At 36.7% G+C, this 72,089-nt stretch overlaps 2 protein-coding genes and 1 pseudogene across 2 annotated transcripts in view; 1 reads left to right on the top strand and 2 right to left on the bottom strand.

Annotated features, from left to right (window-relative positions):
* LOC127157701 (NACHT, LRR and PYD domains-containing protein 12) overlaps positions 1-23,029 on the bottom strand; it is a 77,037-nt gene extending 54,008 nt beyond the window's left edge. The window contains exons 1-8 of the mRNA XM_051100961.1: positions 22,959-23,029; positions 20,745-20,829; positions 20,472-20,585; positions 20,146-20,259; positions 13,306-15,090; positions 10,307-10,480; positions 7,472-7,639; positions 2,632-2,808 (exon numbers count right to left, since the gene is read on the bottom strand). Of these exons, the coding sequence (XP_050956918.1) occupies positions 2,632-2,808; positions 7,472-7,639; positions 10,307-10,480; positions 13,306-15,090; positions 20,146-20,259; positions 20,472-20,585; positions 20,745-20,794 (2,582 nt within the window). The 5' untranslated portion in view covers positions 20,795-20,829; positions 22,959-23,029. The remainder of the gene's footprint in view (positions 1-2,631; positions 2,809-7,471; positions 7,640-10,306; positions 10,481-13,305; positions 15,091-20,145; positions 20,260-20,471; positions 20,586-20,744; positions 20,830-22,958) is intronic.
* Positions 23,030-26,254: 3,225 nt separating this feature from the next.
* On the top strand, positions 26,255-28,226 carry LOC127157698 (microtubule-actin cross-linking factor 1, isoforms 6/7-like; the record flags this gene model as incomplete). Its single annotated transcript, XM_051100958.1, has 1 exon — positions 26,255-28,226. A coding segment is annotated over exon 1 (1,590 nt), but the record flags the coding sequence as incomplete, so codon positions are not given.
* Positions 28,227-35,128: 6,902 nt separating this feature from the next.
* Positions 35,129-61,287, bottom strand: LOC127157697 (GTPase IMAP family member 8-like; annotated as a pseudogene).
* Between the last annotated feature and the right edge of the window lie 10,802 nt (positions 61,288-72,089).

Below are 72,089 nucleotides of genomic sequence, written 5' to 3'. Positions count from 1 at the left end.
CACAACAAAACAGCTAACAAACATGCACCATGACCTGAAGAAACCAAAGAGTATAAATAAACAAGATAATGAAGAACTAGACTAGACATAGGAGACAAACAGCAGTTATTAAAACAAATGAAAACATACTTAAGAACCAACAAGATAAAAGACAAAAAAATAAATAAACACTGGGGGGCGCTGGTGAGCATACAATGGAGTAAGATGTGTGAAGATTAGCTCCTGTCTAGCTTCCTTTAAAATTATTATTTTATAACGCATTTTCGGCAAACTAATTGTGGACATTGTTTTTTAATACCGGTAAGACTCATCTGAACAACTGATATCCGTGTCAGCTACTTTAATGGCAAGTAACCTGCGTAAATATAAATACAGCGGCGCTGCGAGCACTAGGCCAGAGACATCCTCGACACGAGTCGCCACCGCCTCCGGCATCCTCCCATTCCACAGCATGAATTGGTTATGGATACGGAGAATTGGAACACAGACATTTTAGCCTCTTTGAAAGAGGATAATCTTGGTTGTTATCAGGGCGGAACTTAAAAATGCTCTTTCTGAGGATTTCGATTTTCTTAAGAATGAGCTTAAAGAATAAAGTCGGAAATTGCTAACAACACGGCGGCGATTCGTACTGAAATGGATAATATGAAGACCGCTATCCGTATTGTGAAGGAAGGAGTGTCAACATGGTGGGACGAGATTGCTTCATTACAGACAATAGTTGCAGAACTTAAAACAGAGTTGGCTAGTCTAAAGGAAAAAAACGACGATTTGGAGGGAAGGATGCGGAGATGCAATGTACGCATTGCAGGGATTCCAGAGGAGACTGGTTTGAGTTCTATCGTTGCAGTCTCCAAGCTGCTGAAAGAAGTTTTAAGCCTAGAGAAAGACATCCTAATCGACCGTTCGCACAGAAGTCTAACACCTAAAAAGCCAAACGGAAAGCCCCGGGTGATTATCGCCAAACTCCACTATTACCAGGATTGCGTAGAAGTCCTCTGCCAAGCCCGAGAACAAGGGCCGCTCCGATACAAAGGTGAGCCAATAGCCATCTTTCCAGACTACACCGCGAGTGTGGCCAGAGCGGGGGCTGCTTTCAATGATGTTCGGAATTTGCTCCGAGGCAAATGTGATGTTCGATACGGGATAATGTTTCCAGCTCGATTTCAAATTTCTTACAAGGGAGACAGTAAGGAATTTTTGGATCCAGAGAAAGCAATGGCCTACGTGAAGTCCATGATTCAAAATGAGGAAACAGCAAAGTGACTGTGACACCATTCAGGTGTTTTTTTTTGGACTTTTTTTGGACTTTTTTTTGGACAAGGACCAGTGCTTAAAACATTGAGGCTTTTTCTAATTTACTATCCAGATCCTTGGTCTCAATATAGAACTTTTAATATACATCTTTCACCTTTCCTTAACCCTTTCACGCGTACGATCACACCGGTGTGATCATTCTTGGCTGGTCCCTGGAGCGTACGATCACACCGGTGTGATTCGAACGCTCGGCGTGTCACGTGATCAACTGCTGAATTCAAATCTGCTTTGGCTGGCACTGAGCCAGATCGGATGCACTGAGCGCTTGTCATATTATCGCAACTATTCCGTGTTTTCAACCATATAATGCTTATTTTAGGTTCCAGACATTTAAAGTCCTAGTAAAACAATGCATTTATAGTTAGCAAAATACACACCAATGTCTATGGAAGCGGCAATAATGATCCTTACAAATGTTATCTGACGACATGTTTCATTGATACCATATACACATAGTGTACGTAACTATAAAGTTTACTCTGCTCTTCTCTAAGCTCACCAGAGACTTACTTTAATGTTTTTCGGGAGGAGAGGATGAATTTGCGTTTTGTAAATCCCACAGCTCGGATTCAGCGGATTCAGCTCGGATTCAACTAACACGCTGATTATAAAAGTGTTTAAACCTCCAAATACATTTATTTGCACATATTTCAAAATCAGAATATCAGATATTTCATAATACAGTGAGCACGTTTGTGAATATTAATAATAAAAAGGGAAAAATTATATAAAAGTGATACATGTGTCATACAGCGCTATTGTGGCTGCATTGTGTCACGTGACAAACACGACACGTCGCCATGGAAACAATAAAGCTGTACGTTATAAATAACGGAATTTGACATAAAACTACACTGAGTCATCTCGCAATACTGATCAGAAGGTTCTCCTGAATAGTACAAGTGCTACTAAAAAGAAAAGTAAGTGTAGAGCCCTGATTTGATGTTAACATGTTAGCGTTCCACTGTACTGCCTGATGTGTAGTTACATTTTATAGGAATGCTAAGAAGTTAATATTAGATATTCTTCATGCTGCTCTGCTGATATCCATTACACACATATTAGCTATTTGTTTGGATGACAAAAACATTTAAACAGCTGTCTAACAGTACATGTCAAGTCAGCTGGTGATTAGGATGGCCAATCAAATAAAAGGTATTTTCAAATCCAGAAAGACATTAAAAACAATGGACCTAGGGTTTTTTTACATGAGCATAAACATAGTGCCGCACTGTATAATCATATCAAATTACGTCACAAGCTTTACAATTTGATAAACACACTTTGCTTATTTATTTTATTGAAACCATTTACCTCAGAATCTCCAGCTGACACTTTAGACTCTTCAGTCCATCCGAGAGAATCTTCACCCCAGAATCCTGCAGGTCATTGTTACTCAGGTCCAGCTCTCTCAGGATGCTTGAGTTGGAGGATTGTAAAGCTGAAGACAGACTTTCACAGGACTGAGCAGTGAGATTACATCCACATAACCTGTGTAAAGAACAAAACAAACAACTATACTGAAAACAAGTAAAAGGCTTTCCTTTAGATTTAAAATATATGTTTCAGTAATTCAGTTCTTTATAAAACACCTGTTATAGCAATGCAGGGATAGAAGAGTGGATCCAATTACAGCAAGTTTATATTAATTTCACTTAACAAAGAAAATGTCCAAAAAGGAAAAATATAATCACAACAAAACAGCAAAACCAAAGACCTGAAGAAAAATATAATCACAACAAAACAGCTAACAAAAACTAGACTAGACATAGGAGACAAACAGCAATTATTAAAACAAATGAAAACATACTTAAGAACCAACAAGATAAAAGACAAAAAAAAAAAAAAAAAAAAAAAACGCTGGGGGGCGCTGGTGAGCATACAATGGAGTAAGACATGTGAAGAAAGCTTCCTTTAAAAATTATTTTATAAATAAACAAGACATTGTTTTTTAATGAAGACCCACTGAACAACTGATATCCTAGACTTTAATGGTGAGTAAGGTAAATATAAATACAGACTGATAATCTTGGTTGTTATCAGAACTTAAAAATGCTCTTTTGAGGATAAAGAATAAAACAAATGAAAACATACTGAAATAGATAATATGAAGAATCCGTGATGTGGACAAGATCAACAAAAGTTACAAACAATAGTTGCAGAACTTAAAACAGAGTTGGCTAGTCTAAAGGAAAAGAACGACGATTTGGAGGGAAGGATGCGGAGATGCAATGTACACACTGCAGAGATTCCAGAGGAGACCAGTTTGAGTTCTAATGTTGCAGTCTCCAAGCTGCTGAAAGAAGTTTTAAGCCCAAAGAAAGACATCGTAATCGACCGTTCGCACAGAAGTCTAACACCTAAAAAACCAAACGGAAATCTCCGGGTGATTATCGCCAAACTCCACTATTACCAGGATAGTGTAGAAGTCCTCCGCCGAGCCCAAGAACAAGGGCCGCTCCGATACAAACGTGAGCCAATAGCCATCTTTCCAGACTACACCGCGAGTGAGGTCAGAGCACTGGCTGCTTTCAATGATGTTCAGAATTTGCTCCGAGGCAAACGTGATGTTCAATACGGGATAATGTTTCCAGCTCGATTTAAAATTTCTTACAAGGGAGACAGTAAGTATTTTTTGGATCCGAAGAAAGCAATGGCCTACATGAAGTCCATGATTCAAAATGAGGAAACTGTGCAAAGTGACTGTGACACCATTCAGGTGTTTTTTTTTTTTTGGACAAGGACCAGTGCGTAAAACATTGAGCCTTTTTCTAATTTACTATCCGGATCCTTGGTCTCATAATATAGAACTTTTAATATACATCTCCATTTTTTATTTTCCTTAAAAGGTGAGAGCACAGAGATGTCATTCGCTCCATTTAAACAGTTATAAGAGACATTTGGACTTTTGTGTATATCGAAATGACAATGCTCCACATTAGACAATTGGTGTTCTAAGGGATGTATATATTAAACATTCATAATGATCCACTGTTGCTGTTCACTGTTGATACAATGTGAAGCATTATTACTATTATTATTATTATTTTACATTTAGGGGGCTAGACAGTCCTCCTTTGCCATAATATAATTTATGGCACATCTTGCACTGGATGTTATAGTCACTAGGTTCATTTAGGTGACTGGGCTTGTGGACCTATCAGACTAAATTTGTTTAAATGTTTTTTTATATTTTTAATTCAAAGTCTCATTGTCCTGTTTTATGGGGTTGTATTCTCAGTGTTTTGTTTATTAAATTTCTTAATGGCTAACACCAGTTCAATGGGAAGTGCAGGGTGCATGATTAATTTTATTAGTTGGAATGTAAAATCTTTAAATCATCCTGTGAAATGAAAAAAAGTACTTTTACACCTTGATTATTTGAAGACTGACATAGCGTTTCTCCAAGAAACCCATATCAGGGTAACAAACCAGTCTAGACTAACAGGAGGATGGATAGGGCAGACATTTAATTCAAGCTTTAATTCCAAGACGAGGGGGGGTAGCAATTATAGTGCGTAAGAATATACCATTTGTAATGTCTAATATAGACTCAGACCCCATGGAACGTTTTATCATTGTGATGGGCAGATTATATGGACTCCCTATTATTCTAATGAACATTTATGCCCCAAACTGGGATGATAATATTTTCTTTACTAATACATTTTCCAGAATTTCCAATATAGATACTCACCACCTTATCTTAGGGGGAGATATCAGGAACCCTAATTTTAGGGGTTACTTTTTTGTTTTCATGAGTAGATTATTTTTTTATCAATGATTAACTTCTTCATATGGTTGTTGAATGTGAATATCAATCCATAGTTATTTCGGACCATGCCCCTTTGAAAATGAAGTTGCGCATTCCAGGCGTGGATTCTGATTACCGCCCATGGAGACTTAATCCTCTCCTTCTTTCGGATGAAGTCTTTGTCAACTTCATCAAATCAGAGATTGATCTCTTTCTGTCCCACAACAAGACCCCGGGGATGTCTTTTTTAACAATTTGGGAAACATTGAAAGCATATTTAAGGGGGCAGATCATTTCTTATGGTTCAATGCAGAGGAAAGTCACTGCTGAATGCCTTAGACAGCTGACAGACAATATTTTGAAATCAGATATTAGATACAGCTATTCACCATCTGATGATATACTTAAACAACTTCTGATTCTTAAGACGGAGTTTGATATCCTCTCGACACATCAAGCAGAAAACCTTATTCTAAAATCTAGACATATTTCTTATGAACATGGGGAATAAGCTGAGAAAATTTTATCACATCAGTTGCGTCAGAAGACTGCTAATTAGTATATTTTGGAAATTAATAATGAACAAGGCCAAAAACACATAGATTATGTTTCCATCACTATTATGTTACCCTTTATGCTTCAGAACCACCAGATGATAAATCTGATATAGACAATTTTTTTCATAGTTTGGATATTGCCAAGTTGAACCCAGTTTTGGCATCTGATCTAGACAAAAATATTGTGGTAGAAAAGATTATAGATGCAATTAGAAGTATACAACGTGGCAAGTCGGCAGGGGCAGACGGCTTTCTATCTTTGAGGTAAAAAATTTTCAGACAAACTTGCCCCTTTGCTCCTTACTGTATTTAAAGAATCTCTGTTCTCAAATTCTCTCCCCCCAACTATGCGTGAAGCAACTATTTCTCTTATTTTGAAGAAAGATAAGGGTCCATATCAGTGTAGTTCCTATCGTCTGATTTCCCTCTTAAACACAGATGTTAAGATTCTTGCAAAATTGCTAGCCCAACGTCTCGAGACGCTTGTTCCCTCCATTATTTCGGCAGATCAGACCGGCTTTATAAAGAACCGGTACTCTTTTTTTTAATATTAGGAGTCTTTTAAATATTATTTATAGTCCCTCACCACCCGACATACCAGAGGTTTTGGTATCGCTTGACACTGAAAAGGCATTTGATCAGGTGGAGTGGGACTACCTTTTCTGCACTTCAGGAAAATTTAGTTTTGGCCCTAATTTCATATCGTGGATTAAAACCCTCTATTCCTCTCCAATGGCAGCAGTTCGCACCAACAATAATAGATCTGCCCTATTTAGTTTACAGAGAGGCACCAAACAAAGCTGCCCTCTGTCCCCGCTTTTGTTTGCCATTGCAATCGAGCCACTGGCAATAGCCATACAGCAAGATAGTTCTATTAAAGGAATTCATAGGGGAGAAATAGAGTGTAAAATTTCACTCTATGCAGATGACTTATTATTGTACCTATCAGATCCAATGCCAGGTCTCCATAAATTATTAAACATATTGGAAAGATTTAGTAGGATATCTGGCTATAAAATAAAGTGAGTTAATGCCAATTAATACAGCTGCCAAATGTATCTCTTTCAGTTCGATTCCTTTCAAAGTTACCACAAAAAAGATTAAATATTTAGGAATCTGGGCTACACATAATTACAAGGACCTCTATAAAGCTAATTTCCTTCCCTTGATAGAAGGTCTGAAACAAGATATTAAACGATGGGATCTGTTACCTCTCTCTCTAAGTGGAAGAATTAATACTACTAAGATGAATGTATTGCCTAAGTTCCTTTATTTGTTTTAAAATCTTCCCATTTTTTTGACCAAATACTTTTTCAACCCCATATCGACATTCATCTGGAATAACAAAAATCCTTGAATCCGGAAAAGTATTTTACAAAAGCCTCACACCTCAGGTGGCATGGCACTTCCAAATATGTCATTACCGGAGCATCATGAGTATGAGAGTGTATCTGCAATGTACATCAACAGTTGTTTTTTCATTTATTTATTTGTATTTTTTTTGTATTCAGGAGCTGCTTGTTTGTATATATGTGTAACATAAACCCTGAATGTGCTCATGGCATTGCATTCATGGAAATCTCCTTTCTTGCTTTGTTCTCTCTTGAGTGATGAGATGATGATGATGATAATAATAATAATAATGAATAATAATCATCATCATCTAGTCATGAGGTGATTAGGATGGCCAATCAAAAAAATGTTTGATTAAAATAAAATAGATGTTTGATGCAAAGAGACCCTAAAAACACTGGATCATGAGCTGCTTGCATGTAAATTAACATAGGCTTTACAGTTTAAACACTACATATTTTGTTAATTTATTTGATTGAAAACCATTTACCTCAGAATCTCCAGCTGACAGTTTGGACTTTTCAGTCCATCAGTAAGAAGCTTCAATCCAGAATCCTTCAGGTCATTGTTACTCAAGTCCAGCTCTCTCAGGACAGAGTTTGAGGATTGTAAAACTGATGATAAACTCCCACAAGTAGTGAGATTACATCCACATAACCTGTTTAAAGAACAAAACAAACAACTGTAATGAAAACAAGTAAATGGCCTTCCTTTCGATTATAAATGAATGTTTCAGTATTTAAATTTTTCATAACACATCTGTTACATCAATGCAGGGAAGTTTGTATTTATTTAAATGAACAGAGAAGATTTTAGTGCTTGATTATTTATGCATGCTGGTGCATGCATTTTTGGCAAGATACTTTCACCTGGCTGTTGTGAAGTATCTGAAGCATTGCTAATCAAGACATTATTGTGTTTGACACTCATAACGCTGCCTACATGAAGACGGCTTTTGTTGCTGCACTTCAGTCATTATTCTCATTATCCTTGCACATAAAATGCATGGCCCACATCATGAACCTCATCAGGACCACTGCAAAAAATGTTTTTCTTACTTAGATTTTATTTGTCTTGTTTCCAGCCAAAATATCTAAAAATTCTTAAATCAAGAAGGATTTTCTAGACAAGCAAAAATTATTGTCTTGTTTTCAGAAAAAAGACATCACATCTAAGTGAGTTTTTGCTTAGAACAAGCAAAATAATCTGCCAATGGGGTAAGTAAAATAATCTTATTTCAAGATAAAAACAAGATTATTTTGCTTACCCCACTGGCAGATTATTTTGAAATCAGATATTAGATACAGCTATTCACCATCTGATGATATACTTAAACAACTTCTGATTCTTAAGACGGAGTTTGATATCCTCTCGACACATCAAGCAGAAAACCTTATTCTAAAATCTAGACATATTTCTTATGAACATGGGGAATAAGCTGAGAAAATTTTATCACATCAGTTGCGTCAGAAGACTGCTAATTAGTATATTTTGGAAATTAATAATGAACAAGGCCAAAAACACATAGATTATGTTTCCATCACTATTATGTTACCCTTTATGCTTCAGAACCACCAGATGATAAATCTGATATAGACAATTTTTTTCATAGTTTGGATATTGCCAAGTTGAACCCAGTTTTGGCATCTGATCTAGACAAAAATATTGTGGTAGAAAAGATTATAGATGCAATTAGAAGTATACAACGTGGCAAGTCGGCAGGGGCAGACGGCTTTCTATCTTTGAGGTAAAAAATTTTCAGACAAACTTGCCCCTTTGCTCCTTACTGTATTTAAAGAATCTCTGTTCTCAAATTCTCTCCCCCCAACTATGCGTGAAGCAACTATTTCTCTTATTTTGAAGAAAGATAAGGGTCCATATCAGTGTAGTTCCTATCGTCTGATTTCCCTCTTAAACACAGATGTTAAGATTCTTGCAAAATTGCTAGCCCAACGTCTCGAGACGCTTGTTCCCTCCATTATTTCGGCAGATCAGACCGGCTTTATAAAGAACCGGTACTCTTTTTTTTAATATTAGGAGTCTTTTAAATATTATTTATAGTCCCTCACCACCCGACATACCAGAGGTTTTGGTATCGCTTGACACTGAAAAGGCATTTGATCAGGTGGAGTGGGACTACCTTTTCTGCACTTCAGGAAAATTTAGTTTTGGCCCTAATTTCATATCGTGGATTAAAACCCTCTATTCCTCTCCAATGGCAGCAGTTCGCACCAACAATAATAGATCTGCCCTATTTAGTTTACAGAGAGGCACCAAACAAAGCTGCCCTCTGTCCCGCTTTTGTTTGCCATTGCAATCGAGCCACTGGCAATAGCCATACAGCAAGATAGTTCTATTAAAGGAATTCATAGGGGAGAAATAGAGTGTAAAATTTCACTCTATGCAGATGACTTATTATTGTACCTATCAGATCCAATGCCAGGTCTCCATAAATTATTAAACATATTGGAAAGATTTAGTAGGATATCTGGCTATAAAATAAAGTGAGTTAATGCCAATTAATACAGCTGCCAAATGTATCTCTTTCAGTTCGATTCCTTTCAAAGTTACCACAAAAAGATTAAATATTTAGGAATCTGGGCTACACATAATTACAAGGACCTCTATAAAGCTAATTTCCTTCCCTTGATAGAAGGTCTGAAACAAGATATTAAACGATGGGATCTGTTACCTCTCTCTCTAAGTGGAAGAATTAATACTACTAAGATGAATGTATTGCCTAAGTTCCTTTATTTGTTTTAAAATCTTCCCATTTTTTTGACCAAATACTTTTTCAACCCCATATCGACATTCATCTGGAATAACAAAAATCCTTGAATCCGGAAAAGTATTTTACAAAAGCCTCACACCTCAGGTGGCATGGCACTTCCAAATATGTCATTACCGGAGCATCATGAGTATAAGAGTGTATCTGCAATGTACATCAACAGTTGTTTTTTTATTATTATTTGTTTTTTTTTTGTATTCAGGAGCTGCTTGTTTGTATATATGTGTAACATAAACCCTGAATGTGCTCATGGCATTGCATTCATGGAAATCTCCTTTCTTGCTTTGTTCTCTCTTGAGTGATGATGATGATGATGATGATAATAATAATAATAATAATAATAATAATCATCATCATCTAGTCATTAGGTGATTAGGATGGCCAATCAAAAAAATGTTTGATTAAAATAAAATAGATGTTTGATGCAAAGAGACCCTAAAAACACTGGATCATGAGCTGCTTGCATGTAAATTAACATAGGCTTTACAGTTTAAACACTACATATTTTGTTAATTTATTTGATTGAAAACCATTTACCTCAGAATCTCCAGCTGACAGTTTGGACTTTTCAGTCCATCAGTAAGAAGCTTCACTCCAGAATCCTTCAGGTCATTGTTACTCAAGTCCAGCTCTCTCAGGACAGAGTTTGAGGATTGTAAAACTGATGATAAACTCCCACAAGACTGAGTAGTGAGATTACATCCACATAACCTGTTTAAAGAACAAAACAAACAACTGTAATGAAAACAAGTAAATGGCCTTCCTTTCGATTTTAAATGAATGTTTCAGTAATTAAATTTTTCATAAAACATCTGTTACATCAATGCAGGGAAGTTTGTATTTATTTAAATGAACAGAGAAGATTTTAGTGCTTGATTACTTATGCATGCTGGTGCATTTTTGGCAAGATACTTTCACCTGGCTGTTGTGAAGTATCTGAAGCATTGCTAATCAAGACATTATTGTGTTTGACACTCATAACGCTGCCTACATGAAGACGGCTTTTGTTGCTGCACTTCAGTCATTATTCTCAAAGTCCTTGCACATAAAATGCATGGCCCACATCATGAACCTCATCAGGACCACTGCAAAAAATGTTTTTCTTACTTAGATTTTATTTGTCTTGTTTCCAGCCAAAATATCTAAAAATTCTTAAATCAAGAAGGATTTTCTAGACAAGCAAAAATTATTGTCTTGTTTTCAGAAAAAAGACATCACATCTAAGTGAGTTTTTGCTTAGAACAAGCAAAATAATCTGCCAATGGGGTAAGTAAAATAATCTTATTTCAAGATAAAAACAAGATTATTTTGCTTACCCCACTGGCAGATTATTTTGCTTGTTTTAAAAAAAAAAAAACCTCTTAAATTTGATGACTTTTTCTGAAAACAAGACAATCATTTTTGCTTGTCTAGAAAATCCTTCTTGATTTAAGAATTTTAAGATATTTTGGCTGGAAACAAAACAAAAAATCGAAGTAAGAAAAGCATTTTTTTGCAGTGACTCTACAGAGGAGTTAATTGAGTTGGAAATGGAGGTAGACCTGAATCAAATACAAATCTCTGTACAAGATTAAGTATAAGTAAAATTATTCCTTGTTAACCTGTCAGACTTCCTTCCAATTTAAAATCATAGATAAAACAATATCACAGCCTAGCTGTATACTATTGTTTTAATTTTCAGAATTTTAATTACATGTAATGTATTGGTGTGAACACTGTATGCATGGCCTCATTTTGACTCTCATTTTTCATCCCCAGATGTGTGGCAGATGTTCACTGCCATCGGTGGTAAAAGTTCATGAGACACTTAAAGAGACAAATCTGGCTCAATATCTAAATGCCCAGATGAGCATCATGGTTGACAAATGCAAGGTCAAGGTGTTTGAACCCTGTAACACTGCATTCACGGATGACAATGTGTTACAAATCCTTTCCACAATTCAGTGATGTGCCACAAAATGAACTAACTTCTTACTTGGCAAGTCTGGGCACAGCAGCACTCAGAGCTTCATCACCTGGAGTGGTGGATTTGGATGTGTTCTGGAAAGGCCTACTTGAGAGACTAGACTGCATTGAGTACCTTGACTAAATGATACAAAGATGCTGTCTCAAACTCAGCAGATGCTGAAGAAAGCAACAGCATCTACAAGCTGGTTTTGTCAAGATGAAGGAAATCAACTACTAACCAAAATCTCAGAGCCTTTATTTTAATGTACCACAACCAATGTCTCATCAGTGGAATTTTTGAGAGAGAGGAAACTGAGGATGATTCAGAAAATGTAGTCAACTAAATGTAATAATATCAGTTTTACATGCAAATATTAATATTTGCACAATTTTTAAACTCAAAATAAATAGAAAGGGGACTGTGTACAGGGGGCCCAGAGGCCAGAAGGGGCCTATAAAGCTCTTTCCAAGGGCCCCTGGCCCTAAATGTGATTTCTACTGAGGGGGATCCACTCACCTTGATGCGATTTATAATCCTCAAACACCCCCTCCCCAACCCTCTGAGAGATTTTTTTTTTATCAAGGGGTTCTCCTTGTATTTTCTGTGATTTCTGTGATTTTTAGGCCCTCTGCCATCCCCCATAACCACCAGGGGGAACACCAAACCCCCTAAAAACACCCCACCCCTCATGCACTCACCAACCCATACCACCCCAACTTGCATTAATAGAATAACGAGAACAGGGGGAACAGTTTACCTTGTGACACCATTAATTGTCAATATTGAGGATAATCCTGTTTTTATACCTAATCTGGCAACAAATCTCAGGGGATATTCACATTTCAAAATATAAACAACATGAACAACATATGACTTAATTTTCTTTTTCAACATCTCAAGACAATGGTTAGAATTAATACTAACAGTAGTATTGCATCTGCTGAAAAAAACATAAGATTAATATATTGCCAACTGTCTACATTTTCTAAATGTCCAGCCCAATGGATGTACATGTTGGCTTTAGGTCAAACTGACAAAACTACCACAGAAAATTTGAACCAAGTCATGTGACCCCCATACTCCAAACAACCTCAACTATGATAATGATAACAGTATTGGATGAAAAATTCTTCCTCATGCCTCCTACAAGAGACTAAAGAACATGAATCCTGTGGTGCATGTTGCCTGTTTGAGGGTTAACAAACCATTAACTTTGACTTTTGCCTTTAATAAACTCCTAATTTGCTGCTTATTAATAGTTAGCAAGGTAGTTGTTAGGTTTAGGTATTGGGTAGGATTAGGGATGTAGAATATGGTAATGCAGAATATGTGCTTTATAAGTACTAATAAATAGCCAGTAAGTTATTATTAATAGGCATGCTAATAAGCAACTATTTAATAGTGAGAATTGGTTCCTATACTAAAGTGTTACCATTGACTGTTTATGTTATTTTAAATAATTATTTAATTAATTGTTTTATAATTAATGCATTGTTTGCACATTAACAATGTGCAAAAAAGTGTTTATGTGGTCACATATATGTGGTCAAGTTTTTAAAGTGAAGTGATTGTTTTCAGTGTTACTTACTGAACTGATCTGGATTCTTTAACCACAGGTAACAAATACTGAAGAACTTCATCTGTTGTATGTTGTTTTCCAATAAACTGTTTTAGATCAAAAACATCCATCTTCTGCTCTGATGTCAGCAACACATAAACCAGAGCTGACCACTGTGAAGAGGAGAGTTTGGTTTTTCTTATTTTTCCAGATTTCAGATAACGCTGGATCTCCTGCATCAGTGAATCATCACCCAGTTCATTCAGACAGTGAAACAGATTGATGGATTTCTCTGAAGAGTGATTCTCCCTGATCTTCTGTCTGATGTATTGAAGTGTTTCCTCTTTTTTATTGGAGCAGCTTCCTGTCTGTGTCAGTAGTTTTTGTAAGAGAGTCTGATTAGACTCCACTGAGAGACCCAGAAGGAAACGCAGGAAAAGATCCAGATGTCCATTCTTACTCTGTAAAGCCTCATCCACAGCTCTCTGATGCAGCTCAAATAATGAATAATATTTCTTCTGGTTAAAAATCTTAGACAACAGACTTTTTTTGGTTTGGTCAAATACATTTATCTTCTTGTTTGTAAAGGAGAGGTGCACATATAGAGCTGCTAGATGTTCCTGAAGGCTCAGATGAACAAAGCAGAAGACTTTCCCCTGATACAAGCCCAACTCCTCTCTGAAGATCTGAGTGCACAATCCTGAGTACACTGATGCTTCTGTCACATCAATGCCACACTCTCTCAGGTCTTCATCATAGAAGATCAGGTTGCCTTTCACAAGCTGCAGAAAAGCCAGTTTCCCCAGTTTGAGGATCATGTCTTCATCCTTCACTTTCTTCTCATAGTCCTTCTCATGTTTGATGTTGGTCTGAAGGATCAGGAAGTGTGTGTACATTTGAGTGAGAGTCTTGGGAATCTCTTCTCTCTCTGCTTGACTCAACATCTTCTCTAGAACAGCGGCTGAGATCCAGCAGAACACTGGGATGTGACACATGATGTAGAGGCTCCTTGATGACTTCAGGTGTGAGATGATCCTGTTGGCCAGACTCTGATCACTGATTCTCTTCCTGAAATATTCCTCCTTCTGTGGCTCATTGAAGCCTCGTACCTCTGTCACTCGATGGACACACTCAGAGGGAATGAGATCAGCTGCTGCTGGTCTGGAGGTGATCCAGATGAGAGCAGAAGGAAGCAGATTCCCCACAATGAGGTTCATCAACAGCATGTCCACTGAGACTGATTCAGATTTATTACACAGTTTCACTTCGCTCTTAAAGTCCAGAGACAGACGACACTCATCCAGACCATCAAAGATGAACAACACGTTATATTCATCACAGGACATTTTGATTTTTTGTGTTTCAGGGAAAAAGATATGAAGAAGATCTGAAAGACTGAGTGTTTTGTCCTTCATCCAGTTTATTTCTCTGAAAGGAAGTGGAAATATGAGCTGGACGTCCTGATTCTTTTTCCCTTCAGTCCAGTCCAGGATGAACTTCTGCACAGAGACTGTTTTTCCAATGCCAGCGACTCCCTTTGTCAGCACAGTTCTGATGGGTTTGTCTTGTCCAGGTAAAGGTCTAAAGATGTCACTGCATTTGATGGCTGTGTCCTCTGTTGCTGCTCTCCTGGATTGTGTCTCAATCTGTCTCACCTCATGCTCATTATTGATCTCTCCACTCTGACTCTCTGTGATGTAGAGCTCTGTGTAGATCTCATTCAGCAGTGTTGGGTTTCCCTGCATCGCTGTTCCCTCTAACAGACACTCAAACTTCTTCATCAGATTTGATCTAAATGTGTTGAGGATTTCATGGCTGTAAAATAATTTTTTAAAAATCCACATTAGTACATGAGTTATTAAGCAGAATAGGTCTCATTCACTAATAATTGCATGGAATATTTTGTATTTGTATGCACAGGAGAACCTCTCAAGAAAAATCTCTGCCTAATTCACAATATGTACATACACACATTAATTAGTTCTTAACCTCTTCCTGATGTTAGTGAATTTGGAATTTGGCTGTCTGCACAAGCTTTCCTTTACAACCTTATGTCAGTCTTGTCAAACATGTTGCTGTTTGCAGACGTGCTCTGGCCCTATCCTCAAGCAATGCTAAATTCTCACCAGTTCTCACTATAAACACCTTTCATACAGACCCAGATTACAGACCTCTCATGAGCCAGCTGTACCATATGCATATATCTGCGTTATTCAGAGAAACCTTACAGCTGAACATATAATGCAGATTTCTTACTGTCACTGTATGTGATCAAATATATTAAAGATAAAATTAATATTTAATTATTATATACTTTTATATATGGTTGATGTAACAATTAATAAGTAAACATACTTTATTTATAATTATAGGCTAATCATGTTAACCCTCTGGGGTCCAAAAACGCGTTGGCGCGGTTTGTGGCAGATTTTCTGATAACGCCAGAAAGAACTTCAATTACTCTGTCATTTTTGATCGTACAGATAAGAGCAATATATCAGTCGAATCTGTAAGGAATTCACTTTTATTTGTGTACACTCATAATAACAACAACACTTTGTGGTTTTGTGAAATAAAGCAAACAAACAGGGTGTGCAGTCTGCTGCGTAGTTCTCTGTGATTGTCATTAAGAAATGGGTCACTAAAACTCAGCGAATACTCCACACAGTAAGTCTTATCGAAAACAAATATCATGTGTTAAAGTAATCTGTATGAAACCAACATATGAAACCCAGTTTTTCTCGTCAGACCTAATTATTTTTAATTTGATCACCCAGGAGCTACGAACACTTTTGATATTATAATCAGCCACGTGGAGGCACAAGCGGTGTACCACCCACACCAACGTAAACAAAGCAGCGAGCCTTGACTTCATTGTTTATCTCGGCTACTTGCATCATGTTACTGAAAAAAGACGTGCTGTGAGGAGTAAGATTTATATTTTCCTCAGAGGAAGAGCGCAATGCGAGGCACGGCGAGATCCACTGAAGGAGTAAGTCTTTCTTTGATTTGCCTGCTTACGTTAGTTGTTGTGTTACTGTGACATAACTTGTACACATTATAGTAGTTAGATTTTTCCAAACTATAATTCCTGACTACATGTGCAGTCGAGTGAAACGTTATTAACAGGGCTCTCAAGTCTCAGGCATTCACCGTGAGACACACGCATTTCAACCAGTTCACACGCTCTCACGCCACACCTTGTATTTCTTAAGCTAAAAAGTAAGAGATAAGCTGTGGTGTTTGTTCACCCAGAGCAAGAGTTTTGGTTGGTTTAGATTTCAAGAAACCTCTGTTAGTTTTAGGGAATTTTCCAGTTCAGCTGATAGTAAACGGTAATTGGCTGTTAATGTTGAAAGCCTGTTATTGGTTACAAAAGCAATGGGGTGTGGCCTGTAATTGCTTGCAGGGGTTAGAGAGCTGATGCAATATCAGTTTGTTTCCTGCCAGCTTTGATGTCCATATGACGGTCGTAGTTCTGAATTAAAAACCTTTTATTTGGTTACTCCTGTTGTTCTAGTGCCGTGTTTCAGTAAAACCTCTGACTGTAAAACCTCTGACAAACCCTGACTGTCTCAAGACAGCACATAACTTGTCCCGCTCTATAATGTTAATAGACGAGGCGCAGGCTTGCAAGAGGAGTTCATAGCTGTCTTGACAGTTTAATGCCACCTACAAGCAAATATCAAAAATTTGAATTTTTTGTTTTGTAAATTACGTGATCCCGCTTCAGACAAGTTCGTCACTCGGTAACATGGATGCGCACACATGGGACGAGGCAAGTGGTGGAATCGCCGATCACAACGCTACCGCATTCTCTAGCAGTGGAAGCGTTTTGTGCAGTATGAGGCGGTGGTCGTGTTGCGGTCACGGAGCGTACATTGAGATTTATATTTACTAAAAACTAACAAGTTTTTTCTTCATTTTACGATTCCTGGACGAAATCACTTGCCTCTGATCAAAGGTAGTGAGAGCTGATGTTGGGGAATATAGCCAAATTCATGTAAAATTATTAGCTCTCCAACAGCTTTAACTAAGATTTGGCTACTGGAAACTAAAGAAAGGACTAGATAAATCTGATAAAAACAGACAAATTTATCCAAATTGATTTCTTTTATAAATTTGTAACTAATGTTTCCAACTGTTAATCCTTTTGAAACTTTTAAAGCAGGCAGGGTTAACTTTACAGTAGCACTCAACACTTAAAAAATCCTTCATCACTTGAATTAAGATTATAATAATTTAATTTTAAAGCACAGCCACCACAGAATCAGACTTTAGCACCTAGGTTAGGTTAGTTTAGGTTAAATACAGATTTAAAATCAGAAGATATAGTTTAATAGCTATGATACCATTTTTATAATCAAATCCTTGCATAGCTATGACTGGAAACACTAGCATCTAACAATGCCTTGGGGGTAAAAAACAGTTAATCTTAAAAAATAAAGCATATACATAAACCCAAATATGAAAATAAATCAGTTATTGAATAAGCATGTGTCCTATTTTGTGTCCTAAACTTCTGAAACATCTAGTCTCATATTTTAAAACAGTCAATGCAATTTGGGAAAGAAATTAATCAAATCTGTGTGAAAATATTCAGATGTAACCCTTTTGTAATTTTCACAAAGAACTGTAATTTAACTATAGATTGTTTCTCAGCAACTGTAACCGATTAGTTACAATTATTTTGTAATTAAATCCATTACATGTAACTAGTTACTAGTTAAGTTTGAGCCCCTACCACTGTCATCAAGGCATCAATATGTGCAACAAACACTTGCAACAAATACAAAATGCTGCCATTCATAAGATGAAATATGTACTTTCTCTCTCTCACACACACACACACAGCTTGACATGCTCAGGGCAAGTTCTGCAATACTGTGTGTGTAGGCCTACAGTATGTACTTTGAACACTGCTGTTCATTGACTCATTGATTTTTGATTCTTTTGATTTTTTATATTTGTATTTTTGAAATATATAAATTAAAAATATACAAATTTTTAATTTTTGAATTAAATTTTTTATGAGTTTGACTTTAATCAAACTTGCCAGTTGTTATAGTTTCTATTTTATCCTGGTCAATTATGAACAATAGATAAAATGTAACTTCTAGCAAAAACTGGAGAGAATTGCGTGGGGCCGAGGGGCTCCTCTCCTAACAGATATAATCTCACTCCAAACTCCAAACTAAGTATGTTTCATTTCATTGCATCAAAATGTTTCAGGATGCCAGGATGTTTTTATTGTTCTATAAAATAAAAATGATGCGATATAAAAGTAATAGTGGTTATACTGTAACACTGAATGATAAAGTATAAGATTGTTTAGACAAAACTACTGTCATATACTCTGTTCGCAAATAGATGTTTATGACGTGCTTCACAATAATACATTAGTTTCCCAGACATAAAATAGTTTTGTATTGTATAATACATACAAAGCATGCTTGTGTTTATGACTATAAAATCATATTTATTTATCGTATAACAATAGGATAGTATTAGTATATTATTAACACTCTGTTCATGAATAGATGTTTAATGTACTAAACAATAATAATTAGTTTCTCAGATATAAAATGCCATTTTTTAAGGTAGTATAAAACGTGTGAGTCTATGACTACAAAATCATACTACATGTATATATTACAGATGCTCCTGATATTAACATGCTTACAGATGTTTTTTTTTTTTGTTTGTTTTGTTTTTTTCTAGTGATCTGATACCTGCACCACAGATGAATGCTACATGAATCCCACATGAAGAGTGCTGTACCAACACCAGATGTTCAATTACACTGATGTTTTATTGTAAAAAAAAATTCCTGGACTACTGATGATGAGTTTTGTTTCTTAATTCCATGGAAAGAAGCAGCAATCACTTAAATATCAGGTATAATTTACTTGTTTCACTTGTTGAACAGAATCCAGAAAACAGTTTCAGGAATGACACAAAGTCTGTTCACGTCTCTATGGTTAGATCAGTGTAGTCAATAATGTGCTTTTGATCTTCATTATGTATGTTTTGATGATACTGTGTTGTAAATAAAATACAAATAGTCTAAAACTCCATTCTCTGAATCTCTCATTGTTTCTACCTGACAGTCACAGTCTCATTGATGGGCCATTAGAGGAGGGCTCTTTGTCTCTCAGGTGTGAATCACTAAATATTCATGGCCGTTGTCACTCCCTCGCATATTCCCTTTCAGTCACAAAACATGTCTTAGAAAATTTAAATCAATATATTGTTTTCTGTAAATGAGTGAATGCGATGATTTTCACATCATTTTGTAGAAAAAACTCTAGACTACCACATCTAGTTCTCAAAAGTCTTGTGAACTAATGTTCTGAATGTGTTTCATTGCCTTATTTCAGTGACTTAAAAATTTTAGTTTTTCACTAACCACGCATAAATGTTGTTTTCTCAAAAACACAAACATGTACATTAATATTGCTTGCATATTATTGTAGCCCAGTTTGTGCTGATTACAATGTAATCAGACTTTAGCAATTAATATGTTTTTAAGATACTAAAAAAAAAAAAAAAACAAATGTCAGGGCATGTCAAAACTTCTCCAGGGCCCCAAAACACCCTCAGGTGGGTTAAAATGAAATATAACTGCTTAACATGATCATAAGTGCTTTTTGTGTACATGTGGTTTCAGTTGTTTACACTTTTTTTGTAAATATAAAATAAATTTTAGTAAAAATGTTTGTTGAATCATGATTTGTTCTTAAAATCATTCATACACACATCTCATGCATACATTTCTGCATACACATGCTTAGCAAATGAGACCCAATGTCTTATATATTATGTATCATATCTTTATATCATATAGTATCTCTTTTAGAAGTCTTATACCTGAAACCAGGCCGTGTATGTCGACTCTTATAATCTAATGGCTGAATCACAAAAGCGTCACTCTTTAGGGAAACACAGCTGGACTCTGCTTCTGATCTCTTCTGATGAAGTGGACTAAACAGAGAGAGATTAAAGGTTATCCTTTAAATTACTGTATGCAACAAACTTATCACTATCAAACCATTTATCATTTATCAAATTCATTGTAAAGAGCACTTTAAAACCAATTTACACATTGTTTATACAGAAATTGTGAAATGATCTGTGATAATATATGATAATATAAAATGTCATGCTATAATCATATTTTTATAAAAATGTTATACCTGAGACCAGACTGTAAATCTCCACTGTTAAACTTCATTGGTGCATGCATAGACCTGTCACTCTTCATAGACACACAGCTGGGCTCTGCTTCTGATCTCTTCTGATGAACTGGACTAAAACAAATCATATTTAACCCTTTATGATGAAAAAGTGTTTCAAATAAAAACACTGAAGAGTCTTTATGGTCTTATTGTTTTCAATATTAAACTTTACAAAACACTAAAAAACCCACTTTTCCCATAAAATACGAATAATATGTTTACTCAAAATACCTGCATCCTGGAAAAAAATCTGCATCTACAGATGTTTGAGTTTCATCCATGATGAATCTGAACAGTTTGATCTCCACCACTGACTCTAGATGAAAGAGACAAACAATCACAAAACTACATAAGTAGTTCCACATTGAAAAAAAATACTCTAATTTGTCTAATTTTTTTTGTAGTTTTTCTCAAATTATATTTATGATTTGTTTTACACCTTAAATTTTGATTTGATATAAATTAAAATGATTAATTTACCCAAAAACAATAATTTTCATTCAAACAAAGTAAAAAGATGACTTATTATGAAGACCATACACATTTTTTTTACTTTGTTGCTAATTATTATTATTATTATTATTATTATTATTATTATTGTCAATATCATTATTTTGTTCATTATGGAATATCCTCATTTTTATTCTTAAAAACCAAGCTCAAAAGATCTTCAATAACTGGTTACAAAATGAGACAAGTATTACTAGTTTTACTAACTTAAATAGAAGGAGTACAGAGATTTGTTTATCCAGTATTATCTCTTTTTGTTCAAGATTCAACATGTTAAAAAAAAAATTTGAATTTGAGCTTTTGGATAAAAAAAATAATAATTGAATTTATACATTTAAAGTAAAATGGCTTAGAAAATATTTATTTAAATCAGACTCCATTTGTTTTTATACCATTTACGTTTTTTGTTACACACACACAGTAATGAGTAGTGAACAAACACACAAGCACGCACACACTCCCAGAACAGTGGGCAGCCATATCACTATCGTGCCCGGGGAGCAGTTGGGGGAAATCAGTGCCTTGCTCAAGGGACTCACCTCAGTTATGGTATTGAGGGTGGAGAAAGCGCTGGTTATTCACTCCCCCCACCCTCAATCCCTGCCGGACCTGGGTCTCAAACCCGCAACCTTTCGGTTACAAGCCCAACTCCCTAACCATTAGGTCACGGCTGCCCAATTGTGCAATCCCAATCATGGTGTTCTGTGTTTGAATGTAAGACAAATTTTTAAGATATTTTTTTTCAAGGTAATGTGCCTCAAAATCTACCTAAATACATTTATGTCTGTGCAAATCATTTCACTCCACTCCATTACTGACGTAATGATGAAGTCACTTGCTTTGATCAAACTGTCAGGCTACTACACTGTACAAACACTGCTGTTAAAAAGGCCAAATTGTAACTTACTGTTGAAAACAATGCCTTCTGGGTGTCACAATACAGAAGAAAACCTTGGGGAGACAAACAGGTAAGTTTGTGATATTTATTGACAGCTCGGAGCAGAGAGAAGAGATGTTGAGGCAACAGGTAAGCAGGTATATAGCAGCCTGTAAACTGCACTTAACTCTGGCGGGTAACAGTCCTATGTTTCGCTTTCCGACTGGGCAATTGGGCAATATTTGCAGTTTGCTATGAAGTAGCCTACAGCATTATACTGTGAATTAACAGAGTTCAGAGTCCAAACTCAGATACTGTGTCTGAAATCACATTCTACACACTCATTCACTATTCGTTACATTAATGTAACAGTCTACTTGACAGAGTGAATTAAAAAACAAGTGAGTGAATTTAGACATGGAGTGAACTGCAGAATCAACGGAAGCAAGAAAAAGAACAGAAATCAACTGAAATAAAAGAACAGCCTCTCTTCAGAGATCACAGCAATTCCTCATCCAAAACACATGAACACAGACAACCAGAGCAGAGTCTGCAAAACACAGTGGTGGAGGGTTGAACACAATGCTTTCAGATTACCACATCTCATTCAGCACTGAGACAACATCACAGTACAAAGCACATTACAATAATAGACCCTATAGCGGTTTTGTAAGTTTTTATGCACTGTTTGTGACTAATCATAAAACCTAAAAAGAACTATAAATATATACTGTATATACTGTCTGCTGTTTGCCTCATGGAACAAAAACTTTACCTACCCTTGCTTTAAATCTCTCAAGATCTGACCAGAGGTTGATTAACGACAACAGCATTGCCAGCTTCACTTATTACAGACCAGTTTGACTCTATTACTTTCATATATGTACAAAGCTTCACCTCTGCTGAAATCACTGTATTAATATATGTCAGACGTTACTACAGCTTACGCAGTTGTTAAATACACTCATGATTAAACCAAATGGTTTATTTAGTGTGCTGTATCTTATACTGATTTTTCACATATAAAAGTTATATAAAAAAGGGTCTTTTAAGATTACCTGTAAAGTTTCCTGCATTTAAAGTTGTTGTTCATCTTCATGAAAGCAGTGAGTGTTGGGTGGAGTGATTTTACAGGGGTCAAAGACCAGTCTTTCTTTTTTTTCTGTACTCTGTACTTTTCTGTGGCAGATTCAGGTCATAGTACAAACTAACACAAGATATTGTAAAACAGAGACTGGAAAATTATATTATAATATATTATAAGTTAATATGAATTTTAAAATCGAATTGTGAATTATAGTGCTCAATACATATCTCTGGGTTGTATATTGAGATCTTATAATTTCTTATATTAAATATTATCTTAAATTCTTCTGTGTTTCTTAAAACTTACTCTTTTATCAATTCTTTTAATTTCTACTAATTCTGCTACATTTTTGCCTTTAGGATCTTAATTTTTCTGCTTCAGTATTCAAATATAACAGCAGTAGACAAACTCACTGCATGTACTATAGCTATCATAGCTATGGCTATAAAAGTAATGTGAAAAAAAATGTGAGTGATAAATGATTCAACAAAAGGAATCCTTATCACAACACTGTAAACTTATCATACCAAAGATAAATAAGAAACAATGTGTGCTCTTTGGCCTTGTGTGTTTATGTATCTGTAGAGAAAGCAAGTGCTGAGTCTATGAGACCAGCTAAAATTTCGATCTGCACAAATCCAGTCCATCCGGCCCACAGTTCAGGGTTAAGGCCTTAAATTTGAAGAGAGAAATTTATTTCTAAAAAAAATACTACTAATAATAATAAAATAAAGACATTAGATGTTAATGGTAACCAAAACACACCCTTCATTCTAACCTTAAAGGAAAAGAATGGAAAGGATGTGACATGAGGCCAATTATAGTGTCCCAATTATAGTGCTCTGCATTTTACTCATCCAAGTGCACACACAGCAATGAGTAGTGAACACACACACACACACACACACACACAAACGGAGCAGTGGGGAGCTACTTTTGGTACGGCGCCCGGGGAACAGTTATGGGTTCATTGTCTTGCTCAGGAGTCTCACCTCAATCATGGGCTGCATCCAAAAACTGGAAAATGCTGTATTTGGAGGACACATTTCAGGATACGAAGGCATCAGTGCACATTTGAGTCCAAAGTTAGCTTCACTTCCTGCCTCCTGATATACCTTGTCAATTTTTAAAGGCAGCATAGATGTATCTTTCGCTGCCTATGATATCCCACAGTCCTGTGTGTTCCAGTCGGTGACGACTGAGCAAAAAATAAAAATAGCATCTGAAATTCTTTATGTGTAAATGTATGCTTCTGACAAATTTTTTTGCACTTTTGATGTTATTTCTAAAGAGAAATCAGTATTATAGTAATTAAAATCAGAGGGAAATTACATGCACCTAACCCTGGTTTGTAAGCATATGTGAAATAACCATATTAATTAATTAACATGCGTTTAAATAAAATGTATTTTTAAATTAAAGTAACAGCCTAATAATAAAACTAAATAGACACATTTGTAATCTTTTATTAAATACAAGGTTTTTTTTCCATAGTTACAGCGCTATTTGCTGTCTCTCAGTGTTGCTTTGAGTGTGATTGGTTAATCTGACCCTCACTCAGGAATCTGGCCAATGACTAGTGAGGGCGCCATTTTCCCGGGCTGCAGTGTGTGCCGTTGATCGGCTTCTGCTGCAGTCTGTGTCGGTCCGTCCTATAGTAATGGCTTTATTATTTTATGCCTGACTGTTTAATTTATATTTTAAGCGAGTTTGGGTTGTGGAATAGCGACTGAGAATAAACAAACGTGAATAAGGACACAGACTTCTTCTACCAACGGCTAACAGACATGCAAACTCCAAAAGGTAAGTACCTTTTAGTTTTATATAATGTTTAATGATGTGAGATGCTGATCGCGATTACATATTTCACCATGTCTTACCATAATGTGTTATTGTGTTTTGTTACTGTTAGCTAATACTGTTAGCTAGGCTGGGCGATAGATGACCATGTATTGCTGATGATATGAAGTGACTATCGCAATATATATCCTCCTAGCACAGCACTGCTTAAATGTACATTACTGACACTTAAGCGTACATGAATGAGGAATAAATAGCAGGACCAGGGTGGTGATGAAATGAGTAAACAATAGACACAGAAAGCTGGACCTCACTTAAATACAGACAGTTCTCTCAAAATTCACTTGACTTAAACAGTCGCTAATGTTTGAAGTCAAGATAAACATTTAGGTGGAAACCCGGTTACGTGTCAGTATACTGGATCTGTGCATTTTGTTCTTAACGTTACCTGCAGTCGGTCATAATTTTAATCAAACAACAAAATACTAAACAGAAAATTACAAAATGTATTTAACTTACCTTTGTTCTTTTGTATTAGTTTTATTTTTTGTAATTTGATACTTTGATCTTATGTTTAATAAAATAAAATAACTATATTGTGATTGTTATTGTGAAGTGACATTTCTAATAGTGTAATATATCGCCCACACATGCAGTCAGCTAGTTTTAAAATCAAACTCATAAAAAGTGACAGAACTTTGAAATGAGTAATCTGAGAACACTGTCATGTTATTTGACAGAGAGGACCTGAAAGCATGATCCATGGAGAAGAATGTACTGTATGGAAACCAGGATTTTTGGATCAGCTGTGTAGATTTTGTATGGAGCTGGTGAGTACATTCTTGCAAGCCCATGTCTCTGTCAGTAACTGGTTTTATTAAACAAATTAATATTAATTTGTGTGTGTATGCGTGTGCTTCCCCCTTATGATCCAGAAGTTTGGGAATTAAACTCTTCTACCACATGATCTTCAGAGGAAGTGAGTTTTCATGTCTAACATTAGGACATACTAACATTAAATTATTTTGGAGGAAGGAATGTTCACAGTATTTGTATTACATGTTTTTAATTTGATTAAATACCAGACAAAACATGTGTCTTCTGACATAATCTTTTTTTACTTTTCTTTCCCCCCAGGTGATCCAGTTCATTCCTGGCAGTTTGGAGGAGGACTGCTCTTTATCTGCTGTGTCTGTCACTTCTGGTGCAGAGTAATGGACCTTTTGTTGGACCACACTGCTTTTTTTTTTTTTTTACATTGCTAGGCAACCATCAAATCAGCAGTCCTGTCAGTCTAATCAAAGGATTATAGCATGAGCGCTCTAAAATCTTTGGTTTTTGCTGTTAAGTAAACTGTCATATTAGCAAAAACCTTAAATACAGCTCCTGGTTACCCGCAAAGTTGCAGTCTCCAGACTTTCTAAGCAACGGTAAACTTTCTTCACCACAACGGAAGGCCCACTGTCAGGATTATATTCTGTTTTGTCTTGTTTCTCCTTGTGTTTTTTCCTTCTGTTTCTAGTGTTTGGTTTAGTCTATGTCTCCCCCCTTGGTTTGTTTAGTTTTGGTTCAGTCGTGCCCATATTTGTACTTCCCCTCGTTATCTCGTTTGTAACCACTCCCCTGTTTCCTATGTATATATAGTTCCTTGTGCCTCACTCCCCTGGTCGGTGATTGTATTGTTTCACAGAGTGTTTCGTTGTGGTTGCTGGTCTCTGCTGTTCTCCCTCGGTTCCTGTTCTTTTTGGATTGTTTAATAAACTTGCAATTATTGGATTCCGCTCTCCTTCTGTTCATTCTCGCACACGACGACATACCCGTGACAGAATCACCGACCCGAAGACACAACATGGATGCCGAGAGGAGGATCATGGGCATTCGTCGGGGGATGAGGCCGGTGGAACAATATGTGGAGGAATTCTTGGAGGTTTGTCATCTGGTGAGTTGGAGCGATGCGATGATTAATACGTGTTTTCTAATGGGGCTAAATAATTCCCAGTTGCTCAGTTCCATACCCTATGAGGATCGCTATAAACCAGTTGCTGAATTTATCAACCAGGTCCTCTCCCTCAGTCAGTCCGATTTTTACGTTGATGTGAAAGATTCCGATCTTTCCCCCATTAGAAAACATGTTGCCGCTCCAGCCCACCATCAGCCAGCTTCCTCCACATGTCGTCCCGACCGGCCCGCTCCCTCTGGTCTTCCTGCGCTTCCTCCTGTTTGTTATTCCTCCTCTCTCATCGTCAGTCCGGAGATCGCGGCCAGCCCTCCGAGGTCATGGCCAACCTTGATGGCCAGTGTGCTGGACCCACCACTAATGTCGACACGCAAGATGGCGGCCGCCACTCCCGAGTCTGCACGCAAGATGGCCGCCGCCACGCCCGAGTCTGCACGCAAGATGGCCGCCGCCACGCCAGAGTCTGTTCGCAAGATGGCCGCCACGCCAGAGTCTCCGGCCAAGATGGCCTCCGTTCCTGAGCCCCCGGCCAAGATGGCCTCCGTTCCTGAGCCCCCGGCCAAGATGGCCTCCGTTCCTGAGCCCCCGGCCAAGATGGCTGCCAAGACTGAGCCCCCTGCCAAGATGGCTGCCGCACCCGAGCTCACTGACCCGCCAGCGCGCCCTCAAGCGACCGCTCACACAGAGCCTGCTCATCCAGTGTCTCCGCTGGAGACGCCCAGCCCTCCAGAGTCTCCGCTGGGGTCGTCCAGCCGTCCAGAGCCCGCTCGCCCCGAGCGCCGTCCAGGGCCCTCTCCTCAAGTGCTTCCTTTAGAGCCCACGTCTCCTTTGGCACTTCCCGAGTCAAGTCAAGCGGCCGGGTCAAGTCAAGCGGCCGGGTCAAGTCAAGCGGCCGAGTCAAGTCTAACGGCCGAGTCAAGTCAAGACACAGCTCCACTTCCCGAGTCAAGTCAAGCGGCCGAGTCAAGTCACGATACAGCTCCACTTCCTGAGTCGAGTCAAGCGGCTGAGTCAAGTCAAGCGGCCGAGCCAAGTCACAACACAGCTCCACTTCCTGAGTCGAGTCAAGTGGCTGTGTCGAGTCAAGCCACGGCTGCAGTTTCTGTGTCGAGTCAAGCCACGGCTGCAGTTTCTGTGTCGAGTCAAGCCACGGCTGCAGTTCCTGAGTCGAGTCAAGCCACGGCTGTAGTCCCAGCGTCGAGTCAAGCCACGGCTGTAGTTCCTGAGCCGAGTCAAGCCACGACTGTACTCTCTTCCACCGGAGAAGCCGTGCCCATGCCCTCAGAGGTGTCAGCCCCGGCTGTAGAGCCTCCTATGGGGGCGGCGTCAACCCATAGACTCTCTGCTTCTCCCCTTCCTCTGTTCACCTCCTCTATCCCTGCTTTCCCCAGGTCCCAGGCCGTGACGCAGTTGCTCGCGCTGCCCTGGAAGGCCCCAGCGCGCCCTCCAGAGTCTGCGCGCCCTCCAGAGTCTGCGCGCCCTCCAGAGCGCCCTCCAGAGTCTGCGCGCGCTCCTCCTCCAGCGCGCCCTCCAGAGTCTGCGCGCGTTCCTCCTCCAGCGCGCACTCCTGAGTCGGCTCCTCCTTCAGCGCGCCACCCTGCACGCCCTCCTGAGCCAGCACCTCATCCAGCGCTCCCTAGGGCGGGCAGAACCATAAATTCCCCCAAGAAAATTTTGGGGGGGGGCTACTCCCCTGTTCAGCCATGGCCTCCTGAACGGTTTACCCGGCCATGGCTTCCCGAACCCCCGGACCCGCCATGGCCACAAGGACTGTGTGCTCGGCCATGGCTCCCTGAATCCCCAGACCCGCCATGGCCACAAGGACTGTGTGCTCGGCCATGGCTCCCTGAATCCCCAGACCCGCCATGGCCCCCTGAGCTCCCTGATCCGCCCTGGAGGCCGTCCCTATATCCGGTGTCTCCTGTGTCCCTGCCTACCGGCCTCCAGAGCGCCCACCCTCCCACCCCAGTGTGTTACGGCGCGAGTCGCGCCTTGTAAGAGGGGGGGGTAATGTCAGGATTATATTCTGTTTTGTCTTGTTTCTCCTTGTGTTTTTTCCTTCTGTTTCTAGTGTTTGGTTTAGTCTATGTCTCCCCCCTTGGTTTGTTTAGTTTTGGTTCAGTCGTGCCCATATTTGTACTTCCCCTCGTTATCTCGTTTGTAACCACTCCCCTGTTTCCTATGTATATATAGTTCCTTGTGCCTCACTCCCCTGGTCGGTGATTGTATTGTTTCACAGAGTGTTTCGTTGTGGTTGCTGGTCTCTGCTGTTCTCCCTCGGTTCCTGTTCTTTTTGGATTGTTTAATAAACTTGCAATTATTGGATTCCGCTCTCCTCCTGTTCATTCTCGCACACGACGACATACCCGTGACACCCACCTCTCCATTCATACGATTAGACAATGGAAAAAAAACAGAATGACGTCAGGCGCTTTTCTGCTCAGAGTTGTTTTTTTTTTTTTTTTTTCAACTTTAGGCTTTCAGAGCCGGCAAAAACACGCAGCATAGCAAGCGGTTAAAACACGAGGCGCCCAGGGCGCATAAACAGCGTACGTAACACTCACTGCCAATAGAAAACAATTAAAATAGGCACCTCATACTGCAAAAAAAATGCGTTCTGTCTGATTGGGGCCCAAGTCTTTTACTGTAGTGTGTCAGTAGGAAATATAAGTTTAAAATATAAGTCCTGGCATTCATTTTGCCATTAAGTGTAATCGTTGAGATTTGGTCCGACAACAGCCAGTGCTCCACACAGAGATCTGATCTCATCATCTAAATCCAGACTTAATCCGGAATAACTGTGGCAACATTTCCAAGGTGCTTTTTCAATTAACTTATATTTACTAAATTAAATCAACATTTGGTGTGACCATTCTTTGCATTTAAAGCAGCTTTTGCCCTAGGTAAACTTGCACGTAGTTTTTCAGGTAGTTTTGCAGGTAAGTTTCTTCAAGTGTCTTGGAGACGTTGCCACAGTTCTTCTGGATTTAGTCTGTCTCAGTTTGTTCTGTTTCTTCATGTCATTTCAGACAGACTGGATGATGATGAGATCAGATCTCTGTGTGGAGCACTGGCTGCTGTCAGACTCACTGAATTATTACAATTAATGGCAAAATTAATATTTGGAAATGTTTTTAGCTGGTGAAAATACTAGTGTTCTAATAAGTTTGGACACCACAGTATATGGAGCCCACAGGAATCAGTAGAATATTGTGGATTAATATAACATATGTGGAAAATACAAGATGCAAAGCTCTCAGCAAACAGCACAAATTGTTTACCTTTGTCCCATCTCAAAGGTAAAATTATGACCTCATCATGAGACTAACCTGAACTGGTAAGACAGAAATGCAATTCCTCCTGGGGCTCTGAAGAACTGTTTATGAAGAATTCATTGATGATGTGAATTTACATCTGAAATATAAAATAGTTTTTTACTCAATCTTGACAATTGTGTAGGTATATCATTTTTTCTTCAGTTTCAAGTTGAATATACTGTATTTAATTTAACATTTTGATGAAACTGGTCTATGTTCTTCATCAGTACAGTATTTAAAATTTTAGTTTTATATGGCATTTGTACAGACTTTGTATTTTGTCTTCCAAGTTTCAAATAAAGCTGTTAATTTTTCATAGCATATAGAGTATGCTTTGACACTTTATTAAGGGTTTTTGATTGTAATGATTTGTAAAATAACAGTGTATCTCTGTAGAACGTTTAGTGCTTTCATTGTAATAATCTAGAAAAAAATCTGTAAAATAAGGGTTTTACAGTGAAAAAAGTCCTGTAAAAAAAAAAAAAAAAAAAAAGTCAAATAACTGGCAGCTACATCTGCCAAACAAAAACCATAAAATTAGAGTAAAATATCGTAATTGAAACAAGAAAAAAATCTGTAAAAAAATCGTTCTCCATGCCGCTTTCAATCCCATTGTTACGGGGTTGCTGGTGCTGGATGGAAGACAGGATACAACGTACGGAACAAATCTTATTTTAATTACTTTCAAGAGGAACAGGCAGGAACACAGAGCGATAATCCACACACGTAGAAACACAAATCAACAATAAAGAACCAGCGGAGGCTCAGGAAGGCTGGGCGGAACCAGCGGAGGCTCAGGAAGGCTGGGCGGAACCAGCGGAGGCTCAGGAAGGCTGGGCGGAACCAGCGGAGGCTCAGGAAAGCTGGACGGAACCAGCGGAGGCTCAGGAAGGCTGGACGGAACCAGCGGAGGCTCAGGAAGGCTGGACGGAACCAGCGGAGGCTCAGGAAAATCAGGGGAGATAATAGGAGCCGTGAACTCCATAGGGATAGCCCTGTCCATAATGTTCATTCCAGTTATCATGACTGGGGTCTCAGGCTTGGCGGCCATCTTGGCCGGGGGCTCAGGAACGGAGGCCATCTTGGCCGGGGGCTCAGGGACGGAGGCCATCTTACGTGCAGACTCTGGTGTGGCGGCCATCTTGCATGCAGGCTCTGGCGTGGCGGACATCTTGCGTGCAGGCTCTGGCGTGGCGGCCGCCATCTTGCGTGCAGGCTCTGGTGTGGCGGCGGCCTGAGGTGCTGGGCTGAGGACCATTGTGGAACTAAGGTAGACTTGGGGACACGCAGGAGACAAGGAGGGTGTGAGGTCGCTGGAGTGATATGCGGAGGGCTCTGGCTGTTGGTGAGGTGGGGCGACGGCATGTTTCCAGATGGGAGGAGGATTACCATCCTCCACCATGACTTGGAACGAGGAACCACATAAATCAAGAACAAAATTTATAAAATCTGCTACAGGACGGTAGCAATCATCAGGACTAATCAGTTGAAACAAACTATCATCTTTGAGTCCCATCTGGAAACATGCGTTAACCATCTTGTCACTCCATCTCACCAGATGGTAAACGCTCAAAAACTCCTCCACATATTCCTCCAGCGAACGCTCACCTTGTTGCAGGTCCAGGAGGAGGTCATCAGCCCAGGTCATCCTCTTTTTAGGGTCGGTCTTTTCTGTTACGGGGTTGCTGGTGCTGGATGGAAGACAGGATACAACGTACGGAACAAATCTTATTTTAATTACTTTCAAGAGGAACAGGCAGGAACACAGAGCGATAATCCACACACGTAGAAACACAAATCAACAATAAAAACCGACCAGGGGAGTGAGGCACAAAGAACACTATATACACAGAAACAGGGGAGTGGCTACAAACGAGATAACAAGGGGAAATCCAAATATGGGTAAGACTAAACCAAAAACACTAAACCAAGAGGGGGAGCAAACGGAACAAACCAAAAGAACAAGAAACACTTGGGGAAAAACACTAGGAGACATGTAACACCCATAATGCACCTCAAGAGCGTTTAAGCTCAACTTCCATAGGAATTAATTGAAAACGCTCACTTCGCCGCGCTCCCTACGTGCCAGTGGAAACGCACTGTAAACGCCTTCTGAGACGGTCTAGAAAGTCTCTTTTCATCACCATAATTGGTGGATGTCTAAAATATAAAAATAAGGAGACGCCTAAAACAGGCCTGAAGCCCGGCCTGCGTCTGAAATATGACATAAAAATTGTGCCTAAAAAAGTTGAGGCCCGTCAGGTTAGGGCTAAAATGCAGGGCTCTAGACCAAGTCACCTCTTTACTTGAGGGGCCACACACATGATGAAGTCATGAGAAGCTAATGCCTAGTTAATGATGACTACTGTATTTAGATGTCAACAGACTTCACATGCTATGTGCTGTGATTGGCCAATGTTGGGGTCTGTCAAATTACCTATTTATTTTTTTGTGAACAAAGAAAACATCATGATCATGTGTAATAAATGATAAATCATGATGATGTACCCATCTTAGTTAATGTCTTAATTAAGGTGTTGTTCATCCATGAAGTCATGAATGAAAGAGTTTGAACTCATATTAGTTCCTGATAATTCATGACCTATTAATGCATGAAGTAATGCATGGCTAATGCATGAATTTATGCATGAATTCATGGTAATTCATGTACCCTTACTGTAAAGTGTTACCAAAAATGCTAACAACATGCTAGTAACTTGCTAAAAATGCTATCTATCTATCTATCTATCTATCTATCTGACGGACTGAATTCAAACTTTAAAACTTCAAACTCTTTCAGACTGAAAACCATCCAAACTTAAAACTTTTTAAAACTTCTTAAACTTTTTGAACTTTTTGAACTTTTTGAACTTTCTAAAACTTTCTGCTCCGGCTTTCTCAAGCCAACTTAAAGTTTGTCTTGACAAACTTTTTTATCTAGTTTTTATTATTGTGATATTCTTAAAGTTTTTTACAAAAATAAACTGTTGAGAATTTCAAACTTGTGTTAAGTTCATTTCATGCTGGTTGAACAAATAAAAACTTGTTCAGTTTACTTAAAGAAAATGTGGAAACCGATTGCACAAAATGTTTTAAGTTTCTATATCTTAAAATGGCAGATTAAATCCATGTTGAGAATTACAGTATTTAAGATGTTTGCACAACACAAAATAACACTGTTAGTTAAATAGAATTAATAAAGTAATCTTACTATTAAATCTTAAGTAAGATTTGTAAATGTCCTGGAGTATGTTAACTAGAAATGACATTAAACTAACTTGATATTTATTAGTTAATTTACTCTGTAAGAGTTTGCTTTCATTACTTTAAACTGAATATTATTTTAACTTTAGTTATACCTTTAAGTTTGCTTGAACAAAATAAGGCAATCGGTTTCCAAACTTTTTTTTAAGTAAGCTGAACTTATTAGGATTTACAGTGTACTGGACAGGAAGTTCAGCTACTAGTTTGTGATGTCACAAGTACAGCCAAGTAAACAATATTGCATGGCCAAAAATTGAATTTCACTCACACTGTTTTAATGACCCTGACAACGAGTGCATTCAGCATTGGGGAAAAAATTTGCATATTTTTACTCAAAAACAATATATTTATGGTGTGTTGCTTGTATATTTTGAAGACACCCTTAATTAATTTGTAATATACTTGTAATACAAACAAAGTACACTTTAATATCACTAATCAAGCATGCAATTAGCTTACACAGCATATACTTAAAGTATACTAAGTATACTTGAAGTTGTTCCAATTTAGCACATAAAAGTACACTAAATACACTTATAGTTATGCTTTACTACAATTTCATTACAACTAAAATATACTTAACACAAAATTAGTTGTTCCAAAATAGCACACTTCAAGTTTACTAATCAGTAACACACTTGAAGTATACTGACAATTAGTCTGGCTGCATTTTTTTTCACTAGGGACACTTCAGTGTCCAGATATATTTTTCTTTAACTTTAATACAAATTATATTGTAGATGATTAGCTATAGACCTTAAAATCTTCTCCTTTTGGCAACACATTTAGATACATTTCACATTAAAGATTTGGAAAGATGGTTAGCACATATTAAAAGCAAGTAATTTGTGATTCAAACTCAGAGCACTAACAGAGATGGAGCATTTACTGTGAACAAGCTGAGCTGCTTCACAATGCTGGATTTACTGGAACTGCTACTTGCATGTAGAGTAAATGAAAACTGAATAGTGCTGTGCTTCACTCTCAAATACACAAAATATATTTATATTAATGAAATTGCAGCCTTTCCGGGTTTGATAATCACACTTAGCAAAATAACAATTTTGACAATGTGCTTCATTCATTGTTATGCTAACCTTACAAATGCATTCACAGTGTCTGCTGTCAAAACAATACAAAATAACGTAAAGGAAAAAAAGGAAAATAAACATAAAAGTCTTTTTCTCATTTTTCTCTTATCCTTTTGACAATGAGCACCCTGGTTGTAAAAGATTGTATGTTCTTGTCTTGTGGAAGAATATCTGATTAATTGTTTTCTATACATTTATCACATGAAATTATCTCTAAATCATTGATTTATTTTGCACAACAGACAGGTAAATGATTGTGGAAAAATTGCGGCAAAATTTAAAGACACACATCTCAATTCAATTCTTCATTATATATATATGGTAATTCATTACCCTCCACCTACATTGCAGTTTGTATTGATATTATCTTTAATGATACTTGCAGCATACTGAAGTGACACCCCTATTTTTTATCAACAATTAAGGCTATAACTCGACCAATAACTCCACCAGCACAAGGAAATCCACCAATTATAGCATCAACTGCAATGCCTTTTAAAAAGTATTTCCAATACTTGGAAAAAAATTTCTTAAATCCACTTCTTTCTTCAGAATCTGCTGTGTTTTGGTGGTCCTCTTGTTGTTGTCTCTCATAATTCTCGCTCTGCATCTCCACTCTATGTCTTTCTATTTCAGATCTCTGAGCTTCTATAGTTTGGCTTTTCTCCTCTATCTCCTTTCTCATTCTCTCAAGCTCCTTTTGTCTTAGTTCCTCTTCTTGATTTTTCTTCTCTCTGTCTTTCTGCATCTCCACTCTTAGTCTTTCTATTTCAGAGCTCTGAGCTTCTATCGTTCCACTTTTCTCCTCTGTCTCCTTTCTCATTTTTTCAATCTCCTCTTGTCTTTTTTTCTCTTCTTGATTGCTCTCTTCTTTGTCTTTCTGTATCTCCATTCTAAGTCTTTCCATTTCAGAGCTTTGAGCTTTTATCCTTCTTATTATCTCATCTCTTTTTCTTCTCTCTCTCCATTTCCTCTTGTCTTTTTTTCTCCTCTTGTCGTTGTCTCACATTATTCTCTCCTTGTATCTTTGTTCTTATCTTCTCCTCTGTCTCCTTTCTTGCTCTCGCAATCTCTAGTTCTTGTCTGAATCTTAGAGCATCTTCAAACATTCCATTACTGTAGTACCCTCCTCCATTCTTTTTTATCATTCTGTCAATCTTCTGCAGTAAATCATTCACCTGCTCTATGTTATTCTCATCTATATTGTTGAAGAGATGATATCTGCCTCCACACTGTTCAACTAGATCTCTTAGATTTTCATTATCATCAATGAGCTTTTTTTACTGACTTTTCTTTTAGCTGATCTACATGTGTGAAGAGAACGATGGAGTATTTTAACACATCTTCTCCAAACAATAACTCAATGATCTGAGGAATCTCCACTTCCTGGTCAGTGAATCTATTATTCAAAGGAATCACAATGAGAAAAGCATGCGGTCCAGGACAGGATAAATAAACACTTCTCGCTATCTCTATCATGAACTGCTGAGGTTCTATCTGTGTGTCAAAGAATCCAGGAGTGTCAATTACAGACACATTTTTGCCTGAAACAATTGCCTGTTTCTCTATGGATTTACAAGTTATTGAATTTGGACCATTTATAGAATTAAACACTTTCTTTCTCAGTATTGTGTTTCCAGATGCACTCTTCCCAACACCAGTTTTACCCAGCAGCACAATTCTTCTGGATAAACGATTGGAAACAGGAATGTCCTGGATGTTGCTGTGAATTCTTTTTGGTCCTTTTTGTGGCACTGAAAAATAAAATAAAATAAAATAAATAATAAAAATACATTTAAAAAAAAAAAAAATCACATTTATTCATTTGTACGTTTATATTGTGCCAACTACTACATCTAATAATGTGGCAACACTTTACTTGAAGGGGTGTGAATAAGACTGACATGACACCTTTATAATTGTGACATGACACATGTCATGAATGTAAAGGAGGTTTTATGCATGTATATGACTACTGTTAATAAGTGTCATTTGCTCAGTTATGTCATTTTTAATGTAAAGATGGAACATGACCTTTACTTAATATCCTAATGAATTTTGGCATAAAAGAAAAATTAATAATTTTGACTCATAAAATGTATTGCTGGCTATTGTTAAAAATATACCCGTGCTACTTAAGACTGGTTTTGTGGTCCAGGGTCACATATTTCCAACATATCTTGCTGTCAAATAGTACAAAATTGTCTCGTTAATGTCAGGTTGTCATGACAAAGGCATTTCAAACAATGTCATCTTTGCATTTAAAATGACATAACTGAGCAAATGACACTTAATGACGTGTCATAAACATGCATAAAACCTCCTTTATATTCATGACGTGTAATGTCATGATTACGAAGGTGTTATGTCAGTCTTATGCACACCCCTTCAAGTAAAGTGTTACCAATAATGTAGTAAACTTTGATAAGTTCTTGTAAAATTGTACTGTTAACCTACTGTGAATGCTAATGATTTAGACAGGGGTTTTTAAACCTGTCCAGGAGCATGCTAGCACTGCACAATTTTTTATTTCTCCTTCATTAAAATTGAACTCATCAGCTCATTACTAGAGACTGCAAAACCTGAAGTGGATGTGTTAGATTAGGGGTACATACAAAATGTGCAGTACTGGGGTTCTCTGGGATAGGTTTGAAACCCCCTGGATTAACCCACAGCTTTTTATTTACAGCAAGAAAGTAAAGGTTATTAATCTTTCTTTGAGAAACATCATTAATGAACAAGAAAGCATATTTCCTTCATGCCTAATATGAACAGACATCAATACACTTACAAATGTCCATGTTCCTCTGCATAAGTGCAGACAAAAGAGATTTCACTTGACCACCACCTCTTTTTCTATCTTTGTTGTTCAATACGTGGAATCTGTTTTCATACTTTTGTACAAGTTTCTTCAAGGCTTCATTTTCATCAATGAGAGTATTCATGGTCTTCTTTCGTTCTTTCAGTTCATCTTCTCTGGTGAAGATAATCCAGGTATTGTCTTTGTGTTTTTCTTCCAATAGTTCCTCAATTTTCTCCACAGTTCTTTCATCTTCTTGAGTGAATCTGTCTGCCCGAAGAACCAGGAGACATGAACACAAGGTCGATTCACATTTCTGCAGAACTTCTTCATATATCCCATGCTCTGCATTAGAAAATCCTGGTGTGTCATAAACTCTGACCGGCAATCCACAAACATCACCGTCTTCAACGGCTACAGTTTGTGTGAGTGATGTGGAACTTTTTTCTGATGTGAATGCTTTCCGTCCCAGTATTGTGTTTCCTGTTGAACTTTTCCCAACTCCTGAACTTCCCAGCAAGACCAAATTTAAACGCATATTTTCCATCATCTCCATTTGTTTTCCCCCGTAGCCTAAAAAGTAGTGATATTAGCATAGTTTAAGAGAGATAATTATAAACATGAAGCAATTTACTGCAACTGTAGTTACCTATGAAATTCTTCAATAAAATTTAAAAAATGTCAAATAAAATTAATGTATTTGAATGTCCACTAAAATGCATGCCAATAAATGTCAAATCCTTGAAAAAAATGCACCCATACGGAAATGTAATATATGACATATATGTCCCTATATCAGTAGTGATACTCTCATATATGTTAAATATAGGGCAATATATTATTATCACATATATCCATCTTCTAGATATATGTAGATATACGTTTATAACGTATGATTTTCCCATAGTACAATTTGTACATAAACATATATTTAAAGTATGTATATGGGTAACATTTATATGGTGTTGCATGTTAGGGAAAAAGTAGAGATGAAAATATAGCCTGTTCAAAAAATGCCTATGTACTAAATGTCAATGTTTGCACTTGTAGTAAAAGGAATGTATTATAGAGTTAATAAGAAAAAAACACTATAACTGTTTGTGCATATGCGCTCTCCTCATCATTGCACTAATATGCATACTACATGCTCGTTTGTGCGTGAGTCTGAGCAATGGTCTGAGCAATATTACATAGAAACTATACGATTGTTTAGGTCTGCAAGAGCCTCTCTCCCTATATAGATCAGCTAATGCTTTAAATATTCACTGTCATTGTTTTATATATGATGTTATGATTACAGCTGCATTGATTTGTTTTGCTATTTGCTCGCGTTAACGTTAATTTTAACTATACACTGTTGGGTAGGTTAATCTGTATAGAAATACTGTAAACTCATTGTTTTCACTGGATAAGCAGTGCCACATTTGGAAATTATTTAAAGCTGTCTGACAAAAGTAATGGATGAAAATTATAATTTATCTCTGAGATATAGTCTAGACCAGCATTTCTCAACTCCAGTCCCCGCTATGCTTATTTTGCGTGTCTCTTCTAGTTAACACACCTGATTCAGATAACCAACTCATTAGAAGAGTTACGTGCATGAACTGTGTACCGATTGACATGATCCCTACCCAGCTAACAATTTTTGGTTCCCAGAACGTTCTGGGAACGTTAGGTTTTGGTTCCCAGAACGTTCCCTATTGGTTAGCCAGGAAAGTTTTCTTAACGTAAATAGAACGTTCCCTGTAAGTTAGGGGAACATTCTGGGAACCTATCGGGAACGTTCCCCTAACCTACAGGGAACGTTCTGTTTATGTTAAGAAAACTTTCCTGGCTAACCAATAGGGAACGTTCTATTTATGTTCCTAGAAGGTTCCCTGAAAGTCCTCTGAAGGTTCCCAGAACGTTCTCCTAACCTCTTCACTCTAAAGCACCAAATAACACTGACTTCAACAAAATAAAAATGTGAATTTTATTTTTACAGACATTGAAAATGAATAACATTTATTTGAGTTTAATTATAATAATATTACATTTGTTTCTTACCACTGAATTAATGATGTGCTTCTCTACACAAAAAACTTCTCTGTTAAGATCACGTTCTCTTCAATTGTCAAATTTCCCCTCGTATATATATTAATTATACGTAATTATTCATTAACAAGATCAATCAACCAATGTCAGTAAAACAAAATGACCGTTAATTTTTAAATTATGCGAGTGCGCGGCTTTCTGTGGAAGGCAGGATTGAGCGCGTGCTGGAGAAGCGCGTGCAGATCAGAGGCGCACAGAAAAGAAATATACAAACAGACCCAGTGTTAATGATATGATTTTCTGACTACGCTTAACCTTGGCTTAATTTTAGCTATAAAATTGGAATTATATTGTAATTATAATGCAATTTGACCACTTTGATGTCTACACTTTATTAAACGCTTATTTCAGAAAAAGAATACATTTCAGCATTAGAATGATCAGAAAGATCTGCCAAGTTTTTATTAGTTTACACGGATATGACAACTAAAAATAACCTGCAGGGAACGTTCTGGGAAGGTTGTTTTTAGGTTATAACATTAAACTAAAAAATAACCTGCAGGGAACGTTCTGGGAATGCAGCGTATTCACAAACAGACGAAACTTACTAGAGAAGTGTGAAATGTGACATCTTATACATCTGTAAATAAATACAATTACATTTTCCTCTCGCACTCTTTAATGCCCTTTGAATGGAACATATCTGGTGATGTCCACTTCGCAGGGCACTTCATGGTCGAATAGAACAATTGCTGTACGTGATAAGAGATACATATAAAATTAGCATAGTGGGGGGCACGGGGACTGGAGTTGAGAAAGCTGGTCTAGACCATAAAACTGGATGAAATGGAATTATTTAAATACAAGTACCTTGAATTCATATAGTAAATTACAGTACTTGATTATATTGCACTAAGTGCATTGACATGTCAGTGACATGCCTAGAGTGACTGCATAAGCACATGCATGTGCATACTGCATAAAGGTATAATACACTAAAGGATGTGATTGTGGGGTTTTAAAAATATGGTTAAACTATTGTAGTAAATTTTGTTTCTTTGCTGATAATTGTGCTCTTCTTGTTTGTGTCTCATGAAAAGGTAATGAGTCCCGAAATTGTCAGAAAATAGAAATGGAGACGGAACCAACAGATGTGGATGGCAGTGATGTGAATGATGGAGCATCTACACAGAAAAGGTTACATATATTATTGAAACCAAAACTAGCATCTGCAGTATACATGTAAACAAATCAACTGCCCTTTTTAATAAAGTGGTGGAACTATGACGGCACTTTGTAGGCGGATTGGCTGTTAGCATCACACTGGTTCCCTCGAAAAAAAGCCAATAGGATTTTTCCATAGACTTTTTGGATCATCACAAAAAATAAGCTTGGCATTCAACTATAGTTCATGAAATGTGCACGTTTTGTCCATCAAGATAATCATCACAAAATAATAACATTTTATGAATTTTGAAGCCTAAATAAAAGCACCAGAACTTAAAAGCTAAACTTGGCTTAAGTTTATATATAACAGCATGGTTGTTCGCCTTCAACACCACCATGCTTCCGACAACTTGAATTTTAATCTACGTTACATGAAGCTTGTCATATAAACACTGGAATAAATACATAACCAGAACCAAACTAAAATGAGACATTAGTAATAAATTGTATAGTGAATAAATGAAATAATCATAACTAAAGAAAGCATGTTTTTCTGTCCATTTTGAAAAGTACAGTACATTATTAAAGTTTCACTTTCACTGTGACTAAGGCAGTAAATGTGATGTTTATTTGGAATAATTATAATATTTATGGTACAAACACAGAGAGAGTCCCCGTATCAGTAGGAAAGTGATAAACAAGCATCCTCCATTCGAAGACTTGTGTTGCATTTCAGGGCAAAGCAAAACAAAAAAATGTGGGAAACTATTAATTGGTTATTGTACAATTAATTGTACTATAAATTCTACTACAATTGGAAAATACTGTAAATTGATAAACTGTTCAGCGTGATAACATTTAATGTCTCTGACAGGGCCTGTAGTCCCATTTAGCAACATGTTAGCAACAGTCTTTTTTAAGAAACATAACAGTTAAAAAAAACAAAAAAACAATCAGGAGTGGGGTGTAACTGGTGTGTTTTATATCATAGAATAAAACTTGAAAGTATTTTGAGCTTGTTTGAACCGTGGACCTTAATTTAGGTGAATTAATCAAATTGCCATTCAAAAACCCATGTCATAGTTCCACCCCTCTATTTCTTTTCTCCAGGCCAAAACGATGAACTCGTTAGGTATTATGAATGTCAACTGTTTATTTCATTGATGCTAAATAGCAAATTAAATTGTAACCTTAGTTGTGAACTCTGTCATTGAGCATTTGGCCTACTGCAGTTTAATTCTTCTTGTATATAGAGGCATATTATTTGAATGGGCATGTAGGCTGTGCTCTGTTGTTGTTCTGCCGTAGCCTTGTGGTATCTGGGAATATTTTACAACTACGACTTTAATTATTCTTATTATTAAATAAATAATTAGTATTCTGCAGTTTTTTAAATAATATTGAACTTTACCAACTATGTTTAATACTCAATATATTTGTCATCTTATAGTAGTAAACCCTTTTAAGATATAGGCACAGTTCTAACTTAAAAGCAAAATCAAACATTGGTACAATGTTGGATTGCAAGGCTTAAGCAGATTATATATTTTAATATCATGTTGACTAAAATTAATTTTAGTTTACTGTACCACCCAACACTACCAAAGTTAAAAAAGTTGCTTTTAAATGTTGTGCATTTTTAGTGCATTTTTAATGATTCTATTTAATTATATTATAAAAATCTAAATTTTACTGCAGTGATCCAGAAATTTCTTCACCTGGGGCCTACTGGGGGTGGCAATAAACCAAAAACTAACCAAGCTGGTGGAATATAAACCTGTAGAACTTTAACTGAACCACTACAATTGATGTTCTGTTTCTTATGCCTGTTCAGTGTTTTATGTGTAATTGTTTTTCTCTTTTTTTCTATTTGATTGTGCAGCTCAATAACATTTTTTCTATTTAAATAAATTCTGTTTAAATTAAGATGTTACTTTTTGTAGCGTATTGTACTATTTAACATTTAGGCTTAAGGTGTGAAATGTGCAATGCACTGCTACTTTGTAGAGTGTTTCTTACAAGTGTCTACAACCTCTATTTAAATATCAAAGATAACATTAAAATATTACATACTTGAAGCCATATATATATATATATATATATATATATATATATATATATTTTTTTTTTTTTTTTTTTTTTTTTTTTTTTTCAATATTTCATGCATACATGTATAATTTGCATATAATGCATAATAAAAAATATATCTCACATATATTAATAATTATATATGTTCCATATATGGCAATAAATGCATTATACATACATAAACATATATTTTTGTATGGGGTAGACTTATGTCAATATATGAAATTGTTCCATTTTCTAATAGGAATCATATATGGATATGGCATATATAAAACATATATTTAATATATGGGTATTTCACATAAGCACAATTTTGTGGCAAAATTGTAAAAAATCTATTGTTTCATCATCATTGTTTCAATCTATCAAACACTAGAGATGTAGTCAAGACCTGCAACTGTATTCACATACATTAAGGTTAAACATTGCTTATAATGTGGAAATATTATTAGCCCTAAAAAGGGCCCAGCTCAAAATTTTACATCCAACATCTGAAGCATCCCTGCAGTTGTCAAACCACAGTGCAATTGAGTAAATATATAGGAATGTTACAATGACATCTTTTAAAAGGGTTTTCATGGGTAATATGTTATTCATTTTGCTTTATTTTTGTAATTCTACTACATCAAGAGATCACAGTTTTAAAAATATGAATATGCTTTAAAACACATCATAGTAGTAGAAATAAGTTGTTAGCAGTTAGTTGAAGTGAATGAATGCATGAGGCATTTATAAAGCACTTTCCTCTTTACTACTCTACACGCAAAGTGTTTTACATTTACAGGTGCATCTCAATAAATTAGAATGTCATGGAAAAGTGATTTTTTTTTTTCAGTAATTCAACTCAAATTGCGAAACTCGTGTATTCAATAATTTCACTGCACACAGACTGAAGTAGTTTAAGTCTTTGGTTCTTTTAATTGTGATGATTTTGGCTCACATTTAACAAAAACCAACGAATTCATCTCAACAAATTAGAATATGGTGACATGCCAATCAGCTAATCAACTCAAAACACCTACAAAGGTTTCCTAAACCTTCAAAATGGTCTCTCAGTTTGGTTCACTAGGCTACACAATCATGGGGAAGACTGCTGATCTGACAGTTTTCCAGAAAACAATCATTGACACCCTTCACAAGGAGGGTAAGCCACAAAGAAGCATTGCCAAAGAAGCTGGCTGTTCACAGAGTTCTGTATCCAAGCATGTTAACAGAAAGTTGAGTGGAAGGAAAAAAAGTGTGGAAGAAAAAGATGCACAAACAACCGAGAGAACCGCAGCCTTGAGAGGCTTGTCAAGCAAAATCGATTCAAGAATTTGATTGAACTTCACAAGGAATGGATTGAGGCTGGGGTCAAGGCATCAAGAGCCACCACACACAGACGTGTCAAGGAATGTGGTTACAGTTGTCGTATTCCTCTTGTTAAGGCACTCGTGAACCACAGACAACATCTTCCAGGCGTCTTACCTGGGCTAAGGAGAATAAGAAATTGACTGTTGCCCAGTGGTCCAAAGTCCTCTTTTCAGGTGAGAGCAAGTTTTGGATTTCATTTGAAAACCAAGGTCCTAGATTCTGGAGGAAGGGTGGAGAAGCTCATAGCCCAAGTCCAGTGTTAAATTTCCACAGTCTGTGATGATTTGGGGTGCAGTGTCATCTGCTGGTGTTGGTCCACTGTGTTTTTTGAAAACCAAAGTCACTGCACCCGTTTACCAAAACATTTTAGAGCACTTCATGCTTCTTTCTGCTGACCAGCTTTTTAAAAATGCTGATTTAATTTTCCAGCAGGATTTGGCACCTGCCCACACTGCCAAAAGCACCAGAAGTTGGATAAATGACCATGGTGCTGGTGTGCTTGACTGGCCAGCAAACTCACCAAACCTGAACCCCATACAGAATCTATGGGGTATTGTCAAGAGGAAAATGAGAAACAAGAGACCCAAAAAATGCAGATGCGCTGAAGGCCATTGTCAAAAAAACCTGAGCTTCCACACCACCTCAGCAGTGCCACAGAATGATCACCTCCATGCCACGCCAAATTGAGGCAGTAATTAAAGCAAAAGGAGCCCCTACCAAGTATTGAGTACATATACAGTAAATGAACATACTTTCCAGAAGGCCAACAATTCACTAAAAATGTTTTTTTTTATTATTATTATTATTGGTCTTATGAAGTATTCTAATTGGTTGAGATTGTAAATTGGTGGGTTTTTGTTAAATGTGAGCCAAAACCATCACAATTAAAAGAACCAAAGACTTAAACCACTTCAGTCTGTGTGCACTGAATTTATTTAATAAACGAGTTTCACAATTTGAGTTGAATTACTGAAATAAATGAACTTTTCCACGACATTCTAATTTATTGAGATGGACCTCTATATGAAGAGGTCTGTACTCATCCACTACCAGTGTGCAGCATCCACTTGGATGATGTGACAGCAGTCACACTACAGGTTGCGATGGTGTGCTTACCACACCCCAACTGTAGGTGGAGAGGAGAGAGAGCAAAATCAGTGGATGGGAATTATTAGGAGGCCATGACTGAAAGCCTCTTTACGAGAAGTGCCATTGGATTTTTACTGACCACAGAGGGTTTAGGACCTCGGTTTAGCGTCTCATCCGAAGGACAGTGCTATTTAAAGTATAGTGTTCTGTTACAATACAATGGCATTAGGACCCACACAGATCACTGGGCAGAGGTGGGAGACTCGAGTCACATGACTTGACTTGAGGTGTAAATTTAAGGACTTGTGACTTGCTTGACCAAATAAAGAAAACTTGGACATTGATGGACTTTTATGTGCGATTTGTGTTTGTTGTCCTTAAGATCAACTGTGGTTAAATGCACTTCAATTTTCGAATACTTTTATAGGAAATTGATGTTCACAAAGTTTTGTGTTTTCAGAGCAGGACAAAACATTTGATATATCAAAATAGATCTGTGCATTAGTGTGAATAATAATCAAACGGCAATAATGCTGAGGGAAAAAAAACATAACTATTGTCTGAAAATTTCAGATACTTACAACACTTATTTTAAATAAGTGACTGTTTTAAAAAAGTAGCCTGTTTATATTAAAAAAAAATAAATAAAGTTTGCACAAAATAAATTTTATATAAAATTTCTATGAAAATGTAGCCAAGTGCAGAAATAATGAAAACCAAGAATGTGATGCATAGTGATGAGTTGAGTTGATAATGAAAATTGCAATGAATTGAATCATTAAACCATTAAACCAAAGATTCACACCCCTAGTTTTTTTAGATGGCAGTACTGACATACAGAGATTCCAACTATAAATAAAAAGCAAAGAAACTGCAATTTTAGTTAAAATGTAAGGTTGTAAAGGTGTATTTGCACAGCAGAAGAATTATTTGGAAGAATGTAGATCAAGAATCGTTCTGGAATCGGATCATGACTCCCAGAATCGGATGAAGTGCCTGAAGATTCCCACCCCTAGCACAAGCACAGAGTTACAGCGCTCCAAATATAGAAAGTAAGAGAATCTCCCAGAAGTTTTCTTTTGGTTATAAACACTTTGATATGAACCATATCAGTCCAATCAACACACAATTATTTGTTATACTTAAATAAATGTGAACACCCTTCACCAATCCAACTAGCCAATTATGAGGTTCTATGGACCCCTTTCCCAAAATGCAAGTTACACTTAAAAAAACAGGCCTCTGGTTTCCATGGTAACCAAAGACAAAGACAAATCATCTGACAACATTGGTTTTATTGCTCAAAGAAATGCGGGCAGAGCAACTCTCACTCCGTTTCTCCTTAGGAAAGACCCATAATCCCCATAAAAGGGAACTTTTCTCCTCTTTACTCATAGACAGACCTTTCTATGAATAAACATCTCATGACATTTTGTGTATGATTTTAACTGTCTTGTGCAGTGTCTGTTGCATTGTATTGTTGTTTTATGTATCCTTTGAGTGAATTATTAGTCAATGAAACTCCACCTATATAGTGTCTTCTAATAAAATTAATGCTCATTTAATGATGCACACTTTGGTGTACACCACCTCCTCATAGAATGCCATGTGTGTTTGTAATTTAATCAGAATATAGACTGCCAGAGCCATTCGACCCATGCTCTCAAACAAAGGGTCATAAAACCCACAATATTTGAGAGGTGTGACTCTTCCCAGACTTTAATGGGCTCAAACACAGTTCTGCCTTCTCTTCTGCAAAATCTTATGATTGCTGCTCGTGTGGAAGGACTTGAGTAGGCACATGTGTGCCAGGCAGACACCACCTATAGAGCCATGTGTGGTCTCCCCAGCCTGGGGAGATTGCTCTCAATCATAAAGAGTCAGACTAATATCATTGGAGTTTGTCTTCTCTCAACCCTGGAATTCACCATAATCGAAATGCCCTCAAAAAGAAATTTCTCGCTTTCTTTGCATCTTCATCTTTGGATTGCAACCTGTAGCAGGCCCCATTTCACAGCAAGGCATGTGCTTACTCAGGAGAGAGGACTCTCTCAACCACAACAGAGCCAAGAACAACCTCAGAGTTTCAAGAGATTGCAACTTTGGCCATCTAAATGGAACCATCCAGATGTTCTTCAGAGGCTTCACAAGACTCTCATCTCATAGCCAAGTCAAATGCAAGTATCACTCCTTTCACCAGACAGAGGTTTGATGTAAGCTATTGTATACTGGGCTTTGAATTAGAGACTGATGGTTCTTTCAGATGATCAACTCTGCCTCATTCCCTCCTTGCTTCTGTCTGGTTCTATCCATCCACTTACACCTTTCCATGTACCATGTATGTGTGATTTGTGTGTGTGTGTGTGTGTGTGTGTGTGTATGTGTTTATTTAGACTAGTTACGTGTTTGTAATTTGGTTCGTAAACCTTTGCGGACAATTCTGTATTTGATTCTGATTCCCTGCTTGCAACAAAGTCAATTTAATGATTTTTGATTTTGTTACATGCGCTGAGTAGTATTGTAACTTTTTAAAAAATATTAAAAATATTTTTTGTTGCGTGTATGACACTAGGGGTCTCTCTTAGGAGCCCAAACACCTCGGACAACATTGAGAAAAGGCCAATGACATTGGGTGGGCAGATTTTGCATAGCTGGCCACTCCCCGGATATCCGGGTATAAATAGGGCAGTGCGGGATCTGCTCACTTGTTCTGTTTCTCAGAGCCAAATGCAGGGTCTCTGTGCAAGAAGTGGCATCATTCACCTCTTCGTTGTTGGATCTACGGCATGGGCAGCAGTCTCTCCTTTCTCTAACAGAGCTGTGTGAGAGTTCTCCTGGGTGCTTTGACGCCGATCAACAAAAGAAGATTCTCCTCTGAAAGAGCAAATTTTCTCTAAAAGAGCTACACGGTACAAATTGTGTGTTTACACCATGCCTTTCCATCCATGTCCTTCTGGTCGCGGTTTCTACCTTTCCCCTAATGATCGGCACGATCACTGTGTTCACTCTTTGGGTCGTGAACACTCTGATGCAGTAATTTTAAAATTACTCATTAGGAGAGAGCAAGTCAAAAAGCCCAAAACAAGCACATTTTTATTGCCTAATCCACCGTTTGATCATTTTCATTTTTACTTAATTTGGAGCTCAATTTTTGTACTACTAGCCAATTTTTCAGCCAATACACATCTGGATTAGATGGGCAGTTTTCCCCTCTTTGTCTCATCAAAAATCTGGCTGACTCAATAAACAACGTCCAATCAAGGAAATAATCAGTGACTTCATCTTTCCGCTTCACCTTAGTAGACTGTAGAAAGCTTCTTACAGCTTTCTCAGCTTGTTACTTGGGGTAACAAAGGGTTTTACAGGTGCGACTGAAATAACTTTCACTTTAAATCAATGTTTCAAACAACAACAAAACAATTTAACAAAAAAGATAAACAAAAAGTAGCCATTGATAATATCTAAACATGTATCCAAATTTAATAAAATTAATTTATGTGTGATGACAATTTCTTAGGAACTAGGGATTGTTACGTAGGACTAAACAGGCATCTAGTTGTACAAAATCGTTACCCTAGCAGTCATTTTACAATTAATGTGTTTAGATTTGTGGAAAATTCAGTGCCCTGAATCTCCACAAATTAGTGTTGTTACTATGACAAGCAAACTGAATGTGACAAGAAACTGTTGTCTGTAAAAAAAAAATTATATATATATATGCCTGTGTGTGTGTGTGTAGAAATGTATCAGTGTTGCTACTTAAGGGTGTTTACATAACGTAATTTGAGTCCAACTGAGGCGAACCCAAGTGCGATTTATTGTAGAACTTCCAAAAATCCAAACAATAATCCAACGACTTGACTAGACTTGGCATGAACAGACTTGGCGTGGCATGAACACAGGCATTAACAAGAACAGCAACTCACCAACAGCAGGATTTCACTTCAATACACGAAAAGGAACAACGGGACCATGAGGGCTACTTATACCAAACAACTGGGGTCACATGACATGAACTAACCAATGAGAACATGACACATAACTAGAACAACCAATGAGAACGTGACACATTGAACAGAGGAACCAATGGTATGAATACAAGAGGGCAAGGGAAGCAAGACACAAACAAGGAACATGGCAAAACTTCAAAATAAAAGTCAAGAAAACATGAACATGAACAAAACCCAAACCCCACATTACACATAATCAGCTTTATATTTTTTTGTATGTATATACATATGTATATATAAATATTTTTATATGACCATACATTACAGCTCATGTTACAGTCACTGTAAATTAAACTTTACCTTGCTCATGTTTACTCTTCAGCTGTTCAGCCAGATGGTTCTGCTTTATCTTCCTCAAGATGTTGACCGTGATCTTCACAGCTTGTTCTGGTCCAAAACACGCCACCAGCTTATCCACTGTTTTAAATTGATCTGCATTCTCCATTTCACATTTTGACATAAACTCATGACTATTCTTTAAGTGCCACTGAAACATCTTCAGTTCTTCTTGGTCCAGCTCCTCCAGCGACTCCAGAAGCAGTTCTTTAACTGATGCCATTGTCCTTCACTGATTCACACCTGCAGGACAAGAAGAAAAAGATCTGAAATAATTTCACTCTTATCAAATGGATCTAAACTGTCAAGCATTCCCTTTTGAATGGGAACTCCATGCTGTGTCCCCTAGGGGGCGATATGGGGAATGCCTCTGACATGACTGGTGTCTGAAGTATGAATCTAAACATGACAATGGCTGTGTTCCAGTCCATTTTTTAATGCCCTTTAATTCCCAATACACGTTTAGCTTTTGAGGAAGCGAAATGCATGCATTGAAGTGATTTCTCAATAAAGGCTCCATTTGTGCATCTCTACTCTCGAAGGATGTGGGATGCACTTTTGGTTGGAATCCTGTCTTCTCTATGAGCAAGCAGGATGTTCGAAGGTATGATGCATTTGCAAGACTGACTACAAGAGACAGGTAAGGAACTTTTTTCTTTTTGCTCAATCCTAGGGGATTGTAGTTAGCATTTGCAGAAGTTTATGATACTTGTTTATAAGAAGTGACAGACATGGCTATTTTGTGATATTTAAACAAAGTAAGGTCTACATAAGGTGAATTTGCAGCTTTAAAGAAATTTTCATTGTGGGGTAAAAAACTAAGCTCTTAACACTTATTTCTTGAATGTTGTCTAGTTTCATAGAAAATTAGATTTATGCAGTGACCATCGTTCAGAAGTATTTATGCCTCTCATGTTTAGCTCCAACACACCTGACTAGAAGTTCCCTTTTGAGGGTATGCGTCATACTAGTGCGAACGCATAGTATAAAAGGGCGTCGGTTGAACACATCATCCTCTTTTTTTTGTCTTCACTGACCTTTTGTCTGAAACTAAGCACACATTCAGCGCATGTTCTCTCACCAGAACACTGTGATGATGTGTGGTAAAGAGCAAGCACTTTCAGCACGCGAGGGAGTTTATTGCGCTCATTGTATTCATTGCTTGTCTCTTGCGAGAGGCAAGCTTTATATGTTTGGTGACGAGTAAGCGAAAATCAACTCTCGAGGAAGTTGAATGCAACCGTCACATTCATTGCTTGTTTCTTGCGAGAGACGGGCACACTCTCATATCCACTATAACAAGCTCGTGGGCTCTGTAGTTAGTCTCTCTGTAGTTAGAAGCCTGTCCCTAATCACTGACCTCTCACATTGGTCAAGGTTATCGACTCCATGGCAGAACTATCAGACAGCTAGCTGTGGCTAAATTGACGTAACAATGCTCCCTTCACCCCTGAGGGTTGGCTCTGAGCTTTGGCCCAACTGGGCAACTGAGGTTCACCCTTACTCCCTTCCCCTTGGAGCCCCGTTTGGAATGTCTAGCAGTGCACCCCTTATCTAGAAGGTTATCTACTGGCACACCGCTTCTGAATAAAGCGGTATTTCTAAAATCCACGTTATGGTAAGTGCCCACACAAATCTTTGGGCACTTTTTTAAATCCATGTTTATGGCAAGTGCACACACAAGTTTTTGTGCACTTTTCTTAAATCCACACTGTGGTATGGAATGCACCTAGATTTTGGGTCCATTCTAAAATCACGTATGGTAGGGATTCACTTGTTTTCAACCTGTACCCTTCTTGAGTAGGTTCAGACCCTGGCCACCTTCGGTCCCACTCCATTTATGTACAGTGGGTACGGAAAGTATTCAGACCCCTTTAAATTTTTCACTCTTTTTTCTTTTGCAGCCATTTGCTAAAATCATTTAAGTTCATTTTTTTCCTCGTTAATGTACACACAGCACCCCATATTGACAGAAAAACACAGAATTGTTGACATTTTTGCAGATTTATTAAAAAAGAAAAACTGAAATATCACATGGTCCTAAGTATTCAGACCCTTTGCTGTGACACTCATATACTTGACTCAGGTGCTGTCCATTTCTTTTGATCATCCTTGAGATGGTTCTACACCTTCATTTGAGTCCAGCTGTGTTTGATTATACTAATTGGACTTGATTAGGAAAGCCACACACCTGTCTATATAAGACCTTACAGCTCACAGTGAATGTCAGAGCAAATGAGAATCATGAGGTCAAAGGAACTGCCTGAAGAGCTCAGAGACAGAATTGTGGCAAGGCACAGATCTGGCCAAGGTTACAAAAAAAAATTCTGCTGCACTTAAGGTTCCTAAGAGCACAGTGGCCTCCATAATCCTTAAATGGAAGACGTTTGGGACGACCAGAACCCTTCCTAGAGCTGGCTGTTCGGACAAACTGAGCTATCTGAGCTGTTTTTCAGCTGCAGGGACAGGACGACTGGTTGCAATCGGGGGAAAGATGAATGCGGCCAAGTGCAGGGATATCCTGGACAAAAACCTTCTCCAGAGTGCTCAGGACCTCAGACTGGGCTGAAGGTTTACCTTTCAACAAGACAATGACCCTAAGCACACAGCTAAAATAACGAAGGAGTGACTTCACAACAACTCCGTGACTGTTCTTGAATGGCCCAGCCAGAGCCCTGACTTAAACCCAATTGAGCATCTCTGGAGAGACCTAAAAATGGCTGTCCACCAACGTTTACCATCCAACCTGACAGAACTGGTGAGGATCTGCAAGGAGGAATGGCAGAGGATCCCCAAATCCAGGTGTGAAAAACTTGTTGCATATTTCCCCAAAAAACTCATGGCTGTATTAGATCAAAAAGGTGCTTCTACTAAATACTGAGCAAAGGGTCTGAATACTTAGTACCATGTTATATTTCAGTTTTTCTTTTTTAATAGGTCTGCAAAAATGTCAACAATTCTGTGTTTTTCTGTCAATATGGGGTGCTGTGTGTATATTAATGAGGAAAAAAATGAACTTCAATGATTTTAACAAATGGCTGCAATAAAACAAAGTGTGAAAAATTTAAGGGGGTCTGTATACTTTCCGTACCCACTGTATATATATATATATATATATATGTTCTATATTTCATATATTCATGTAACCGTTTTCACGAATGAAAGCTCACCCTGAAGAGATTGGGTGCCTTTGTTCATCTGGTTGTTTGCCGCATGTGCCCTGCTGCACTTAAGGCTTTTAGGAACCTTAAGTGCAGCAGAATTTTTTTTGTAACCTTGGTCAGATCTGTGCCTTGCCACAATTCTGTCTCTGAGCTTTTCAGGCAGTTCCTTTGACCTCATGATTCTCATTTGCTCTGACATTCACTGTGAGCTGTAAGGTCGTATATAGACCGGGTGTGTGGCTTTCCTAATCAAGCCCAATTAGTATAATCAAACACAGCTGGACTCAAATGAAGGTGTAGAACCATCTCAAGGATGATCAGAAGAAATGGACAGCACCTGAGTTAAATATATGAGTGTCACAGCAAAGGGTCTGAATACTTCGGACCATGTGATATTTAAGTTTTTCTTTTTTAATAAATCTGCAAAAATGTCAACAATTCTGTGTTTTTCTGTCAATATGAGGTGCTGTGTGTACATTAACGAGGAAAAAAAAATGAACTTAAATGATTTTAGCAAATGGCTGCAATATAAGAAAGAGTGAAAAATTTAAGGGGGTCTGAATACTTTCCGTACCCATATATATAACATTGCCGTGTTCGGAAAGAAAGTTGTGTTTTAAAAGCAATAAACATTAGATGGAAAAAATATATATATTTCATTACTTTCTCTCGCAGTTATATCGATAAGTAATTATACTGTATATAAATTGCGGACATCAGGGGGCCGCTACTAATGTGCATGGCATTGAAACTGATTTCGTATGCACGATCGCATTTCACTTTCACTTTTCATCATGATGTTTCACTGTAGACTTCGTCCGATGCCAATTTGGTAGACGTCGTCCAACCCTACTAACTGTCATATAAAAATCCAACTAAAGTCAGCGAATAAACCTGAGACAATGATCAATGAGTAACAATAATATTCGCAATAACATATTGGTTTACTGAATAATTCTTTGACATTTTTGTCCTGTGTCAGCTTCCGTAGCTTCTGTACGCGTTTCGAAAGGGCGGGGTGAGCGGGGGACTTAGCCATTGGTTGAAATTTGAATCCTCACCACTAAATGCCGCTAAAAATTACACACTGCACCTGTAATATCATATACACATTGTGAAGGTAACTACAAAGTTTAATCTGCTCTTCTCCCAGTTCACCAGAGACTTACTTTAATGTCTTTCAGGATGAATTTGTGGGCTGTAAATCCCACAGCTCAGATTCACTGTGAACTAACAGGGTGGCACCCATCCGGTATAGATCACCTAATTATTACATTTAATGCAAATACATTTACTTGCGCATATTTCAGAATCAGAATATCAGATATTTCATAATCTAGCAAACAGGTTTGTGAATATTAATAATAATAAAAAAAGAAAAAAGAAATAAAATCGAACAATAGCCGTTTCTCAGTATGCGTTCTTGTCTGTACTTGTGTTCTTGTGAAACGTCATCAGTCGTCGCCCAAGTACTGTTCCAATTTAAAGTTCACATCTAGCCAAGTACAGTTCAAATCCCCGGATGTGTTCTTGCTCCACCCCTTTTATCTAGGATGCATCAAGAGGAGACTTGTGCGAACTTGAGGCAGCCATGTATCTCAGAATGCATTTTGCACCAATCAGCAAGCGTTAATGGCAGAGGAGAAAACCTGCATAATTTTCAAAATATTATTGTTATTGTGTCATGAAATGAAGTTTTAATGGAGTATTTCAGGCGAGAATGTCGTTGTTCAAAACTCAAATCTGCAATTTATTTACAAAGACCGCGCCTTTTTGAAAATTTGTTTCGTCGATTTCGGAGATGTGAGTTCCAGGCGAACACCGGGTGCTTAGTGCTCGTGTATCCCGCAGAGAGAGCCTCACCACGGCTAGTGCTTCTGACGTTTGCCGCTGGTCCTGATGTCTTTGTAGTGGTTAATCAAGAGGTATAATTCGTTTTGGGTAAATCTAACAGTTAATTTTTGGTCTTGTGAATCTATTATATATTCCAGGGCATATCGTTTTGCCTGAGGACAAAGTTATGCTTCATAAATTATTTATAAATCGCAATTCAACACTGACTTTTTAGCATGAATTTGACTGAACTGTTTGTTTTTGTCTTCATTTCCGATTACATACGTCTCTTATACATTATACCTATACTTGTATAATGGCTAATATTGTTCAATAAAACTGATATTTAACAAAAAAGGCAGAGTTGTGCTTGTCATGTTTCATTTTATTATATATAAAGTAAAGATGTATTATACACAGTGCACATATTGTCTAAATCACATATTAATATGTTTTATTTTTTTTTTTTAAATGAGTACGAAAAGAGGGTTGTGGTTTATATTTTGAAGAAAACAAAGAGGCAGAGGTGTTTGATATCACTTCGTTCAGTTCATACTCCCAAGTCAAATACCAAGTCCGAACTACAAAGGACGCAAGTCCGAACTTTGCGTTCTTGGTATTGAGAAATGGCCAATGTGTCTTACAGCTCTCTTGTGGCTGCGTTATGTCATGTGACAAGCAAGACGCGTCGCCATGGAAACAATAAGGCTTAAATAAGTTCTAAAATAACAGTCGCCTAAAAAAACACCCTGGGGCTCAGCTAGAATATTTTAAACTCACGTGTTAAAGGGTTAACATATTTATTATACCACCTGCTACCCACCAACTTTTTTTTTTTAAACAAAAAAGTGTATTGTCATTTATTAGGCAAATAACATAGCTGACAACGTGATGTCTGCCTCTCCTACTTTCCAGTAGGGTTGTGACAGTGAGGCAGTTTTGTTCACTTTTAAATAGCTTGTAAATGCCTGTGCATTGCAAATATGCAAATGCACATTTTACTTTCACTTTAGAATTAGGGGCAGTTCTGCATCAAAATATTGAATTGATAACAACAAAACCATCGTATCGAACCGAGCTGGACTCAGCTGTGCTTCCAGGTCAGAGAGCAACTGTCCATCAAAAGCTCATTATCCAATCAGAGTAGATCGCTGTTAAGCCCGCCCCCACGAGAGGTTTGTGCCAAAACAGCAAACGAAAATTTGCAAAGCGTAAGCGAAAGCTGTGGCAACGCATTCAGAATCCATGATTCGCGAAAACGATTCTTTGAAAATCATTAACAAAGAATGAAGCATATTTGAAGAGCATATTAAATTCGTGCGGCTGAGTTCATTTTTTCATTTTCATTGTGTTTTTCTTCTTTTGCAGTGGCATATTTTTGATCGTTTCTTGGAAAGTTACGTTCAGTTTTATAAAGTTAGGTTCATTCTTATTGGCACAAAAATAATCCCATAGATTGCAGTCAGCCGCAAACATTAGGCTACTTGAGGCGAAGGCGGGTTCGGATGCGGGAATGGCGTGTTACGTGTGCTTATCCTACTGTATGTGTATATTTATATGCTAATTGTCATGTTTGTCGTTGTGTGCGAGGGAATGACGCAGGAGGAGAGCGGAGATCCAATAAGTGCAGTATTTATTTTAATAATCCAAAGAGTACATAAAACAAAAAGGAAAACAGCAGGGAACCAGCAACCACGATGAAGGGAACGGAGTAACACCGACAAGGACACGAGGGAACAACCAAACTTAAATACTCAGAACAAACTATGGCAAGCCGTTTTAACATTTAATCTAAAAGCTGTACTAGTATCTATTTTCATGCTACCAGTACTTATTTTTTAGATACTAGTATCTTTTCCATTAAGTACTAGTACTTGTTCATTAGCTACTAGTGGTTATTCTTTAGCTACTAGTGCCTTTTGTAAAGTTACTAGTAGTTATTCATTAGATACTAGTACTTATTCCAATAGTGACTAGTATTTAATTACAATCTCTCTGTTAAGAAAAAATAGAACTAGTACTTATTTTTTAGTTACTAGTAACTTTTTAGACCAGAGATATCCTGAACTTAATAGATACTAGTACTTTTTGAATTTGCATTTCTGCCAGTATGGTAATCGTATGTTGAATATTAATGAACCAGCCACATAGAGAGAGATTATAGAGGAAATGGAAACAAGCTGACCAATGTACTTTTTTTTTTTTTTTTTTTTGATTAAACCACATAGTAAAAAAAAAACAATCATTTGTACTCAAGCACATAGAAAACATTTTTTTGCCAGTTTTGTAGAGGCTGTAATTTCGTAAACATAGTAGCCTAAAGTGTGTGTTTGCTTGTTCATCAGGTGCCCTCTGGTGGCAGAATGGAGAAATGACATAAATTGTATTATGTATTAATTTCCTCTGTTTTTTTCTCCAGTAAAAACAATGAATATCATATCAGGGTTGTATGTTAACTTTTTTTTGCATATAACACTGCTACAGACATTGAATGTTTTTTTTACATAAATGTTCTGTACAGGGCATACCGATTTCAAACCCTTATGGTTTTCGGACAAGCATTTTCTTTATTTGGAAAAAAAGGACAAAAAATATTATTAATAAAATAAAACAAACAGGTGTGCTGTACTTCTAGGGCTGCACAATTTGGCCAAAAATGTTGTTTTTATATGTCAATATGACTAATAATGATTATGGTAGGGATGTTCATTTCGGTTATTTTTTCCTAACCGACAGCCGACGCTTGTTAACCGATTATTAACCGTTAACCGACAAGATTATTTTAAATTAGAATTTAATAATTTTAGAAAGGATAAGTGTCTGTGACCCGTTAAAATACCAACATTTGTTTTCCGGGATTAATTTTACATGCGCAAAAGCAGCAAACAACAGAACATGAGGATTCACATGGACACGTCGCATCACCTGCAGCTTCTGCGAATGGAGAAAAACGTCATAAACCTAGGCTACATTAATCACTATCAACGTGCTGCCATGATATTATGCCAAACATTTTTTATGTGGATAAAAAATGTTTGGCATATTTTTTATGTGGATATTGTAATTTACATTTTTTATGTGGATATTGTAATGCGAGAAGTACAAAACCAGGTTTACATAACAAATAATATTTTAGCATTCAAATACATCTTGAATACGGAGACATTTGGATTTGTGTCGTATGAGAGACCCAACGTTAGTTTCAGTTTCGCTTTAGCCTCAATGGTTTGGTTTTGGCTTGTCGCCAGCTTCTTATATTTTTCATTCTTGTTCTTTTTTAAATACTGTTAAATTGAAAGGATTTCTTGTGGAGTGAGGGGAACTAAAATAGCCTAGCCTGTGTTTATAGTGTATTGTAAATATTTCGCGTCAACACCATTTTCTCTCAAAAATGCTATTTCATTTTATTTCAACCATCCAGAAAACGTTTTAAAATATTTTGATTACTGAATTACTGAAAGAAAAGACCTTTTAAACCGTTTACCTGATTGTATTAATCGGTCAAAATTCTTTCTGTCAGTTAACGGTTAACCGGTTAAAATGAGCATCCAGATTATGGTTATTAATTTTATATAGAAACATTAAACAAAATAAGGAATATTACTTTTGTGATAACACTATTTCACTATAATATAAAAAACTGAGCATTTAAGAATATATATAATAACTATAGCTGCAAGAAAAAATAAAAAGTACACTTCTCTACACTGGGGGAAACTGAAGGATTTGCAAATGTTTACCTCAAAGTTCTTAATTATCTTTGCTATTTTTACCCAAATCAGGGTTTTGTGTGCAATAATGAGTACTCCGTTAATGTAATTTCTTTTTCATTCATACTTGTTGCTGGAGGGCGCCCTCCACAAATGAGACTCACTGATGACGTTCCAGGAAATCCCATAAATGGACAAAGGCTTTCAGCTTTTGCTGTAGAAGGACGTTTTACTAATGAAACATGAATAAAAGAAACAATTATTGTGACAATATATGGCTTTTATCTGTGTTCTTCAAGCCATCTCGGGTATTTTTTATAAAAATAAAGTAAATTTAAAACGCAATGCTAAGCTATAGCCTTTATCACCATTTAGAATAGTATAAAGTAGCATGATTTCTGCCTCTGTTTAATAAAACCATGTCAGATCACAAACATATGTTATTTCAAAGACTCAGCTGGTGTTGTGAAGTGTATTTGAACTAAACATATCATTATACTTTTGTTGGACAACATGTTTGTAATCTTTCCTTGTGTTTTCATGGTAACCAATTAGCAAGGTAGGCTAACATACAAAGCCATTTAGCCCTACTTAACAATCAAATTAATTCAGCATATTAATGTATTGTATTACCATGTGGACTCTGATTGGACGGTGGAGATGTACTCATGTTTATGTAATGATCTTTTTAAAAGAAGATATCTCCAAATACATTCTTACTAGTTCTTTATGAGGTTAAAGATATCTCCAAATCAACAGGGAAGGGCAGTTACTTTGTTTTTGATATCATCTTTTCATTTCTGACTAGTAATTACTGCAATAGTGACTGGTATCTATTTAAATATTACTAGTAAGCATTCATTAGATACTAGTACTTATTGAATAGATACTGGTTACTAATTAATATATACTAGTAGTTATTCATTAGGTACTAGAACTTATTTATTAGACACTAGTATTTTTCACAATTATTACTAGTAACAATTTTTATCTTACTAGTCAGATCTGCTTTTTTACTCGTCTTAACTTATGACTAGTCTGAATGGCCACAGTAGAGTTAAATTAAACATTTTACTAGTGAAATAAAAAATCTTACTAGTAACATTTCAAATAAGTACTAGTATCTAATAAATTTGTACTAGTATCTTTTGAATAAATACTTGTTGCTAATCAATAAGTACTAGTATGTAACAAATAAGAACTAGTATCTAATTACAAGGTACTAGTACCTATTAAATAAGTACTAGTATCAAATAAATAAGAACTAGTATATAATGAATAAATACTAGTACGTAATAATTAAGAACTAGTATCTATTTAATAGGTTAGAGTATCCAATAAATAAATACTAGTATGTAATGATTAAGTACTAGTATCTAATAATAGGTACTAGTATCTAAAAAATAAGTACTAGTACCTAATGTTTAACTACTAGTACATAAAAATTATGTACTAGTCACAACTGGAATACATACTAGTCAAAACTGAAAAGTTGATATCTTAATGACAGATCACATAGAAATCAATGGTAAAATTTAAAATGTTTTACTAGTAACAACAGAATAGTTACTAGTCACTATTGAAATAAGTACTAGTATCTAATAAATAAGTACTAGTATCTATTTAATAGATACTAGTATCTAACAAATAAGTACCAGTATCTATTAAATAGATACTTGTATCTAATGAATAAGTACTAGTATCTATTAATTAAGTACTAGTATCTAATGAATAAGTACTAGTATCTAATAAATAAGTACTAAAGTCTATTTAATAGGTACTAGTATCTAATGAATGAGTACTGGTATCTAATAAATAAGAACTAGTATCAAATGAATAAGTACTAGTATCTTTTAAAAAGGTACTAGTAGCTAAAGAATAACCACTAGTAGCTAATGAATAAGTACTAGTACTTAATGGAAAAGATACTAGTAACTAAAAAATAAGTACTAGTAGCATGAAAATAGATACTAGTACGACTTTTAGATTAAATGTTAAAACAGCTTGCCATAGAACAAACCAATCAAAACAGGACAGGTGAAAATGATTGATGATGACCAAACTAATGCAAACAGGAACAGAATGACCAAATATGGGTAACACTGGGATGACACACACAAACTGTCTAAATGGCACACAACGGTCTGACACTAACATTACTATAGGGAACACAAGGGTTTTTTTTTGTTTGTCTTTTTAAGCAACTTTAGGTAAATAAAATAAGTCAGCAGCCTTTTCAAAATCCAAAATATTTTTAAAACAGGCGCATTTCATTTTGAAACTCTTCCATAGTCTTGTCTTTCTCACCTCGCTCTTCTTGTCAGTCAACTCAACTAACTTTACATGATAAATAAAATCTGATCTGTGATGCGACTGTCTTTTGGCACACTGCATTGAGCAGCCGCGTTCAGATTTAATTATACTGTCTGTTCTGTAACTAAACTAAATGAATTTTATTACTATAAAAAAATCAAAACAACAAGTTCTTCTTCGGGTGAATGGCAGATGAAGAAGCCCATACTGCCATCTACCACGTATTGTTTAAAGAATATTGAGGGACCTAAGCCATGTAGCACAAAAATTACGCTTTCGCTTCACTTCAAAATGAAACACATGAGGAAAAAATCCCTCTTTTTAAGGCCTTAATTCATGGAAAACGATTTAAGACTTTTTAAGACTTGAAAGTAAAGCATTGTACTCCATTACCTTTCACACTGATCATTATATTAATTATATAAAATTTTTAAAATATGTTTACAGAACTTTAGAGTGAAACATGTTGTAGTCCCTATTCGTCCACATTTAACTCCACATTTAACCATGTTTCTTTAGTGCTTCATAATTAAGTAAATATTTTATACTTACATTAATAAGGAAGTGCCATTGTGTTCCACACCTGAAGACTTGCTTTGATCAAAATGTTCAGTTACAAGGTCTCAAAATCTTACCATCAGGTGGTTGCCGAACCTGTTTGAAGGAAAAAACAAGTCATGGACAAGTGCGGAAAAGTGTGTTTTAAATTTTGTAGTTACTATGGCTTTACTACATAATCCATTGTTATTGTAGTAAAACCATGGTTATCTACAACACCAGTTAAATTTTAATGAAGGTTTAAAAAAAAAAATCTTTTGTGGAGAAAGTGTCCGTCTCGCAAAGAAGAAAGTATTTTGAGCACCTGAAAATCAGTTTTGCATTTAAAATAAGTTTTTGGATGTATGCAGACTCTGTCTTTTGCGCGTACAACGTTTCACCAGCTCTCCTGATGCCCGCACTGAGTGCTCTCTAAATGCAGACGACTCGCTTGCTCAACACAACCCAGTTTTATGATATGTCATAATTCCAGCCATTCTGATTGGCTGCCTTGACAACCAATCTCAACAGTGCGTGCATAATTAATTATTATTATTCATTTATTAATTCATTTAATTTTTATTTCGAATAAAACAATTTAAAAACGAAAAAATATAAACAATACCAATGTGTTGCTGCACCAACAAAAAACACGTCATACATTACAGATAAATGAAGAGTGGGATGAAGCTAAAGCTTATTTTCCCCCACAGCCTATACAATTCCAGAACATTTCAGTATGTCTTTTCATATAATTATACCAATATCTTTATAAGAAAACAATTCTATAAAAAAAAACTTAAACACCAACCAAATATTTTTTTCCCCAAAATCTCATATAATCCATTTTAACATTTTCCACATTTTATTATTAATATTCACAAACGTGCTCACTGTATTATGAAATATCTAATACACCGATTCTGAAATACGTGCAAGTAAATGTGTTTAGAAGTTTAAACACTTTTATAATGAGTGTGTTAGTTGATCTATGCCGAGTGATGGGCGCCGCCATGTTAGTTCGCGCTGAATCCGAACTGTGGGATTTACAAGACGCAAATTCATCCTCTCCTCCCGAAAAAACATTAAAGTAAGTCTCTGGTGAACTTGGAGAAGAGCAGAGTAAACTTTATAGTTACATACACAATGTGTATATGACATCAATTAAACATGTCGTCAGATTACATTTGTAAGGATCATTATTGCCGCTGCTATAGACATCGGCGTGTATTTTGCAAACTATAAATATATCATTTTATGAATACTTATGAGTATTTAAATGTGTGGAACCTAAAGCAAGCATTATATGGTTGAAAACACTGAATAGTTTCGATAACATGACAAGCGCTCAGCGCGTCTGATTTGGCATTTCAAGAAACACCCTTCAAAAACAATACACATGAACATGACATCCTCTTTTTCGCAAATTCACATTTATTGTTGTTTACATGGAGATGATACAGGCATCATGCTCTAAAGCTTGTGTTTTCAGGCCCCCGAAACAGAGCTGTTGAAGACACCTGATGTTAACAAACAATCTCTGAAGGAGAAAATCATGGTATATGGACCAGCTTAAACCAGCATCAAAACATACCTAGCAGCATATGCTGTTTTTTCACCAGGGAATACAGTAATACAAGCACTGTATACAAAGTGTACAATATACATGATTCTAAAAAAAGGCTGTGATTGAATGAAAAATACATGATTGAATGAAAAAAAAAAAAAACACTTTCACAAGGTACTGTATTTTAACTTCTGTCAATTTCCATACAGCTATCTTTACTTTTGTATTTTATCTAAGTATGATGGAAACTTTTAAAACACTGCTGGGAAATGCCTGTAGACAATAAAAAACAGGCTTATCAACGTACCATGCAACTATAAAATGTGTACCGAAACCACACAGATAAGACTCATGTTTCTGCACAAAGGACAATAATGCCACTTTGCTTATATACCCAGACCAGAAACAAACAAGTCTTCCAATAAGTTGTAAAAACATTAACAAGACTTTTTGGTTTGTCAGGATCTCGTGACCCAGAAACACACCTGGCCAGAGACACAAAAACATTCCCACCAGATCCTTCAGGGGGGGACACCCCTTCCACTTCAGAACAGAATTCTTCTGCTGTGAAATTGAGACCATTTTACCAGTTGCGCAGAGACCTCTAGAATGATACTAAACATGAAGGGGGAAAACATCATATTCACAAGATATAACAAGTGGTATATGGATATCCTTAGTGACTTTCAGTGGAACCTTTTGGGGGAAAAGTGTGAGAGGGACAGTCCGAGAGGGCAGAGGGGATAAGGAGTCATAAATGAGCATGGGGGTGGTGTTGTTTGCTCTCTTTTGAGATCTCTTTTCCAGATTAGTTTTATTGTTTTGTTGCATGGCAGCTGTTATTGTGTTATACAGTTCCTGAACTTTAATTTCATAGTAACTCTCAAAATAACAGATACCATGCAACAAATCAATAAAACTAATCCATATACCACTTATGTTATATCTTGTGAATATGTTGTTTTCCCCCTTCATGTTTAGTATCATTCTAGAGGTCTCTGTGCGATTGGTAAAATGGTCTCAATTTCACAGCAGTCACTTACACCATGAAAAACTTTTGAGAAAACTTTTGAAGAATTCTGTGCTGTTGTGGAAGGGGTGTGTCCCCCTGAAGGATCTGGTGGGAATGTTTTACTGTCAAGAGCAAAGTGGTATTATTATTGTCCTTTGGGCAGAAACATGAGTCTTATCTAAGTGGTTTCAGTACACATTTGTATAGTTGCATGGTACGTTGATAAGCCTGTCTTTATTGTTTACAGGCATTTCCTAGGAGTGTTTTAAAAGTTCCCATCATACTTAGATAAAAGACAAAAGTAAAGATATCTCTATGGAAACTGAAAGAAATTAAAATACAGTACCTTGTGAAAGTTTTTTTTTAATCAATCATGTATTTTTCATTCAATCACAGCCTTTTTTTAAAATCATATATATTGTACACTTTGTATACAGTGCTTGCATTACTGTATTCTCTGGTGAAAAAACAGCATATGCTCCTAGGTATGTTTTGATGCTGGTTTAAGCTGGTCCTTTGCTGGTTTATGCTGAAATCAATAAGGTCACACACAGATTCTGGTTAAATGACAAAGATGAAGAAAACATAACCAACACCACACAACCATCTTTGGCTTGTCTAGCTGTTTTAACTTAGTTACAGCAGCCAAACAATATCTAATGTAAAAAAGTCAAGTGTCCAGAGCACAACTAAAGCAAACACTGACCACCTTTAATGTTAACAGAAAAATGATTTTCTCATTCAGAGATTGTTTGTTAACATCAGGTGTCTTCAACAGCTCTGTTTCGGGGGCCTGAAAACACAAGCTTTTGAGCATGATGCCTGTATCATCTCCATGTAAACAACAATAAATGTGAATTTGCGAAAAAGATGACGTCATGTTCATGTATATTATATTTTTCTTGATCACCAACTACTGGCCTGGCTCGTATAACAGTATTCATTAGCATAGTGGTTTTGTTTGTTTGTTTGTTTGTTTGTTTGTTTCCAATAAAACCAATATTTTTGTTTAGATTTTACTTTTTTTTTTTTGTATAATTTTACTCATTTTGAATGGCTAATTTGTAAGCATCTCATTTGATTCATTCTAATTAATTATTATGTGTTACATTTAATTAATAATATTGCTTGTAATCTGTTGACACAATTTTATTGAGTAAATATAGTGTATTAGTTTTTACAGTGCAAAATATTCATTTGTTATGAGCTAGGCAGCAAAATCTAGGGCACAGGCATTACCTTATGAACAGAAAAGCAAAACAATGTTTTTTCAATGAAACTCTAAGATACATGAACTAAACTACTAACAATTACACGCACATATACACACACTCACACACACATGCATACGGTTCAAGGAATGAGAATTTATGGAGTTTGAAGGGAATCCCACAACTACAAGTATCTGCTGCTAGTTCTTAAATTGCAACCTGAGAAACCCATAAAAGCAGAGATTTATCTTTTAGCTGCTTAAGGAATTTTAGCACCAGTTCAGCAAGAGATTAAGGAGACCTTGTTTTACTTGCGTTCAGGTTTCCCCTCTTTGGGCTCGTCTTAGCAGAGGGAATCGCGTCACCTCCGGTTGGTTGCCTGGTTCTTTGGATGACGTCTTTGGAAAGCCTTCTGTGGTGATTGGTCAGTTGGAGAAGCTGGACGAAGCTTTGGATGGTTGCTTGGTTACACGGATGATGCTCTCGGAGCTCAGGTGAGTGCTGACGAGGGGTTTCTCTCGGGGCGAGCGGCTCACGCTGTTCATGCTGTCTGGGTGTTTCATGCTGCTTCCGCTGTTCGGTGTTTCACCCAGTTATGTCAGGATTGATCCAGACAAGGAGGTGTCATTGTAGGGATCAGAAGATTCTAATAGTCTCTTGAGAGTTTGTAGGGATGGCTGTAAATTAAGTTTATTATTCAAGCTTTAGATTCTCCTGGAATGTCGTGATGCTGTTTCTCTTTTGGCGACTTGTTCGACAGAGGCCTTAAACAACAACAACAATAATAAGTTAAAAACAACCATCATATTTAATATTTTCTTATTAAAGCATTTAATTGTATTTTCCTTAATATGATAAGAAAATAAATAAATAAATTCGTATTTTTTCAACTTCTTACACACATTTTCAAAACTTTGCCTCTATTTTTCAAAACTTTACACACAAATCCAATTATTGCACACAAAAAATGCAAAATGCCTTACATCTCTTGCAAAACGAAGCACTGCATTCAAAATATCACAAACACATCTCAAAAGCAAACATTTGTCTTAGGTTGCTAAAACCTTTGCCTTAATATTATATTTTTGGATATATCATACACACACAGTTATATAAAACATAAAGCTCTTCTTTCATGAGCTCCTATGTACATTTCTGAATGTAATTTTTTTTTGTAAATTTGCAAAGTGTAGATTTATTTTTGTCTCACAAACACCAGATTGATTGGCTGGTTCCATCAGAGTGGTGGACATGGGGTGTTCTACCCTTCTTTCCTCCTGTGGAATTTATTTGCATAGTCCAAACACAAAGTTAGGAAAGTATCACTAAAGTTTTACCGGTGCATTTCTCACTTTCCAAACCATAACCAGAATGTATTTGACAATGTTACGAACACATTAAGTTCAAACATGATGGAAAAAGATTGAACTGTCATGCATTTATTCATTTGTCCATTAACAGCTGAGTTTGTGTAAGATGTTGCACTACACATCGCTGTCAATAGGGAAACTTATTTCTCTGAATAAGTATAAAATGTGTGTGTTGTAGTGTGCATCAGTTTTAAGGTTTGAAAACAGTTATGAATGGATTTGGATGGATCTCCATGATCTCTCTTAGTTTCACCCACTGCTGCTGCATCTGGAGGTCCTAAGGAATTTTTTATTGTTGGTCACAGGCCAAACCATTAGGAATCAGTCTCAAGGTAGGTGAGAGGCACAAACTGCATTTTGACCAATAGGAAGTTCTGTCCTTCCCGGGCTTTGTACCAAAGGTCTTTTTCTTGTGCTCTAAGAGATGTCTGGCTGTTGTTCTGGCAGTTTGCTTATGTTAGTTCACAAAGATCCAATCAAAATGTAGCAAACCTTTGTCCACTACTGTGGCCATAAACTGGGCCCTGAAATGTGCTGTCCAACACTCTCATGTGTCCTGCAGTGTCCCACTAAGTCACGTCTGTTATGATTGTGTTATTTGATCTTACAGACACTCAACAATTGAAATGATGAGCTTTCTAAAGGTTTTTCATCTAATGTTTCAGATCATGTGACGGTTGTGTCTGACATTGAGAATTAATAGTGAGATTTTGTGCAGTGATTTCAGACTGATTCTTCATCTCCAAACATCAGGAATGACTGAAAGACTGTTTGCTGGAGTTATTCTTGTATTTATTTTATTTTAGTGTCTAATTCTTACAGACCATTTTGTCAAAATGGACAATTAGTTGATTTTGATGACAACAATTTGCAATTTCTTTTGAAAACAGTCCAGAATATCCTGCCATATTTATGTCCCATTTACTCCTTATTCTTCCATATATTTCATGTCTGTATTTGTGTCTGTGAGACTGAGTGCACTGTGAGGAGAGTCGTGGTCTTCAAGGACTCTTCTGGTTCTTCTTTCTCAATCTGTTCCTCACATGATCCTCTGCTCCATCATCTGCTTCAGCAGCGTCTGATCATCTGCATCATCTGCATCTGCAAACAGAGTAAGAATGATTTGTATAAAATCCACATTACAAAAAAAAATGTATTATTATTATTATTATTATTATTATTTATTATTGTTAATTAACACGTCACAGCACATTTGGTATGGGTTGGCCTGGAAGAGAAGGGGACAGACTGTGTCTAAACAAGATGATGGAGACAAAGTGGAGCAGAGAGTGTCAGTAACACTGTTAACATCACGTGATGAGAACGGGAGGAAGTGAGGGTGAATCCATAGCAGATAGTGCATCTAATACAAACCAGCAATGACAACTTTTACAAACCAGCAGCAATGTTTTTTTTTTTTTTTTTTTGAAAACGTAATCCATTAAATATAATAAGTATTAAATGAACAGAAAATAATAATAATAACAGAAATATTTCTAATTAGGGTTGCCAACTTCAGAAAAAGAAAGTGAGGGACATTTGTGATTTTTTTAATAGGAAAATAGGGGACAGAATAAGTGACGCTCAAAATATTTGTACTGTACCACATGTGTTTATGATATGCTTTTTTATACTATGCGTAATATTTTTGGCCAATCAGGCACACTATAAAAGCGCCGGACTTTCCCTCTGTAAGTGACAGAGTATTGTGATTATCCTTGTGGTTTATCGTATTGTTGTATCGAGTTTCCAAGTTTCCAAATTTCCTAGTTCCCGTGTTCCCTGTGTTTAGCTTTCTCACCTGGCCATTTCGTCTCGTCTGTCTCACCACCTGCCTTTTGGACTGTACGCTCGTTTCATGGACTGTCCCCTCGCTTTTCCCTCCTGGATCACGTTCGCCCCGGATCGACCCACACCTGCCTCTTGGACTATTCTTGTGTCTCGCTCCATATATGCCCGTTTCCTGTTGTTTCCTGTTGTTCTGACCCTGCCTGTTCGATGTCTTTGTCTCGTCCCTTGAATTTTCCAAAAAACATATAAAAAACTAGCAAAATGCTGTGGTTCATTTTAAAAACAGGTGATAAAAAGCTAAATATCAGCAACAATAAACTTAAACTTAATATTAATGTTTTAAAGTTTGACAACCATTAGGTCCACACTACATTAGCTATATGCTTGTCTCACTGAGGTCAGGGTTGATCGATCTGCCCCGAGTACACAGGTCGCATGTCTGACTACAAACAAAATTTTTTCCAAGTAGGAGGTGGGAAAAATCAGAATTTTTAGTCGTCAGGAATGCAGCATTAAAGTGAAACCTGCTGCAGTTGGTGTCATTGAGGTAAATCATGTATATAATTATGACAAGGTAAACACTAAAATGTGATTAATCGTGACTAATGTGTGAAAAATGTGTGATTAATTAATAAGTTTATATTTAAGTTTAAATATGTATGTTTGTGTATATGTTTACACGCATGTGCATCTCATGAACAGAATGATGTGTTTGAAGCAACATGGAGTCACAGCACACAGCGCTCTGCATAGAAGAGTTCAGAGCACAAAGCAAAGAGAAAGTCATGTGTAGTGTATTATATCCAATGCTGGGAAGATTACTTTGGAAATGTAATAGATTACAGATTACAAATTACCATATTTAAAATGGAATAAATAGTGTAACAATTCCAATTACTTTATTAAAGTAATGCGACTTTAATTAATGTTTTAAACTGTTATTTATTTTCAAACATGTAAACCAGGCATGATTCATCTTACATCACTGGAATAACATTAATCCAATAATTCCACAATAATTTCAAAATTATACAATAATTTCAGTTTAAATCAGTGTTACTTTATCTACAGATCCTATAATAATAGGAACAATCATCGTCTTGACTGTCTTAATGGGTCCACCCACAATAAACAACTGTACATTTGCTGCTTGCCAACTTTAACCCTTTAACACGTACAGTCACCAGTGTGATCAGTCTAGGCTGATCCCTGGAGCCTGTGATCACACTGGTGTGATTAGAAGTTCAGTGCGTCACGTGATCAACTGCAGAATTCAAATCTGTTTTCACACTTTGGCTGGCGCGGAGCAAGATTGGATGTGCTGAACGCTTGTCATATTATCACAACTATCCAGTGCTTTCAAAAATATAATGCTTATTTTATGTGCCAAACATTTAAATACACATAAGTACTAACAAAAAATACATTTACAGTTTGTTCAAATAGACACTGATGTCTATAGAAGTGGCAATAATGGTTCTTACAAATATAATCAGATGTTACATGTTTTATTGATATCATATACACATTGTGTAGGTAACTATAATATTTACTCTACTCTTCTCCCAGTTCACCAGAGACTTACTTTAATGTCTTTTGGGAGGAGAGGATGCATTTATGTGTTCAGCTCAAATTCAGTGCGAACTAACATGGCGGCGCCCATCACCAGTCATAGATCATCTAACATGGTCATTCTAAAAGTGTTAATTAGAATTAGAAAATCTTTATTGTCCACACATGTGGAAATTCATTTTCGGCCTCAGACAAATACACAACTTCACAATCCAATAGAGCAAACACACAAAAACATACAGAGACTTTCTGCCCCATGGACCAGGACACATAGGTAAAAATAAACACATAACCTAATAATACTGAAAACAAAAAAACAAAAGAAAACACAGATAATTAAGTAATATTAATATATTAATAACAGCTGTTAATTGCATAGCATACATAGACCAGATTATTGTTCATTTATTTAATAAAGTAAAGGCAGATGGTATAAAAGTTTTTTTTAAGTATTTCTTGCTGCTGTGGGTATCCTTTATTGTCTGCCTAAAGGGATTTATTTAAATTCCTGTTGAAGAGGGTGAGTGGACTCCTGAACTATTTGTGAGGCTTTCCTCCTGGTCTGGTTTGTATATAATTCTACCAGCTGCTTTCCAGCAGACTAGTATAGACCATCCTCAGGATTCCCTTACTCACATTAAAACTATTCAGTTTCCTTAACAGAAACAACCTTTGGGTGGCCTTCTTAGAAATATAATCTATGTGCTCACCAAAATTTAGGGTGCATTCAAGAATCTGGTGGCATGATGTGAGGAAAGTGCTATGTCACTTAATGCCTATATATTTAAAACTATTAACAATTTCAACATATTGCCCCCCAATTATAACTGGATGACAATTACGTTGCCCTTCTCTAGTACTAACAACATGTTCCTTAGTTTTAAAAGCATTAAGTGACAAAGCACTTTCCTCACATCATGCCACCAGACGGTCTATGTGCTCAAAGTAGGCCCTCTCTACCTCCCCCTTTCCTCTGACCATAAGACCAACAATGGCTATATCATTAGCATGCTTGAGTAGAGTAAAACTGTTTTCACAAATCTGCATTTCATTCATATATATATAGAAAATAATGCAGGTGATAACACACAGCCTTGGGGGACTCCATTAAGTAAACTACTAAGTAAACTACATTAATACATTGCTTACTTGCACATATTCGAGAATCAGAGTATCACAGATTTCATAATATAGTGAGCACATTTGTGAATATGTATAATAAAAAAGGAAAAACTAAATAAAAGCGGTACATCTGTCATACAGCCACTATTGTGGCTGCGGTGTGTCACATGACAAGTATGAGGCTTTGCCAGGGAAACAATAAGGTGAAACATTATAAAATAATGCTCATCTATACTGGGGGCTCAGACAGAATATTGTGAAAGGGTTAATAAAGGAGAAGTTAAAAACGTGAATTAACATAAGATAAAGAAGGAAAAAGCACACAGCGTGATCAGTAGTTCTATACTTGTTTATTTTTCTTTTTTTTTTGTGAAACTTTTGTGTGCTCCCATCTTGACCAGGTCTCCCTAGAAGAATATTGTGATCTCAATGGGATCTTCATGGTTAAATAAAGGATAAAAAAAAAAAAAAAAAAAATCAATCAATCAATAACTTGTACTAAATGACAGTTGTGCAGTTTTGTCACAAAATGTGAAAATGTATCACTGGCATAACATTGTGAGCTCTAATGATAATGTCCCTCAAAGTCATAAAAATAACAACCATTAATGCTCATATTAGATGTGATACAAAAATGCCTGATATGTAACTAGTTTATGCAGCTTGGCTCTAAGAAATAGAGACAAACTTACAGTCACGTAAATGTATTCAAGTCCTGTCCCAATAAACATAACTTTGCCTGAATTAAATAATATACAGCCATGAATGAGCACATGTTGGAAATTAAAGCACTGAATTTAATTCTCTCTCTGTTATATGTTCATTATAGTCTTATGAAGTCACATAAGCTTAAACCGTCATAAGAAATAGCTCGAACTCACTTAATAATCCTTGCCTTAAATAAAGTCTATAGATATAAGTCTAAAAGAGTTAAAGTATAAAGCAATGTAAGTTTCAATGTTAACTTGGATAAATGTGGGCTATTAGGCACATACCCAATGCTTTGTGCGGAGATTGGAAGCTAAAGCTGCTTATAGGACACGGAGGCAGCAGCGCGATCACTAATCACATTTATTTCAGTGGAAACTATTTAATTATTCCGTCATTTTTGCTCATAAAGGTGGAGTAATACATCATTCAGAACTGTAAAGGGTCTACTTTTATTTGTGTGCACTCACAATATCAACAAAACGTTGCAAATGGTGCTTTTATAAAACAATCATTATGCGCTTTCTGTTGTCTCAACTGGAGCACTTCACAAAAATAAACCGAAACTCAGCGAATACAAACCGCACAGACATGATAAATATACCTATAGAAAGCTCAAAATTATTACTTAACGAAATAATTCAAATCGAAAACACAAACTCTTATTATTATTATGTAATCTGTAATGATGCTTTTTAAAGGCGCATTTTTGTTTGTTATATGCTAATTTTCAACACATTGTAGCATGATTTAAAGGAGAAAAAAGCAAAGTGAAGTATGGACTTACTTTACTCAGTCAAATTTTAGAAGAAAGGCCTGCACTTAACACAAATTGAAAATGTATCAAAAAAAAAAAAAAATTGGGCTCGAAAATTTAATACCTCGT

This window comes from Labeo rohita, unplaced genomic scaffold, assembly GCF_022985175.1.
Source record: "Labeo rohita strain BAU-BD-2019 unplaced genomic scaffold, IGBB_LRoh.1.0 scaffold_117, whole genome shotgun sequence".
NCBI classification, from domain to species: Eukaryota; Metazoa; Chordata; class Actinopteri; order Cypriniformes; family Cyprinidae; genus Labeo; species Labeo rohita.
Note: the sequence above shows the minus strand (reverse complement) of the source record. Positions and strands in the feature narration are given on the sequence as shown.